We start from the raw sequence: 72089 nt of genomic DNA, 5'->3' as shown, positions 1-72089 counted from the left end.
ACAATACAATGGCGTATAGGTCAGGAGGGGGTTATAAATGGAATCTTCTAAGGTCCCTGCATGGTCCTGGAAGTAGACAAAAATACCAGTTAACATCAGACCTTATTTAATAAAGCAGAGATGCATGTTTAATCTTTGTTACAATGACAGCCCTGCAATTTTACTCCTGGGTATCTGCCCAAGAGAAATTTGAGCCCTGAACACGTGCACTGAAAGGGAAGCGCAAAAATGTTCCCAGCAGCAGAATGTGAGATAGCCCCAGATGTTAACGGAGAAGGGATAAAGAAATTGAAGTATATTCATCCAATGGAACAAAATAGGACCAAGGAGTGGCAGAGAGTCTCTAACCAGAGTAGCTTGACCATCTTCCCCAGCACAGCCATTGGAATGAATGGATTAATTGGTTTCAGTCCGTTTAGGATTAAAAGCTTAAAAGTTCCAGAAGACTGAGTCACCCTTACATACTTCGGGCAACATGCTGATACTTTGGCTCTACTGCAAAGATTAGAGGAGGAATCTGGCAGATGGAGCCTTCAGGGGCCTCTTTAGTTTCTCAAGCAGGAGTTCTGCCAGAGTGTCAATTTATCATTCCACCAAGATTGTACGCACCTAGGGAATTACTCAGAAGTAATGGTGCTTGCTGTTAGGAAGGCCAAATAACTATTGGGTGGTACCCCCCTTGCCTCACAAAACAGTCCATTCCTTTGGTCACTCTTTATTCACATAACCTATCTTCCCATGTACACACTTTCCAAAATTCTGTTATCTAAAATAATGTGATTTTTTTTTCTGCCTTACAACATAAAATGTGCTCACCCTTCCCAAAAAGAGACACACCAAAGTCTCTTAAGTTTCTATGTGCAGCTGCAAGATAGAGATCTTTGGACGAGATCTGTTCCTCTTCAAATTCCATCACTATTCTGTAACCTACAGTCTAAATAACAGGTTTCTCTATCTTCATCTATATTGAGAAGGGAGTCAGTCAAACACATGAGAAAGTCTTTAAAATATATAAATACACGTAGTTAGCAAGGAAGAGATTTTTGAGGGCCATCTCTAATCTTTGTTTTTGCAGCTAGCCGTAAGGCTTGCCTCCTCCAGCGTACAATCCTAATACCTCTTGCCTCGCTGTGGGAGGGGTCCCAAACTTTAATCCCTGAGTATCTATGCCCTTGTCAGTCCTGCTTGCTTAGATGTCCCATAGTCTTCCATTCATTTTACACAGGGGAGCCCCCTGACTTCCATCCATCCTCTGCCCTGCCCCTATCGGGTGGCAGCAACCTAGTTTGCATTGATGAGAGGCAATGAAATAAGCCAATTTCATACCCCCTTGTTTTTGACTTCACACAGTGGTATGGGGAGAGGCCAACAGTTTGTGCACTGGATAACCCCAGTGGCTCTCTACATTACTGTCCTTGCTGAAACCAGTGGCTCTTCCTCATGCCAAAAGGGCAGACTCCATGTGACCTCAGGTTCCCACAGGTTGTCTTAGTACTCACAGTAACAGGCAGCTGGTTTTCTCAGAACTGCTGCGCAACTCCTCCGGGTAGCTGGCATCCAAGCTCAGATCCACACCCTCCCCCACTGCACACACACACACACACCTGCTCTCACAGCGCCCCTATAAAAAAGGAGAAAACCTGCCACTGAAACATAAAAAGATTTCCAACCTCCCTAATAACCAGGGCAATACAAACTTACACAAGAAATCATTTTTCACCCACCAGACTGGAACGTAGGACATTTTGGCAAGACTGAAGGCAAGCAGGCACTTTCTGTGCTTCACGTGGCACAGACATTTTGTCAAGTAATTTGGCAGGGTCGTATCGCTAGGACTAAAAACCCACATATTCTGTGACCCAGCATCTCCCATCTCAGGGGTCTGGCCTAGAAAATACACTCTGGCATAGACTGGTACATGATGTTCACTGTGGCACATTATGTAATAGTGAAAACCTGGGGAAAACCTAAAGGTCATGATGTGTGAGAGAGAAGTAAAACTCGGGACTTCATTTCATAGCCCAGAAGGACTACAGCCACATGTATCAACATGGATCTCAAAACTGGATGAGATGGCTGAGTGAAAAAAAAAAAAAAAAAAAAAACCCAGCAACAAGAAGGAGTGAAAAAAGTGAATGATATTGCAAGAGTGTATTATTATTGTAAAAACAAGCACACGCATGTCTATGTAAAGTTTTTTAAGTTCTGGAAAGATTTACTCTAAAGTCATAATAAAGAGTGGGGAGGTGGGGAGGAGAGGGACTTAGACCGGGTTCCTGTCGAAGAAGACTTTAGCTTTATCTACAGTGTCCTTATTCTCACCAGGGGAATGTGTTCATGTTTTACTCTTAGAATTGAAGCTTAATAGTAAAAATAATGCATGTTATGTTGGAAAGCAGATGTATCTTAAAATACTCACTCAACCTGGTGTATAGTAAAGGCTTGCCTTTTGTGACATCTTCTCTGCAAGACTATGGTCTGAGTGGTCCCAGAAGCTTCCAGAAGCACACCCCTGGTGACGCAAGGTCTAACAGGCTAACTAGGCAGGCACAGTAGAAAGTCTTTTTGAGGTTTATTAAGCCAAATTCAAACAGCAGACTTCTGAAGCTTTTGATAGCCATAAAAATAATAATCCAGCTTTGGCCCTTGAATAAGTTACCTACTGCTGCCTAACAAATTATCCCAGAACTTAATGACTCAGAACAACAACATTTATTCTCTCCCAGTTTCTATGGGTTAGGAATTCTCACAGTGCCATAACCAAGGAGTTGACCAGGGCTGCAGTTGCATCTGAAGACTCCATGGGGCAAGGACCTGCTTTCAAGCTCACTTGGAGGTTGTTGGTAGGCCCAGGTCTCTCACAAGCTGTTGGACTGTGAGTCTCAGGACCAATAAGGGCCTCAGTTTCTCACTGGTGGCTAGCAAGGGGCTGCCCTCAGTTCCTTGCCTTGTGGGCCTCTCTGTGCTGTAACTCACAGAGCAGCAGCTGGCTTCATCACAGCCAGCAAGGCAGAGGCACCCAGAGAGAGACAGTTTGTGACCAGGACAGAGATCACAGTCTTTTGCAACCCACTCTCAAAAGGGATAGCCTATCAATTTTGTGATAGTCTCTTTACTAGAAGCAAGTGACTAGTGCCACACACACTCCAGGAGAGCATCGTCGGGGTCCAGTTCAGAAGCTGCTACCACAGCCCCGTGGGGATTTGAGGTTCTGTTCCTGTTATGTTCAAACAGGGCCTGTGGGAGCAGGGGAGGGAGTGCTCCAGAAGTGGAGGAAATAGTTCCCAAAAGACCACTGAAGGAGAATTCCTGGTGTTGTTAGAGTGAATGTTAGCAAATCCAGTAGATGGCACCCTTCACTGTGAACTGGTAGCCATTCCCCGGAGAACAGCACCTTCTGACACAGCCCACAGTGGGAATAGAGACTTAAGCAGCCAATCAAATATTCTTGTTAATAGGGTTCTCACACATCCCATATTAATGATTCATTTTCAAAGAAAAATAACACAATTCTAAGTGATTTCTGTGACTTTCTTTTTAAAGTTTTGTTGCAGATTTTGACACGTATGGTGGCAAATTATATCATAGCAATGTGTAAAGGTTTTGCATGTAAGCCAGGATCTGGGTATTACTAAGAGAGCAGTAATTTTATTTTATTTTTTATTTATGGGTTGACTTTGAGAAAGAGAGAGACATCAATTTGTTGTCCCACTTATTTATATATTCATTGGTTGAGTCTTGTATGTGCCCTGACCAGGAATCGAACCCACAACCTTGGCATATGGGGGACAACACTGTAACCAGCTGAGCTACATGGCCAGGGCAAGAAAGCAGCCATTTTAAACTAAGAGCACCTCAAGTCAGCATCACAACTGACAAATGCAACATGTGGTCATTTGTGCCTACCAAAAATGGCCATACCATCGATTAACTTTGAAACTTTCCTTCATATGGTTAAAATCTCTGGGTTGTTATAAATGTGATGGATCATCTAGCAGTGTTTTTCAACTTATGGTATGTGACTTATTAGTGTATCGGAAGGGACATTCCCATGGGGCTGAGCAATGCTCTGGGTGGTTAATTTGAAGACGACACGTGGAGTGTTCTCTCTTTCTGTGTCTCTCTCTGTCCTTCTGTCTCTCTCTCCACTCCCGCTTCATCCCTTGTTCTCCAGGGACTTGTGCTAAGTACTGGACAGCAGCAACATGTACTCTCTGCCTAAAACTGACCCAGGAAGCCAGCAATCCCCAGCAGAGAGAGAGGCAGCCAAACATTCTCCACTCCATTCCAGCCCCATAATCCTCCCAAGAAACTCCAGAATCAGAGCCAGCATCCCACCATACAAGCAGGAAGTTTAACACATAAACACAAGCATGCAAAACTCACAGAATATCTGAGGAAATTCACTGCCATGAAAGACAGGCTCCAAACTCAACCAATACAAATAAATACCTAAGTTGCCTCTGGTATTTATGAACAGATAGTTGTATGCCCATGTGCGTGTGTTTCCTTTCCATTCCACCTTTAGGAATTTGAAGCATCACAAGGTTGAGATAACAGGAGGAGGACTGTTTTTTGAAAAATGTACCTAAGCCCTGACCAGTGTGGTTCAGTTGTTCTATAAAGGTCACAGGTTTGATTCCAGTCAGGACACATGTCTAGGTTGAGGGTTTGGTCCCCAGTTGGGACACATACAAGAGGCAGGCAATCAATGTTTCTCTTTCACATCAGTGTTTCTCTTCCTCTCTTTCTTCCTCCCTTCCCCTCTCTCTAAAAATAAATTAATTAAATCTTTTTTTTTAAATGTACTTAAAAACTCAGGAGACATGAATTCCTCCAACATAATTAGGTTAAAAATGTACACCAACATGAAGTTATCCTCCACAGAAACATCTCATTGCTTTGTAAGTATTTCTCCCATGGGTCACAGCACCACGATGAACTGTCCAGCTGCCCACTTCCACCTTCGGGACCCAAAGCTTCTCCTCCCCCACCCAGGAGGGGGACCGGATGGAATGCAGTGAACTTGACAGCCCATGACAGAGGTAATAAAAAGGCCAAGGAATATGGGGAAGGGGCAAAGACGTTGGAAATAGTTCAAGGATGCTGCTCTCCATTAGCAGAAGGGCTGGACACAGGAGCACAAGATGAGTTGAATGGATGAGGACAACCTGCCAAGTTGTTCTTTAGACTACATATGGCTTAGATTATGAAGTAAGGAGCCAATGTTATGTGATTGCTTGGCTGAAGAGTCGGGTATGCTACATCTTTTACCTCTCCAATCACACAAATGTTGCTTTCTGCTCATTAGAACACAGAGAGGAAAAGGTCACACATGGGGTGGTTATTGATCATCCTATCCCATCCCCAGTACAGCAGGGAGCATAGGGCCTGGCCAACATTTTGGGGTGCTATAAGCCATCTCTGGGTTTTAAAGTATGATATTCAGCTGGACTTTAGAGTAAAACTTGTGTGAAACTTGAACAAGAAAACATTTTCACCATGAGTGTCAGACTATTGGAACAATGATGTTAAAGGACAGGACTTGCCCAGACCCAAGCTGTAATAGATCTGCCATTCACCCAGAGAGCCCACAAGAAGAACCTTGGGAGGTCTGAAGTCAGGGTGGCAAATTTGGGGAAGAATATGCTGTTAGAACTGCAAATATTGGAGTGAAAACCAAATACATGTGGCATTATGTAAGTCTACCAAATTGAGAAAGTCTGGAGTTGTAAATCAGATGTCATTTAAAACATAACTTCCACAGATGTCCAGTTTCTTAAGATATTAAAGTTGTTCCTGAATGGGGACAGAGGTCTGATGACCAACATGCCCACATTCACTCAAGACCCTAGGCCCACCCCACCCCCCAGAGCCATCAGCCCCCTGGGGCTTGCCTTGGAAATCACTGACATGGAATACTTGCTACCAGAAACGTGATCAAGTAGTGAGAAAAGCCCCTTAAGGTACCAGCTGAAAAGAGTCTAATCTGTGCTTACAGATGCCAATGAAATGGGACAAAAGAGTGGAAACTGTAAGAAAGGAGTATCAACCTTCAATAGAGACCACTGGCAGTATCACGGTGACCCAGAACCCTCCTCCCCAAGAATGTGAAAGTGATGAAGGCTCTTAGGGAGAGTTGGATTTAACTGAGTATGCAAGAAGGCACCACTGGTGGAATAGTGTTTGGGGCCACAGTTCTGGACCTACGGGACAAAAGTACTCAGTAGCCACCTGGATTGTAATGGGTAGAGGGAGTGGCTGGTGTGCAGGATTTTTATTCCAGAAAGTTGGAAAACTTGCAGCAACTGCAATTGGTGAGAGCTTTCTTTTCCTTCAGATTGTTAGTCACAGTGGCTATGCACAGGTCCACTGGAAGAAAGTCAAAAAAGGTCTAAACAAAGCAAAAAAAAAAAAAAAACCAGATTAAGAAATGAGCAGATAAGGCAGCACCTGAAATCAATGATATAATTGAAGAGGCAGCAGAATTGGTGGATTTGGGGAGGTATTCTGCAGGTCTTGCATCTTAAGGATATGAATGTCCTACAACAGTGGAGCCACCTGTGAGAAAAGAAGTGGCGGTGACAAGGTGGCTTTTCCACATTACATGGCACGAGATTCTCCAGGGCGATGAGAAACAGCTAGCTGCACGATATCAAAGCCACAACTTAGCATTTTGCCATCTGAAGTTTGGCAAACTAGTATCCTCTGTAAAACAATCTATGTGGTATGTGTACAATAGTATTTCTGAGCAAGACATGGCTTTCATTTATTTAAAGCAGATGTTCTTCACTCAGCTTTATAGTATCGTGCCAATAATTAAACATTTGTATTACAGTTTCAATATTAGGGCTGACTTTTTTTTTAAAGATATGTTTGCAATACATTGAAGAACTGCAGGGCTCTTATGTGGGAAGATTTAGAAACAGAATTTTTAAAGATATTAAAGAGATTTAATGCCAATTTTATGGTTTTTTCCCCTGCAATTCTTACTTTGCTTATATAATAACTGTAATAAACAGTTTCAAGGAAGTCTCTTGTAAGGAAATATTACATGTTTAAAGCCTTTTTTCTTTTTTTGATGTAAAAACATCTTCATGTGTGTGTGTGTATTTATATATATATAAGAATGGAGCATCAATTAAATGACTCCCACATTAGGGTTGTTCATGGACCCTGAGTCACCAAATTGTTTGTTTGTTTGTTTGTTTGTTTGTTTGATTTTGAGAGCTGCCTCATAGCCCTAGGAAGAATAGCAGAATGGACAATGGCTGCCATTCCTATGCCCAATTTATTATCACACATTGGTGAGAAGGGGAAAAGGCCACTATCTACTTCCTCAGACTGGAGCAACTATGAGAGGGGGCATCTCCTGGGAAGGAAGACAGCAATGCTGGAGGGCCAGAAGCATCAATCCTCCCTCACTATGTTCAGTGTCTAAGGGAGAAAGATGCTTCTTCATGCTGCACATCTTGGGTTTTCCTTTGTTATGGAGAATCCACCGGTAATGTACAGGAGATTAAAAAAATATGTAAAGAACATAGAGATTCCACACCGGAAAAAGAAGAGCAAATAGGGGGAATAAAGAAGAAGCTGTGTAGACTAGACAGTCGAGGGGATTTGAGAGTGTTGGAAAGTGATAGTGGGCGAGATTTTCAGAGTTCTGTTACCAGCAGTGTACCGTGTACTGGGGAAGCAGCAGTGGGGAGAAGGAATAGTTAAGATCGCTAGATAGGCATTAAAAATGCATTTCCTCTTGGTTTTTCTCAAGAGACCAAGTAGAGCTGTAAATTACTCATCGTGGATGTTGGCTGCTGACCTAGATTTCTTTGGATGAATGCCTTGCAGTAACTGGATCACATAAGGCCCTGACTTAAATTAAAATTACTAAGAGTCTATATAGCACAGAGAAAGTGACTTAAAATTAATTATTAATATCTGGAGAAAGATTAGCAAGGCTCTCACATTTATAAAACAAGAATTGGCCGTTAAGAAACAAACTAATTAAAGACTGGAAAACAAAAATTTGAATATCGAAAACTCTCTAGTTGTAGAACAAGTTTTTCTGAGTGATTTTCTTAGAATCCAGTGTGAAAGGGGAAACAAAAGAGCTAAAAATATGGAAGTTAAGAGAACAAGGACACATCTATAAGTATCAGCATTGATCTAATGAAAGTTCCAGAGTAGCTGAAGAGAATAGAGGGGGAAAATAATAAAAGAAATGAGATGGAAATTCCCCAGAGGTAAAAAAAAGACACCCTTTTCATACTTAAAAAGTCAATCAAATGCCAAGCAGGATATATTTAAATTTTTAATCTGAACCTATTATGGTGAAAATATCAGAACACCAAGAATAAAAGAAAAAAATCCTTAACATTTCCAAGGAGGAAAAACATATTATCTTCAAAAGAGCTAGAATAACATTATTCTCAGAAGTCTCCTCACTGCCTCTAAATGCTCCAAGAAAAAAACATAGCTTTAACTATCAAGACTGAGAACAGAAGAGACATATTCAGACATGCAAAGACTCAAAGTTTCCCTTCCCAAACCCTTTTCAGGAATTTAGAGAATGTGTTCCAGCAGGTGACTGTGTAAGCCTAGAAAGAGAAAAACAGAATATTAAAGGAACAGTAACTATAACCAGGAAAATAATAAGTAGAAATAATTTACGGATAGCAGCTGCACAAACAGACCTGGACAGATACCAAGCCTATTGAAACAGGGGAAGGAGGCTCACCGAGAAAAATTTTTGAGAATAAAATCCAACCAACCAAAATGCTGAATCCAAATAAAGAGCTCAAAACACAGCACGGCAGTTGTGAAATGACTGGTGATCAACACTGTATTTATATATTTGGAGCTAACGCTAAACAACTGAAAATTGTGATTATACAACAGAATGCAAATTTCAAACACTTCGATGAAGTAAAATAACAACAACAAATAAGTGAAAGGTAGATTTTCTCTTTCTGGCAATAGTGGACTAACTTGTTGCGGGCCAACTCTCAGCAAGTACAACCAGAAAAACTACGTGAGGTGTTTTTTTTTTTTTTTTAATCTGTTTGAAGGTATCAGAGACAATTCAATGAGGATTTTGAGAGCCAAGATAAAGGGAGAGAGGGGGGAGAGGGAGAGAGAGAGAGAGAGACATGAGAAACACAAAGATGAGACCAACATTCATTTCTGGCTGCTTTTCCCTTCAAGGCGTTTACTGATTCTAAAAAAGCAGCTGAAAGGCTGAGAAGCTTAGCAGAGCAATGACTCATAGACCGAGGAGCTGAGCAGTGCTTCCAACAGTCTCAAAGGGATAGGGGGGAAATTAAAAGTTTAGGGTCCACTGAGGCGAAGAGGCCCTGATAAACACTCCATATTTTCAACTGGAATCTCAGAAGAGCCATATATTAGGAATAAGGATGAATCAGAAATGAACAAGCCCTCAAAAAAACTTACTCCCAGCTTCAAATCACTTTAATCCCTGATATTACCGAGAACCGCCTCTCAGCTGCCAGGCTGAAGCTAAAGTAAAACTATTCTACAAGAAAATAACACTTCACAGAGAATTAAATTATCTCTGTAATTTTTCATACACAATGTCAAACATTCTATCATAAATTATTAAGAGAATTGTGGCCAAGATGGAGTAAGAGGATCAAATTTACCCTCCCATAGAAACAACCAAAAGATGAAAAACATCTATGAAACACTGGGTTACAAGGCACTGGATATTAGGCGACAAATGACAGTGAGGGGGGAAGCTGGGAAACAAATGCGGTGAACCCTAGGATCACCCCAAATTACTGCCTTGGGCTTCAAGATCACAGTGCAGGGAACCCAGCAACCTCCCTGAATTGAGGAGACAGCTGAAAATCTGGGTAGATCAAAACAGCTAGAATCTGCAGGAATGCGCTCCAGAGAGGGGAGAACCGCAAAGAGGGAGAGAACACCAGCTATCTGCAGAGGGCCCCCCTTGAGTATTCAGCAGAGTATTCATCAGCATAAGCATGTTTCAAAATGACCAAGGCCAGAGAAAAAAACAAATGAAGATTTTAGAGGTTATGGTACTCAGAGTTTATACAGGGCCAAGAATACTGCTAAACAGTCACTAAACGGACTGTACAACCTCAAAATTCACAGGGAATTTGGCAGAGTTCTCAGAAGAATCTTGGGTCAGTTGTGGAGATAATTAACCCTAGACTAAACAGTGTTCTGGTTCCATCTAACAATTCTTAAAAGCAAGACCTGAAAGGATCAGATTGTTTTCCAAGTAATTTTACTGTATCACAGAATAAAACTCAAGAACGTTTATAGATGATGGAGGGAGACTTGACTTGGGGTGGTAAACACACAATACAATATACAGATCATGTGTTATAGAATTGCATACCTGAAACATGTATAATTGTATTAACCAATGTCACCCAATAAATTCAATTAAAAAGAGTGTTTATAGGAATACAAAATTAGCCTTCACTTGACAAGGTGAAATTTGCAACGTCTGGTATCTAATTAAAAATTGCTAGGCATGCAAAGAATCAGAAATGTACAACCCAAAATGAGAGGGGAGTCAATCAATCAAACCAACCCCCAAATGACACAGATGTTAGAATTAGTAGACAAGAACATTAAAAAAAATAATAAGAGTGTTTCATATACTCAAAAAGTTAAGACATGGAAGATATTTTTAATAGATACAAATTGAGCCCTGCATGGTGTAGCTCAGTGGATTGAGCACGGGCCTGAGAACCAAAGGGTCGAGGTTTTATTCCCAGTCAGGGCACATGCCTGGGTTGCAGGCCAGGTCCCCAGTGCAGGGCATGTGAGAGGCAACCACACATTGATGTTTCTCTCTCCCTCTCTCTCCTTCCCTTCCCCTCTCTCTAAAAATAAACTCTTTTACAAAATAAACCTTATAAAAAAAGATTCAAATTGAACTTCAAGGGATGAAAATTGCAATGTCTGAGATGAAATTACACTGAGTAGGATTAATAGCAGATTAATAACAGCCAAAATTTTTCCTAATATGATGAAAACCATAAACTCACAGATCCAAGAAACCTAATGAATCTCAAGCACAAAAACATGAAAATAAAAGATACCAAGGCACAGCAGAGTCATATTGCTCAGAACCAGTGATCAACAGAAAATCTTAAAAGCAATCAGACAATAAAAAAACTATTACACAGCAGAGAAACAGCACATTTCTCTTTGAAACAGCGCAAGCAAGAAGGCAGTAAAGAAACATCTTTAGAGTATTAAAAGAAATCAACCTAGAATTCTATATCAAATGAAAGTGTCTTCCAAAAATGAAGGAATGAAGGGAAATTTAAAAAGTGAAGGGAAATAAAGACTTTTTCAAATTTACAAAAGCTGAAAGAAGTCATCACAGAATGTGCAAAAGATAGTGTCTTCAATAAATGGTGTTGGGAAAACTGAATATCCATATGCATAAGAATGAAATTGGACCTTTTTTTATACCATTCAAAAAATTAACTCAAATGGCTTAAAGACTTAAATGTAAGACCTGAAACCATAAAACTCCTAGAAGGAAACACAGGGAAAATCTCTTTGACATTGTTCTTGGCTATGACTTTTTAGATATGACACCAAAAGCACAGGCAAAAAGGAGCCAAAAAAAAAAGCAAGTGAGACCACATCAACCTGAAAAGCTTTTGTACAGCCAAAGGATACAATCAACCACATACTGCTACCCACGGAACAGGAGAAAACATTTGCAAACTACATATCTGGTAAGGGCTTAATATCCAATGTATGTATGGAACTCACACAACTCAATAGCAAAACAATGTATAACCCAATCTAAAAATGGGTGAAAAGCTGAATAGATGTTTATTCCAAAGGAGACACAAATGGCCAACAGATTCATTAAAAAGGTGCTCAATGTCACAAATCATCAGGGAGATTCTAATCAAAACCACATTGAACCTCACACCTGCTAGAATGGCTATTATCAAAAAGACAAAAGACAAGTGTTGGTCAGGTTGAGAAAAAGTAATCCTTGTACATTCTTGGTGGGAATGTAAATTGGTGCCACCATTATGGAAAAGAGTATGGAGGTTTATCAAAAACATAAAAATAGAATTACCATCCCTGGCTGGCATAGCTCAGGGGATTGAGCGCGGGCTGGGAACCAAAGTGTCCCAGGTTCGATTCCCAGCCAGGGTACATTCCTGGGTTGCAGGCCATAACCCCCAGCAACCGCACATTGATGTTTCTCTCTCTCTCTCTTTCTCTCTCTCTCCCTCCCTTCCCTCCCTAAAAATGAATACATTTAAAAAAAAATAGAATTACCATAGGACCCAGCAATCCCACTTCCAGATATATAGCTAAAGGAAATGAAATCAGTATCTCACAGAGATATCTGCACTCCCATGTTCAATGAAGCATTTTTCATAATAGCCAAGACATAGAAACAATCTAAGTGTCCATAATGGATAAACAGGTAAAGCAAATGTTATTTATATCAAAAGGAAGATTGTAAACTTCAATGAAAATAACTGCCAACCTAGAATTCTGTGTCTAACAAACACATCATTCAAGAAGAAATATGACATAAAGACATTTTTAGAAACTGAGCAAATCTGCCACCAATAGACCTGTACTAAAGAAAACTCTAAAGAATATTCTTCAGCCCTGGCCAGGTAGGTAGTTCAGCTGGTTACAGCGTCCTCCTGTCTCAATATGCTAAGGCTGTGTGTTTAATCCCCAGTCAGGGCACATACAAGTATCAACCAGTGAATGCATAAATAAATTGATGCATAAACAACAAATTGATGTCTCTCTCTCTCTCTCTCTCTCCCCTTCTCTCTCTCCCCGCACCCCATCTCTCTTGAATCAATTTTTTTAAAAAAGAGTATTCTTCAGGCAGAACAAAAATAATAACAGAGAAAAGATCAGAGATACAGAAAAAAAGAGCAACAAAAGCAGTATGTATGTGGGTGAAAATGAACACTGACTTACATACTAAAAATACCAACATCTTAAAATTACAACAAATGACAACAGTAGCATTTAAGTTAGAGTAACTAATGTGGTTAAGGTATTCTGTAGTCTTTACATTTCCTCAGAGAAATTTAAAAATACCAATTAACATTTGACTTGGATAAGTTAAGGAATCAGGGTGTAATATTGTCCAGAGTAACCATTATTAAAATAGTAAAGGAAATTTATTATTTTTAAGATTATATTTATTCTCAGAGAGTGGGGAAGGGAAGGAGAAAGAGAGGGAGAGAAACATCAACGTGTGGCTGCCTCCTGTGCAACCCTCACCAGGGACTCAGGGACTGAGCTCACAACCCAGGCACGGTGCCCAGACCAGGAACCAAACCTGTGACCCCTTGGTTTGCAGGCCCATGCTCAATCCACTGAGCTACACCAGCCAGGGCAGGGAATTTCTTTTAATTTGCAAACTAACAGGGGTAAATGGAGTAATAAAAAACAAGAAATATAAACTAAAGCAAGTAAGTAGGTGAAATATACATCTAAATTTACTCAACAATCTTGGCATCACCCAAAGTGGGAAAACCAGATCTTCTGTAGCTAATAATGTGATGCAATATGAAGCATACAGCACTACCTATGAAGTCTTCTTGCCAAAAAAAACTTAATATGAATCTAATTAAGGCCTGATATCTAACAACCCTTTTACAAGAAATATGAGCAACAGAAGAACAAGTTAAATGACCTCGAAGGAAGAAGCCAGACAAATACAATCTGTGGGACATTCCACACTACAAATAACCTGGTTTCTCTGGAAAATCAATTTCATTAAAAAAAGGGTGGATGAATAAGTGAAAAACTCTTACAGAATAGCGATTTTCAACCGGTGTGCTGTGGCACACTGGTAAGCCACAATAATTGTTAAAACGTGATACCTGACTATTTAGTCAGGGGCACTGACCTCTTTTCCCTTAGATTGTCAAATAAAAAATGGCAACAGCCAACACAACAAGAGCTATCCAGTGTGAATGAATCAAGGTCAGATTGGCAAAAAATATAGTTTTTGGTGTGCCACAGAATTGTAGTAGTTAGTTTATATGTGCCATGAGATAAAAAAAGTTGAAAACTGCTGTTATAGATAAAAGAGTCAATTGTGGAAATTTGGATATGGATTGGATAATATATAAGAACACATATATACGTTCATTTTCACCCACGTACATACTGCTTTTGTTGCTCTTCTTTTCTGCATCTCTGATCTTTTCTCCGTTATTGTTTTTGTTCTGTATGAAGAAAATTCTTTTTTAAAAAAATTAATTTGAGAGTGACAGAGAGGGAGAGAGAGAAAAAAAAGAAAGAGAGAGAGAGAGAGAGAGAGAGAGGAACATTGATTTGTTGCTCCACTTTTTTATGCATTCATTGGTTGCTTCTTGTATGTGCCCTGGTAATTATTGTAAATGTTTCTACATCTGATGCTGGTGTGGTACTTATATTTCATTAAGTGACATCTGTTTGAGAAGCACACTGGATATTTATCAGTAAAACTATATATCTAGGATTTTCTTTCAAAGCACTCCTGCATAAAATGGGAAGGGAGAGATAAATGAAAATGAAAGGGAATTGGCAGAATGTTGATAATTATCGAATCTGAAATAAGGGTAAACAGGGGTCCATTATCCTATTCTGACTGCTTTTGTTTATGCTTAAAATTTTTGATAATAAATGTAAAAAATATACAGCAGGTTAGATAAATATAAAACATCACTGAATAAAACAATTACAGTTAAAAGACTAAGATTGTAGTATTGAATTTTTAAAAGTTGCTTGTATACTGCTTACAAAAGATTAATCTAAGACATGATGATACCATAGGTTAAAGGAAAAAAAATTTATGGAAAATGATATATTTGTAAGCATATGGTAGGTCCTCAAAATATATAGTATATCGACATTGCAAAGGACCAAGAAAACCAAGACACCCTTGAAGAACAAAATGGGTAGACATGCCTTAAGAAATATAAATATTATTTTTAAATTATAGTAGTTCATGGGACTGATATACCGAATACATAAAGAACTCTCTCAACTCAATAATTAAAAGGCCCTGGCCGGGTAGCTCAGTTGGTTAGAGCATCGTCCTGCTACGTCAAGATTGCAGGTTCAATCCCAGGTCAGGGCACATACAAGAAGCAACCAATGAATGTATACATAGGTAGAACAACAAATCTCTCTCTCTCCTCCCACAATTAAAAATGGGCAAAGTATGTAATAGATTTTTCTCTGAAGAAGATATACAAATGGCCAGGAAGCACACAAAAAAATGCTCAACATTCTCAGTCATTAGGGAAATGCAAATCAAAACCACAATGAGATACAACGAGGATGACTATAATAAAAAAGATAGACAATAACAAGTACGTAGAGAAATCACACCCTCGTACACTACTAATAGGAATATAAGATCATGCAGCTGCTTTGGAAGATAGTTTGGAAGTATCTCAAAATGTTAAAGATAGAGTTATCACATGACCCAGCAATTCTACTCCCAGGTATATACCCAACAGAAATAAAAATTCAGAAAACGTAGTTTTTTTTACATGCACGAAACTGGCAATATTTAAAAGTGAAAATACAATTTCGTGAGAATGTGTAACCATGGGCATTCTCATACATTGCTGCACATCCTCACCAAAACTTAGAATTTTCAGATTTTACTTGGGGGGGGGGGGGGTTGGAGTGTAAATTGGTCGGTTTTACAACAAAGCTTGGCACTGCATATTGCATGTTCAATTTGAGTAAGGTGAGAAAAGATATTTGGGGACAATGGTGATGCCTGCTACAATAATGCTCTCATTCTTCCTAGCTGAACAAGATTTATAATAAAAAAAATATGGGGAACTCACATCCAGCACAAACTATGTGCTAAGTTTTGATTTAGGACTTTTTCACGTGCTTCCTTATTTAAAACTGAGGTGAAAGGGGTACCCAGAATGCTGTTATTCTGTGACAGGAAACTTCTGGCTGAAGTTCCCTCTACCAGAGAGGAATAATTCAGGAGTGCTCTTTCTCCATCAGGACGAGCTACACATTTACAAACATTACCACCCTCTTGCTGTTTTCTTCAAGTGACAGTGATTTCAAACATTAAAATTTTTCAGCACAAAATGATTGTACACCGATATATGGGATTAAAGGGATCCTTTCTTCTCCGTACCATTTATGATAACAAGACAAATCAAGATGTGATATGTAAATGATACGCATGCGCAAAGAAGCAAAATGCGAGTCGGAGAAGTAACAATTACACACATAAGAAAATTTCCTTCAGCAGAAGAGAGATTTGGCTCTTTAGGAAAAAAGAGCTCAACAAATAACAAATCTCAGATATGATTAAAATAAACACACACACACACATACCTAAATAGATCCTAGTGAACTAGCTGAATTTCAAAAAAGGAAACAAAGGAAAAGACAACATACACAAAAGAGAACCAGATTAGTGTCAGACTATTCATAACACTGAACTTGGAAAACGACGAAACATCTATAAACTGCGACAGAAAAGGGGTTGTGACCAAGTTTCTATCTCCCAACTAATATATAATTTTTCCAGGCAAGAGTAGATAGTTTGAGTAGTCAAGGCCTCAGAAAGAACATACACCCACATACCAGGCGTGAAAGGCACAAACATGAAGTATATGTTAATCAAATGACAATTTATTCAGCATGGAGGTATCAAGTGGGGAAAGAGTAAATGAATAAGAAACAGCAGTAGCAATACATCCTGCAATGTACACTTAATGTCTAGGTAGATTTTAACATGACTGATATTTGTGATGTCGGAGGTAAGAATGAATCCCTGAAATGGAAAACATATCAGACAAAGCAGAATTCAAGATCAAATGTTAAAGAGAGCATAAACAGATGGTCCGTTAAGGGTACACTGAGGAAGATATGTCGAATATCTATAGAAGTCAAATTACTAAAGCAAGACTTGAAATACAAGAAAACTGCATAAAACACCCTTATGGTGGGAGAGTTGAATAGTTTTTCAAAAATGAAAAAAGTAAGTAGTCAGAAATTAACAAGGACATAGAGGATTTGAAAATAAAATCAACGAGCTTATATAAAACTAGAGATCAAGCCCTGACTGGTGTGGCTCAGCTGGTTGGGCATCCTCCTGCAGAGCCAAAGGTCGCCGGTTGGATCCTTTGTCAGGGCACATGCCTGGGTTGCAGGTTTGCTCTGCATTGATGTTTCTCTCTCATATCCATGTTTCTCTCCCTCTCTTTTTCTCTACCTTCCCCTCTCTCTAAAACTAAATACGTAAAATCTTTAAAACACTAGAGATCAACACTAAAGAGATTAATAAAATGTTTTTAAAATTTTTATTTTTTACTCCTCACCTGACTGAGGATACGTTTATTGATTTAGTGGGAGAGGAGGTGGAAAGAGAGAGAGCGAAACATTGATGTGAGAGAGAGACATTGATATGAGAGAGAAACATTGATCAGTTGCCTCTTGTATGCGCCCTGGCTAAGGGTCAAACCCGAAACCTAGGTATATGCCCTGACTGGGAATTGAACCCACAAACTTTTGGTGTGAGGAATGGTGGTTCAACCAACTGAACCACCCAGCCAGGGCGGATTAATAAAACTTTTACTACTTGGAAGTTAAACACTATTATAAAGAGGAAATCAAAACTGATATGTTGATGCAGTGATCATTTCATAAGGTATATAAATGTTAATCACTATGTTGTACACTGGAAATTAATCTAACATTGTATGTCAACTGCAATTTTAAAAATGTTTTAAATTTTAAACTGATATTTAGAACTATTTAGAAAATTATGAAAAAGGACAATGAATATGCCAGGGACACAGCTAAAGTTAGTTATATAACAAAAGAAATGCACGACTTTCGAGAAGTTCATTTTAAAATAAATTAAATTAAACGATGTATAAAGCAGAAGACATTTTAACTAAATTAACAAAATAAACCAGGAAGTATAGGAAGAGAAAATCATTAACAGTGCATGAGGAAATTAATTAAATAGAAAACCAAAAAATAAATAAACAAAATTGAGAGCTATTTCTTTGATAATATCTATGAAATAGCTAAACCTCTGAAATCCTGTTTAAAGAACAATGAGAAATAAAACAAAAACATTCAGGATAAGAAAGGAGATATAGCCCTAGCTAGTGTGGCTCAGTGGATTGAGCGCTGGCCTGCGAACTAAAAGGTCGCAGGTTTGATTCCCAGTCAGGGCACATGCCTGGGTTGCAGGCCACGACCCCCAGCAACCGCACATTGATGTTTCTCTCTCTCTTTCTCTCTCCCTTCCCTCTCTAAAAATAAATAAATAAAATAAAGGAGATATAAACAGAAATACAAGAGATTAATTATAAGAGAATATTGTATTCATCTTTACGGCAATAAATTGAAAATCTAGAAGAGTGGTTCTCAACCTTGGCTACACATTGCAATCACCCGAGGAGCCTGGAAAATTACTGACAGCTGAGCCTGGCTCCCAGCGATTCTAATTTAACTGCTCTGGGGTGTGGCCTAGTCACCGGGACGTTCCAATCTGCCCCATGTGATCCTAACATTTCAGAACCACTGAATTCTAGAGGGCTTGGTATGTGTGGTCTCTGGACCACTAGTAGCATCAGCATCTCTGGGGCACTTGTAAGCAATGCAGAATCACAGGTCCTCCCTGGACCTGGGGAGGAATCCACTGAATCTAAATGAGCACTTTCACAACATCCCCCAGGTGATCTGTGTACACATTCATATGTGAGGTGTACTGATCTAGAGAAAATGGACAATTTCCAAGGGAAATGTAGAAACCAAAATTTATTTAGGAAGAAAAGCTGATGGACCAGTAATGTAGAAGAGATGAGAAAAGTAAAGAACTACTATTCATAAAGAGGCATCAGACCCAAATGATTTCACAACTGAGTTCTGCCTAATTCTAAAAAATCAGACCTCTGGTCTGATTTTTCTGGTCTGAAAATGCCTCTGGTTTTTAAACCATTCTAGATTATAGAAAAATTCCCAAGTTTAGTTTATGGAGTTAGAATTACATTAGTATTCAAACCTGATCACAATAGTACAAAACAAGAAAACATCAGAATTATGAACATAGATACAAAAATTCTAAATAAAATACCAGCCAATTGAAGCTTCAGTATTTTGAAAGAACAATAAAAATTACCTAAGTAGGGTACTTTTATCCTAGAAATATGAATATGGTTTAATTTTACAAAATCCAGTACTGTAATTCAATATTCTTCATTACATCAACAAATAAAAAGAGAAAATCAAGTAATTATATTCATAGGTGGCTAAAAGACATTTGATAATATTAACTAGTCATTGCTAATAAAATCTCTAAGTAAAATAACTATGAAAGTAAACCATCTAACCTTGGAAAATGCTACTTTCCAAAACCAACATTATACTAAGTGGTTAATTACTGAAGTATTCCCATAAAAAGCAGGCGGAACACAGAATTGCCTTCTATAATATATATTATTCAGCATTGTTTTAGAAGTATAGCTAACATAACACACAAAAAGGAAATAACAGACTTCATTTTGCCATACGCTGCACACATAGAAATTCAAAAGACCACTAAAGCACAATTAGAATTGAGACGATAATGTGGAAATATAGCTGGGTACACGAAAAATATATAAACATCTAATAGCTTTTCTTTATACTCTAGCAGTAACTAGGTAGCTAAAAATTATTATGGGCTTATGAAAAGTATAAGACCTATATATGAAGAAAGCTATGAACATTTTAATGTAAAATAAGACTAGAATAAATGGAAGAACATGGATAGGAAGACAATATGTTAAAAATGTCAGGTTCAATTTAATATTAAAAATTCATGTAATTTGCCCTGGCTGGTGTGGCTCAGTGAATTGAGTGCTGGCCTATGAACCAAAGGGTTGCTGGTTCGATTCCCAGTCAGGGCACATGCCTGGGTTGTGAGCCAGGTCCCCAGATGGGGGCATGCAAGAGGCAACCACACCTTGATATTTCTCTCCCTCTCTTCCTCCCTTTCCCTCTCTGAAAATATATACATTAATTAAATTAAAATTTATGCAATTTCAGTCAAAAATCCCAATGGGTCAGCCCTGGCTGGTGTGGCTCAGTAGACTGAGTGCCGGCCTGCCCAGTCAGGGAATGTGACTGGATTGGGGGCCAGGTCCCCGTTTGGGGGCATGTGAGTGAGGCAGCCAATTGCTCTATCTCTTGCACATCAATGTTTCTCTCCATCTGTTTCTCCTTCCCTTCACCTCTCTCTAAAAATAAATAAATAAAATCTTAAAAAAAAAGAAATTCCAATGGGTCTTTCTAAGGGAAACTGAATAAAATGATCTTAACGTTCCTATGGAAGAATAAATGGAAAGAAAACCTTAAAAAAAAAAGAAAAGAAAAAAACTTGCCTTCTAGATGTGGGAGTTCACTGTAGAGCACTGTGAGTAAAACAATATATCAGCACAAGAATAACAAATAGATCAGTAAAACAGAACAGACTTCAGAAGTAAATGCAAGACTATATGTGAACTGACACATAACAAAGTGCCATTTCAGTTCAGGGGGATTCAGGATGACTTAATAAACAGTACTGCGATAATTGGCTCTCTATCCAAGAGAAAAAAGAAACTCGACCTCCTGCCAAGCAACATTAACAAAGCAATTTAATTGTATAAAAATCCAAATAAATTAAAACAATACAATTATCCAAAGGAAATCTAGGCAAATATCTGTAGAACCTTGGGGTAGAAAAGACCTTTTTAAGTAGGACAAGAAAACCCAGGAATCATGGGGGGGGGGGGGGAAGACACATATTTGATTCTACAAATATTAAAGATTTTTATATATCAAAGACAACATAAACAGTAGCAAGATAAATCATGGACTAGAAAAATGTGCAGCAAATATATTCGAAAGCTAACAGGCCAAATGTATGAAAGACTCTGAAGACAAAATGGGACACAGGAGTTGAACAGGTGATTCTTCAAAGAGAAAAGTCAAAGCGCTATTAGACAAATGAAAGCATTTCTTAACTGCACTAAGAGCCAAGTCAAAGCAGATTGAAACAATGAGGGCCAGAAGAGAGAGAGAGAGACGTTTTCTTACCTGTGACACTGGCTCTAACACGCATTGTTTGTAAGCCTGAGGGAACTGGGCCCTCCCCTATGTTGATGGTTGTGGAAGTGTGAATTACTACAACCCTGGGAATCTCAACTTCCAACCAGCATTTCCTCAGCGCCCGCTACACACCATGTTCTAGGTAAACGGTGATGAACAAAACATACAAAAATCCCTGCACTCATGGAATTTACATTCTAACAAAAAAATAATCTGCTAATGTCTGATAACATTTTAAAAAAGCACATATCCTTTCCCCTGGCAATCACATCTTGAGAGAATCTATTTTGCAGAAATTGAAGTCCAAATATGTAAGGATTATATGCACAAGGATAGTCATTCTAGCATTCGTGCAGTGGCAGAAAAGTGGAAATAACCTAAATGTCCATCAGAAGGGGAACGCCGGATTAAATTATGGATCCAATCTCTGAAAAGTTAGTGAGCTAGTAAAGAGAATGAGATGGAGCTCAGTCTATTGTCCTAGAGGAATGGAGATACACACACACACACAAATATATATATATATATATATTTTAATTTTATTTATTTACTTTTAGAGAGAGGGGAAAGAGGAGAAAGAGAGGAAGAGAAATATCAATGTGTGGTTGCCTCCTGCGCACTCCATACTGGGGGCCTGGCCCGCAACCCAGGCATGTGCCCTGACTGGGAATCGAACTGGTGACTTTGGTTTACAGGCTGCTGCTCAATCCACTGAGCCACACCAGCCAGGGCCATAATCTCATTTTATAAAAGAAAATAAACTGAACCCCCCCCTCCCCTGCTCCCAGGCTGCTGTTGCTCTCTTTCCATATCTGTTCAGGTTTGTGTGAGCGTGGAGGAAAGGCGCAGTCTGTTAACTATGATTACCTCAAGCAAATCAGCTTGGAAGAAGTGTGTGGATGAGATCACTGTTTGTCTTTATACTTATTTCGTGTTGTACAACATTTGTTACAACACATATTTTGCAATTGAAAACCCTATAAAGTTAAAACTCACTAAAGCCATTTTTAAAAGGATGATAATGTTCCAGATAATGGGGATTGGGGAGGCAGGAAGCCTTTTACTTTCTTCTTTGTACCATTGTTAACTTTTCATATCCTCTCAAAAAGAAAGTGTGTTAAAAAAATTTTTAAGGTGGCTGGTGTGGTTCAGTGGATTGAGTGTTGGCCTGAGAACCAAAGGGTCGCTGGTTCGATTCCCAGCCAGCGCACATGCCTGGGTTGCCAGCCAGGTCCCCAGTTGAGGCATGTGAGAATCTGATGTTTCTCTCCCTCTTTCTCCCTCCCTTCCTCTAAAAATAAATAAAAATCTTTCAAAAATTTCTAAGGAAACCAGTACATACTGAAATACTGGATGTTTGAAAAGAAAATTGCTGGACACAATAAAATCAATGCTGTGGTTACAAGACAAATAAAAGATTTATGTGTGTGGACTGAGACTGGAAAAGAACAAAGATGCACAAGCCCTTTAATAAAGCAAATGTCTCCATGGGTGATCATTTTTCCAGATTTTGTTATGAAAACATGCAATAAAAATAACCTGCAAGATTTCCATGTTTGTATAGTTAAGTAAATTTGCCCTTTAGAAGTTATTTTTCTGAAGAAAAATTAAAGCATACTGCCCTGGGAGTAACAGGAACTAAACCTTTGAAATTCTGTCACAACCACTACCCCGAGAGGGGACAGTGCAAGTCAGTAAGGGAAAATGAGTATGTGATATGCAAGGTGAAAGATAACGTCACACTTTGCTAATGGACTAATGCTAGAGGGCCACCCAGAACAGGACTAACCCTTATGATTTCATGAGCATGGCATAAGGGAACAACTCCTCTCTGCTTTGCCTGAGTCCCAGGCTGGGAGCGCTGGGGAGGATGCCACAGCCATCCTCGTCCACTTGCTCCATTTCTCTGGTGGGAAACCAAGCCATCTCCCTACAGCTCACAGAGGGGAGCATGGGCCCCACACCTTCCAATGACCGGCTGCATTGGTCTTCAAGGACTACAAGGGGCGGGGAGGGAAATAGACTCAGCCTCTGGATTTCCCAACCCAGCTTTACTAAATGAAGTCACTCAACTGGTGGTTTCTTGCAACTATTTTCAATGTGGTTAGAACCGAGAGAGGAAGGGTATAATTAGAACCTCCAAAACCCCAACAGATGGCTCTGCAAGACCTCCCCTTATTTCAAAGTCCAGGCAAAAGGAAATGGGTTCTGCTTTCAAAGCCAAACACAAGTACGAAGAAAGGAAAAGCAGAAACTGGCCCCTCTTGGAAAGCAAAATACTGTAATAGAGTTCTAGCTAACTGCTCTATTTTCACCAATGCATTTAGATACTTCTGTGGTAATTCACATCATGACTGAACAAACGCCATCTACAATTCTTAGGCCGGTTTTCTGTAGCAAAGTATCCTAATGACTTTCCAGTATCAGCAGGTCATTATGATGCGAAATCCCTTGTTTGCAAATAAGAGCAATGCCAAGTGGCATGGGACAACGTGAAGAGGGAAAACGAAGGAGACTCATTCTTGAGTTGTACCTCAAACTTAATACACTAAGGATTTCCATCTCAGAGGTCATGTAAGTGATTTTAAAGTCTGAGCAGGTGCAGATGCTACACCTGTGTGCGACAGCGATACCTTCATTGGTGCTAAAAGTACAGGACTACTGAAGGGGTCCCATCACTTCCAGCTTATACTGTGTTGGGAATTGACTGCGTGATTCAAGTTTCCTCGTTTCCATGGGTGTGGGTGTGGTTGTGCCTTTGTCTATAGCCAACACTCCACTAGGGTAACGTAAAACAAAATAGGAATTTATTTACAACAATAGCAGATGTCAAAAATAACAAGAACAATATATAACAAATCCAAGAATTATTTTATGAAAAAGGCAAACAATATATACACAAAAGACAAAACAAAACCCAAAAGGGCAAACTTAATTTTGACCTTATCCAAACAGTTACAGAAAGTGGCAAAATGGGTTTTCAGATATGAATTACTTAAGTAAGGTTGGGCCAACTGATTACACACACACGCACGCACACACGCTTTTCAGCCCTTCTCTTCTACCTACCACATCTTCCTCTGAGTTCTATTTACCTTGGAGGAGTGTAACTTAGGGAGGTTATACAAGATTTACGAAGATCAGGCTATTTGTGATCTAAAGGATTTACTTACTGACTGGCAGGCTCACACTAAAAGGGGTAAACCCGAGGTATAAATTGTGAGTCCCATTTCACCTTCAACTGCTTATTTCTGGCTTTTGTTTGTATGTGTGTGTTTCTCATCTTTGAAGTTTCTTAAGTGCTCTAAAACAGTGTTTCCAGAACTTGAACATGAATCAGAATCACTCTGAAGGATGTATGAAGACATAAGATCACTGGGTCCCCAGGCCCAGTTTTCCAATTCAGTGGGTCTGGGGTGGGACTGAGAATTTGGCAGCATCTGAAAACCACTGTTCTAAAACAGCACCCCTTTTAAGATTTTGACTGGGCATGCTTTTCTTTACATGAATCTTAGAATTTGTGGAAAATAAAGGAAATTAATAGTAAGACTCCCAGAGAACAGAGCAATACCTGATCTGACTGCCTGGGATCACAGACTGGAATGATGGTATCTGTCAGGCATTGTATTACAACTTAAGTTTCTCAGCATGCTAAGATTTTTCTGATTTATGGCTCCACAGTGACATTCACTATGTCCTCTGGATCACTTAAGTCAAGTTTTGATTATTTACTGTCTCAACTATTAGGCAAACACTTAACTCTTATATAGTTCAAGATCAGCAGGATTTCGTCTTTAAAAATCAGTGACTCAAATCTATCTTGTTCTTTTTTGACTCCTGACCACTTGTACCTACTTTCTGATTTTTATTATGACAATGACCATTCTCTAGTATGTTAGTGTCTACCACAGCCCTCCAAGCTGGCACCAAAGGGTAACCTTAGGGCAGGGCTTCTGCTGTGGAGGGTGGTGACAACCCCCACTGACTCAATGTGCTACAAATTGATACTGAAATGAACTTTAAGTGCTCTCAAAAATCACTTTACCCAAGGGAAGTCATCTTGGCAATTGGAGATGCTAATAAAACAAATCCTTCATGAAGATAAAAGAAAAAATGAATTTCCAGGATATGCTCATCAAAGGATTCACCAATCACCTCTTCCCTGAAATATTACTTGCAAATTTGCAGGGCTGAAATATTATCAGTATTTGCATTCGTCACAAAACTCAAAGCAATCAAGCATTTTGAATTCCACTGCTGCATAAAAGGAATTAAGAAATGGGGAAATGAAAATAATCCACTGCTTTTGATGTTTATTAGGTTTACAAAAACTGTACATTTTTTTAAGAAAAAAGCATTAACTTAGTACAGGTATCAAATAGACTAAACATTCAGTAACAGGAAAATATTCTGATTTTTATTTTTGCACGTTATTCTCAAATACACAATTACAATAATGTCACACATCCCTATATGATTTTCTTTTTATGTATTTTACTTTTTTTACAAAGTGTACAGAGGGAGGGACATACAATATTTAATAGGATATTTCTACAGAACAATAACTTATATTATGTCCTTGTAAAAATCTGTACCTCTTTAAAACATTTAACTGAAACAACCATGTTTTTTAGCTTTGCTAATCAAAATTGTTTTAAGAATTAAAACTAGGTTGTAACTAATGTCAGTACATAAGTGACTACAATTTCATTTTCTCTTTATACAGACAAACACATTTTATAATATTCACTTGACCAAACCCTTAAATACCTTTTAAAGGTTTCAATATTGTGCTTTAAAAAGAACTGTGTATGATTCCAGACTATTAAGAGAAATATAAAGTGTGTAAAATGCTGTGTTCTTTATCTTTCAGTTTATTTAAAAAAATATAGATGACCAATTATTTATATTTTCTGTATTACTTTTACAGAATGTTTTAAAATTACTAAATTTCCGGTTTAAGTGTTTTTACATTAATCTGAGAAAAATAAAAAATAAGGGAGATTTTAAAGGTTCTCACAAAAAAACAGACAGAGCTTTCAAGAATAGAACTGCTACAGGGTAATGAATCACACAATTTTAAGTTACTTTTTTTTAAAAAGCACGTTATGGAGGCCAAGAGGACACAGGAGTTCCCACTGGGACAGGCCCAGGCCTTGGTTCTGACTGGCATTCAGGTTGGAGTTCATACCAGCTTAAAGGACTTGACTTAGAACTGGACTAAATGAACCCAGCACTTCAAACGCTTGCCAAACACTCAGTATTTAGATTTCTAACCCTACAAACTCTTGAATACAGATATCAACGACAAAGAGAAAGATGAAAGAGAAAGAGGATGGAGCACCATAATGAAGAGGCAAGGCAGCTATCAAGTGGGAAGAAAAATCCTAAATCTCCCATGATGTGCCAGGTACTCGTATGTGCTGACAGCCAATTTAAGGACTCCCAAAACTGTCTTCTGTTCCCCAAAATGCGTCTTAACACAACCAAATTCTCATTAACTGCATCCACTTTATGAGCCAGAACTATTTGCTTAAACAATATCAACCCTCAAAGAAAAACAAAACAGTGAAAGACTTGGTGACGTTCCAAATAAGGCCTCAGATTTCCCTCATGCACTTAAAACATACCTTTATCTTATGTTCTAATCAAAGCCAACTTGTGCATTAAGTTTTTCAAAGTTGCCTAGCTATAACTAAGAAATAACAGAGTAGGCTGAACTTGAAAAGTGTAAATCATAATTAGCACCCAGTCTCTGGTACATGGAGCCGTAGCTTCCTGAGTCTCCCTCGGTTGGTGATACAGAGTCCTCGCAAGGGCTTCTCAGAGAGAACCAAGGAAGGTCTATCTGGATACTCATTAGCTTTTCAGAAAAATATAAAGGCATGGAGCTGAAGTTGTATGAAAACATTCTATCTAGAAACATCTTAACTTCTATTTTTCAATTACCAAAGATATTTAAAAGAAAATACCTTTAACTCTTTAAAAATACTAGTGTCCTTATTTTCCTTCTAATTCTTCACCTGAGTAGTCTCTCTGAAGAGCATGATTTACAAAATGCTCTCATACATCCCTGCATCTTTCATGTTATTGTAAATTTAATACTTTTCATTATAGATTTTAAACTACTACTTGGGGTTGTGTGTATAAATATGTAAAATAAGCAATACACACAGATACATGTTTTATATATATATATATATATATGTGCATATACATAATTCAGGGTACATTTACATATATAAAGTTGCAAAAGATCCTAAGAGCTACAAATTACCTCTAGGAGATTCCAAAATGCAGTCCCCAATAAGTCTCATTTGTAGCACACAACCATTCCAAGACAAAGCAGCACAGACAGAATAATCAAAATACAACAAGATCAAGCAAAATTTTTCAGTAAAGTTTTCTAAAACTTTGCTATGCTGACAAAAGATGTAAATACTCCAAAGAAAGCCCCCCCCCCAAAAGAATATTTTGTCTGCTAAACAAAATGAAAAGTAAACACAAACCCAGCCACTGTTCTTTACTCAGCAATGCCAGGGATGCAAAAGTTCAAACGGAAACTTTCATTGTCATGTGGTCTGAAAAGATTAAGCAAGACAAGTAAATGACTTCCATGGTAGCCTAATTAGACATGACTGCTAAATCTCCCATTTATGTTAGTAGATGTCTCTGACAATTTTATTGTGAGAAATCCATCAGGGAAAAATAGTTACTCTGAAAGTAATAATGATGACTCAATCTAAAGTTTCCCTAACTTTAAGTTAAATGCTCTTAGAAGAGTACCATCAAGGTAAGCAAGGTAAATATTTAAATAAATATAAAACTAATAAGATAGGAAATTTCAGTACAGAAGCAAGATTTACTTCATTAAAAGCAACTTGTTTCTTGCTGTTCTTCCCCATTGATTAAACAAACTGAATAGAATTCAGAACACACTACTGAACAAAATATAAAAAAAAGTAACTAGAAGCAATATTCTATTTGTACACAGCATAAATCAATATACAGTATTGTATGTGAATGAGACTGATTTGCTTTACAATGAATTTTCTGCGTCAAGGCCAACATCTCCACAAACGTCTGTGAAAGTATTATCAGGGCAGGCCCACTTCTTTATGATGCCGCATAATGTGCTGGTTCTTTTCTGAAGGTCTTCGGAACCCTTTCTTGCAGTATTCACAACGGTGAGGGTAGTCTTTCGTATGAATGGAAATAACATGCCGTTTAAAGCCCGAGGCATCTGTCGTGCTATACTCACAGTATTCACACTGATACACTTTCCTGCCACTGTGTGTCTTCATATGCTTTTTAAGCTCATTCTGTTGCCTGAATCCCTTTCTACACCTCTTACACCTAAAGGGAAGATCTTTCGTGTGAACCGAGAGAATATGGCGACTCAGAACAAATGGATCTGCAATCTTAAAGTCACAATGTCTACACTGGTGCATTTTTTTACCCTTGTGGGCAGCCACGTGTTTCTTGAGTTCTGAAGGCCTGTGAAAGCCTTTATCACACATGTCACACTTATGGGGGTAGTCCTTCGTGTGAACTGAAATTATGTGTCGTTTCAAATCACTTGAGTTTGAACTCTTGTGGTCGCAATGCACACACTGGTGTGTTTTGCTTTCTTGGTGGATAAGAGCATGTTGCTGCACCTCTTTGGTATCTGAGAAAGTCAGAAGACAAATGTCACACTTAAATGGCATCTCTTTACTATGCTTAGTTTTTACGTGTGTTTTCAAGTTGGAAGAGTCTGCGGATCTATATTCGCAGTACTGGCATTGGTAGGGCTTCTCACCAGTATGGATTCGCATGTGCTTTTTGAGCTCTGACGGGTGGCGAAAGCCTTTCCCGCATTCCACACAAATATGAGGGAAGTTCTTGCTGTGGACGGCCAAAAGGTGGCGATTCAATAACCCTTGTTCAGCTGTTTCATATTCACAAAATTTACACTTGTACATTTTATTGGCTCCTTTTTCCTTATGCACCATTTTGTGAGTAAACAAAGCCCCAGCATGAGAGAAATGCTTCCCACACTCATCGCATTCGATGGCCTTCTCCGTCTTGCTCGTGAGCTTGTGGCTCTCCAGGTGGTTGTGTAAACTTATCTTCTTGTTGGTAGTGTAATCACAGTCAGTACAGCGGTACTTCTTCTTGGCAAGGTGTTCAGGATGGTTTTTCATGTGCCTTTTCAAAAAACCTCTTGACTTAAACTTTTTCCCACAGATCATGCAAGGATAGACAGTCAAGGGATGTCCATCAGGGCCAATTATTATTGCTAAAAAAGGAAAAGAAAGGTGCATGAGTGATCAGACCAAGTTCTGGTTTGGTTTCTCCAAGAGTTTAAAGGGTGTGTTCTGAACATTATTGGGCAAGTACTCCTAAGTTGAGCTTTTGCTACCTAACGTTGCTTTTTACCATTTTTCAACCTAAGAGATATAGCAACCTTGTCAGAAAGAGCAACCTGGTCCGGACACTTCATTATGACTATACCAACCTCACTCCCTCCAGCTAAAAAAATAAATAAATAAAATAAAATAAATATGCAACTTCCATCAACTAGTGATTAAAGCTATTATCAATTTAGAAATTGGTGGGAAATTACTCATAAAGTTTCATGATCACAATTTCTACTTTGATTATTCAAAAAAACATAATTTATGTCAATTTAGAGTAAAGCTTAAATGTACTATAAAATGTTTGAGTTGCACATGGGCAAACAAGAATAGACAGGAATGTGTCACATGAATGGAAGTACCTGTTCTGCTGCTCTATAAACTGTGCCTCCTTTCCACAGACATAATCAGATTCTCTCAATATATTAGTTATTTAAAAAATTTAATGCTTATAACATATCTGAGGGATTTCTTTTCACTTCCACATAAAATCACCCGAGTTTTGAAATTTTTCATTCATGTTTGATACATTCCCTGTTTCTTTTTATCCAAGAAAATCATTCATGAATATCACTGAATTCTTAAAATTATATTTTCCACTTCAATACACAAAAGCTATACGTGGTCTAGCAGCTAAAATGTCATCACAACACCTCTGTGGATACATACTAGCTTCATCTGAGAGCTCGCAAAGCAAGCTGCGCTGTGGTACTCGCGTGCCCTCACCTGTTTGGTACTGCCTGGAATCAGGTCTTCTCCTTTTCTTTGGTTTTTGTTTAGCCAGTCTGCCGAGCCCAGCAGACTCATCTATGTGCAAGAGGGCACTTGCAGTGCCATTCCGGTTTTCAATTCCATCAGAATTATTACCTAACGATGCGTATTGAAAAACAAAATTATACTGTATTATAAATTATAAAGAATTAGGGATTCTTTATTAACTACAACAATGAAAAGGAAGCCATGATACTCATGAATGACAGAAATTCCACACTCTAGGTAATGGGTTTCATAACCACATTTATTATAGTGAGACCAGGAGAAATGGCCTAGCTTCCAAATCTAAAAAACACATAAAAGCATTTTGCCCCATGGACTCCCTTATTGTCTCCCAAAATTAAAAAGGTACAGGCCAGATATAATCAAGATGAAAAGTTTCAGTTTGAAAGCCTATGTACTTCTTGCAATACTTCCTTCTGTGTGCTATGCTATACACATGAAAGAAAGTCCTGCTAAAAATAAAGACAAAAAAGTAGACTTTATAATCTTCCTCTACTCCTGTTCAAATCAAATAATCCTTATAAGTTAGTGGCATTTCAGATTTCTGAAATCTAAGACCACAGAAACTGTTTTTCAATCATGAATTCACGTTCAAAAACCAAGTCAATCCTGTAAGTGCTGCTATGCGACTTACCGTAAGCTGCTGCCCACGCTATTGGCATGAAGGTTTTCATTTCACTGTCATCGATTTGCTGTTCATGCGCGGCAGCTGCTGCCGCTGCCGCTGCTGCATCTTCTTCTCCTACAATCACTTCCATATAAACTTCGTCAGCAATTTCAGCAACATCTAAGTAGAAAATTACATAGACTTTTGTGACCAGGTTCATAGAGATCACAGAATAAATACTGTCATTTCATTCATTTAATAGATAAGTAGAAAGAAGGTTCAAATATTACATACCTAGAACATGACTTTCACATAGCAAGCACTCAAATATTTGAATGAATCATTCATTTTTTTGGTTTTCACCATAATTTGTTTTTAAAGCAACATTCTAAACATACATTAATAGGTCACTTATGGTTCCCTTGGAATATGGTAGCATAATAATCTCTACAATAACGCTACTTGTTTCCTTTAAACATTGTCCATATATATCATTTATGTTTTTTACAGATCTACAGAGATAAACCTTTCTCCCACAAAAAGGCCACCTACTTACTTAAATCTTCATCTTCTTGTTGAGAGTCATTGACAGTCATATAAACCATCTTTTCCCTTGGCACACGAATACCGCTATTCTGATCAAGTAGTTCCACTCCATGATCATTCTCGGGCTCACTTTCCACAATGTCTACAGTGCCACCTATCAGGGAAGATGACAGCTCCAAGAATTTATGTAAAAAATTTCAATTCCGCCTATTTCACTTATCACATTTTACATACTTTCCTACTGCTACATTGGAATCCTTGCTTAAAAGTTACCTTCAGAAAAGGTTTCCAATGTTCTCAGTCTGACCCACCCAAAAGTAATCAGGGTGAAGTGTTTGGATCAGGATGTGTAATATGCTGAAGGTGTCCCCTTACCTAAGTCATCCTCTCCAGGGTCAGCTTTAAAAATATACACCTTGATGACTTCAGGGCAAGTGCCATCCACTTTACAAGGATCAATTTCCGACTCTGCATCCAAGGTCATTCCAGAGGAACCATCGTGTTCTATTTTGCCAGCATCATCCACTAAAAAGACAGGGAACACATTATAAATATTAGTAGGTGTTTAAATGTTACCATTTCCAAAACTTTTTTTTTACCAATACAATCTTTAACTTGATTCACATAAGATTGAATGATTTTACCTCGACCGGTAGACACGTGGGGCATGGTGGGGAATGTGGCCAATGACTAAGCCAAAGCCTGGTCATGGAGGGCCTTATGTAACCAGGCACAAAAGCTCAAGACATGATCCTGGCACACTGGATGTTCCTAAATCTGGTCAGGTGTCAAAATCTCTTAGGGAACTTAAAAGTATAGGCCAGCATCCAGCAGTTCTACAAAGTCAGAATCTGCAAGTGTGGGGCCTGATATATACACAGATTTAGAGGTAGCCTGCCCTAGGGATTCTGATCAGATTTTGACAACCTCTGCTGTAGGTGATGGGACACTTTTAAGCCAAGCAGTGACAAGCTGAAATAGTCATTTTTGCTATACCACGCTAGCCTTGAGAAAGGTGGATCCAAGGGAGTGACATGAAGCAGGGAATACCACTTATCAATCTACTGCAATAATGCAGGTGACAGATGCTGAGGCCTCGAATCAGGACAGAGACAGTACAGATGGGGAAGAGGGATGGACTGACAAAGGAGACCAGAAAAACTATGGGACCTGTGATTTAGGTGACTGAATGACTAGGGAAGAAATGTTAAGAGAAATGAGGAAAGGGATCTCTCCTCCTGCATGTTTCATTAATTGAGATCCAAGGGGTAACATCTTTAAAAGCTCTCAGAGCTGCTGCCTGTCTCTATTCCTCTGTGCTCACAGCACCCTTTGATGGTATGGAGTTAGATGTGGGTTGAGGATTCAATAGAACGTTATGACTTTCTTTAAGAAGTCTTATTTTAAAGTGAACAAAATAGTATGGTGATTGCAGGGGGAGGGAGGTTAAGGTGGAAGAGGGTATGGGGGTGATAAATGGTGATGAAAGAAATATCATTTTAAAATTTTAAAAATAAAAATAAAGTGAACAAAGGGGCGGTAACTAGAATGGGTTGCAGGGTCAAGGGCTTTTATGTCTCCCTGATAAAAATACTCATGCATGCTCAATCTGTGGGAAAAAATATAATAGAAAGTGAAGGCTGAAGCGGGATATAGTGAAATTTCTGGATCAAGATCTCAGAGGGAAAGAGAGATGAAACTAGGTGCAAAGATAAAGGAATTGTGCTGAAATAGGAGGAGAAATATGTTATCCTTCCAAGACATGAGAAGGCAACCTGGATGAGAACAGGGCTACATTGTGTGTAGGGAAAGGGGGAAGGTTGTAATGCAGAAAGTTGGAGGAGTTCATGGCTGTTGGCTTCAACCATGGGTAGAAAATAGGAAAAAAGGACTTGGTTACCAGTGAAAGAATGGTAGACTGGGTTAAGAGCTTAAGAAGCTAGAGAAATTGAACTGATCCAGGACAAGCTTAATGATGTGAATGGTCAGAGAGACCAGTTGATTAAACTCTTTGTAATTAAAAAAATGAGAAACAAAAAACAAAGAGAAGTTCTCTGAACTCTGAAGACAACTACCTAAGTTCAGGTCTCTTGACTATGCTTTATAAAAATGGCTTGTAAAAAAGAGTAAATAAATATGGTTTGCAGGGGGAAAAAATCAGCATTATGTCCTTATTTCTGGCCTGATGTGTACCTGCCCTTTTCCAAAGCTAAATATTTTTATGTCATATGCCAGCTGATTGAGCCAATGATATTTTCTTTTTTTAAATCTTCAACCAAGGATATGCTTAGAGAAAGGAAGGGGGAGGGGAGGAGCAGAGAGACAGAGAGAAAGAAACATGCCTTGGTTGCCACCTATATGCGCCAACTGGGGATAGAACCCGCAACCTAGGTATGTATGCCCTGACTGGGAATCAAAACCACCTTTTTGTGAATGACACTTCAATTAACTGAGCCACCCAGCCCGGGTGCCAATGTTATTTTCTTAAAGGTGGCTTTGGAGTTTTAGGCCGAGATTGCATTAGAAGGATGAAGATCTCACCAAACTAGCAGGAAAGTCCTGAGTAAATTTGTTATGTCTTCAGATAATTCATCTCTGACAGCTGGTACTGTTGATGAAGCTTGGCCTCTTTTGGCAAGGCCTATCCAAACTGATTCTAACAAGTACTAGAAGATCAAGTGCCCTTGTGTTTACAAAGAACAAGGTCAGGCCAGCTGTTTGTGTTTACATTAGTTTGTAGGTACTCATAAGATAAACCTTTGATGACTAGAAAATCTGATCATTTTTGAGCTCGCAAAATGTCATGTATTTTACCTGTAACAGTAAAAGACATTTCTGTTTTCATAAATGTGTGGGAAACACATTTCAAATATATAGGCTTACCTGAGCTGAACAAAGCTATTCTATCATTTGACAAAAGTAGAATTAACCTTCAGATTTTCACTTTGAGAATTTGCCCCATAACTCAACCTATAAAAGTAATCCAAATATGAAATATTATAGAAGTGATTTGTTTAGAAAATACTTTGATGGTCCTGTTACTCAAAATTTCACTGTGGTTTTTAAAGCTACCAATAAAAGTGAACTTCTAAAAACAGACAAAGAAGGCTTCGATAACAATGAGTCACTGTACATATGATTTCTGCAATAAGTGCCTTCTTCTAATGCAGCAATGAAGAACTACAGCTTTAGAACAAGGTCGCTCCAAAACAGAAGTGCATAATTTCTGAAAACTAAGACTACTTCTAATAATAACTACCATTTGCATGGCATTTCACAATTTCCTTAGCATTTCTATGTACTTTTATTTATTCGATTCTCATCTGTTCCAGATAAATAAAGGCTCTGAGATGGTATGTGACTTGCCCAAAGTCAGTGAACTAGTAAGTGAGATGTGGGCGACAGAGTGAGGAGGTTCTTGTCTTTATAACCCAGACCTTTATTTTCATCTTGATTTTTTAAAGAAATGTATGTTCACTGTATATAATTTAGTATTTTTTAAAAATCACGAATAGTCCCACCAACCAGAGATACCATCATTATGTTAGCAAATTTCCTTCCCAGTTTTTCTACTTTAAAAAAAAATAAAATTGGCATTAGTTTCCTCAAGCCTTATGGAATAATAATCTATATCTCATCCAGCATTTTAAACTTCAAAACTGAAGAAAAATTTGACTTAGCACCGATTTCATTAGTAACAGCAAAACTATAGCAAAATATAGGCATACTTTATACCGCTTCAAAGGAGCTTCAGTAACATCCCCTGAAGATGAAAAATTAAGGGATGGTTATTTGCAATGCTAAGAGATGCTACAGAATCTAAAATGTAGTTCATTAAGACTTCAGAAAACTCAGTAATCCTTGGAAAAGAAAAATTACTGGAGGGCGGGGGAGGGGGGAATATACTACTTCAAACAAATTGCTTGTTAAAGAAACACTGATCTAACTTAAAAATCAGCAAAAGTAAGCTGATATGGAGAACATTTCATGGAGAATCTATACAATAAGAAATATCAGTGGTTGTGATAATGATAACACCAAACATTTACCCACCACATACCACATGTGAAGAATGATACTAAGCCCTTAAAATAGCTCATTTACTCCTCACACAACCTTATAAAACAGGTGATATTGTTTTGTTATTCTCACCTAAGTTTCAAGACCGATTTCATTATAATTTTTGCCAAGATAGAAAAATGTGTGGTATTGGACTGCAATGGAATTGCATTTTGTATATATTAACATCATAAAAAAGACATCACACCAAAATCCCTTAGACACTGCCCTCAGTCAGAGTTCTTAAAACAAAGATCACCTTACTCTAGGAGGGAATGGTGTCCTATTTCCTACCAAGTAAAATACAAATTGCAGTCTAGCAACCAAACTGAGCAAACTGCCTTCTGCCTTCACAGTCCTGTCTCCTCCAGCAGCCTCCCCAGACTACACTATGTACCCTGAACTTAATGTTTTTATTTCCATTCCTTTGTTTCTGCAACTTTACTTTTAAAAATATATAGTTTACTGTAGAGATTATATGGCTTATATTAAGAGAAGTATTTAAAAAGTATAAAAATTAAATAAACCATGCTCAAAATCTCACCAAATGGGATTATCAACAGAATTTACAGATTATTCAGACATTTCTATGCATATTTAGAAATAAAAGGGTGGAAGACAAAATAAACATTTTTTTTTTTAGTGAAAACTGGGTAACGTAACGTGCTATTTTTAAACAAAAATTATTACGTTAGAATTTACTCAGACTTTAATTCCATGATCAATCCCATTCCCTGGCTTTCCAGTCCCTTGCCCCACCTCTCTTCACTTCATCATACTGCCTGGCTGAATCAAAACCTTGGCTAAATCCAATTTTCCTCTTTGCCTCTGCGGCTAAATCGCATTGGGAACACACACATACACGCGCTGATGGCTTCACTTCAAATTCAGAACCCTGAATGTGCAGTAGACCTTTTTTGCTACTTTCCCCCTCTCCTGTTTTCCACATTCTCTCTTCTACCATCACCTCTCCACCCTCACTCTCTGATCTTTTTTTATTTTTATTTGACAAGAGAAAAACATCGATTTGTTGTTCCACATATTTGTGCTTTCATTGGTTGCTTCTCGTATGTGCTCTGACCACCACAACCTTGGTGTATGGGGACAATGCCCTGACCAAGCTACCCAGTCAGGGCTTGTTGATGATCTTCATAGGAAACAACTGAAACAATCACAAGAGATAACGGCCTACCCACCTATCAACAACTAAAGTGGCCTGAAAAATAAAAAATAAAAAAATAAAAAATAAAGTGGTCTGTAACCATAGCAAAACCATCTGCACTCCTAGCTAAAGCCTCCTCCTAACTCTCAGAACCCCCTCCACTGGAACCTTTTCCTTAGCATAACAAACAAGCTATTCTCTCATCACCTTTAAAATAAACAAAACCCCTTGATCCCATTTGTCTGACACCTCGCCTCCAATTCTTGTCAGTCCATTTCCTCTAAACTCACTTCAGTCAGGCCACTTTACCAAAATTGTTTGACAAGGTCATCCGTTCTCAGTCCTCATCTTAATTGTCTTAGCAGCACTTTCCCCACTTGGCTTCCTAGACTCAAGCTCTTGGTTTCCTCCTCCCCTCACTGGCCATGTCTCAGTCTTTGCAGGATCCTATTTCTTCACGTTGCAAACCCCAGAGCTTAGTCCTTGGTCTTGGTTTATCCACAATCACTCCTTTGGTGATCGATCTTGTTCTGTCTTAAGAGCTTAAATTTCATCTATATGCTAGCTACTCCCAATTTTGCATCTCTACTGTAGTCTTATTTCCCAAATTCAGACTTGTACATCTTTGATGTCTACCAGACATCTCACAATTAAGTCTCTGCTCCAATATCATCTTCTTAGCAAACCCTGACCATATTTGTAACCCAAAACCGTTTATACTTTTCTTCTTCCCAAGCATGTATCACCTATACAATATCACTTATTTATGTCTGTGTACCTCTGCCTAGAATATTACCTCCACGAAAGGCAGTATCATGTTTTGTTCACTAATGTATCCCAAGTGCCTACAATACTGCCCAACGTGCAGTAAAAGCACACGTTCATTTGTTAAATATATGAATAATGATATTGAGGTAAATGTTTAGGTATTACTAGTTCTTAACCCTCTAAAGATAATATAAAAAACATTGAGTCATACTTTGCTCATAATACATGAATTAATTTTAAAGCCACTATCTATTCTCACCTTACTTACTATGAAAGACGTGGAAATTAACACATCCACACACCTCTTCTTCCCAAATATTTTATAGTTAGTTTTAAGTTCATTCTATCCTCACTACAAATCCTTTTATAACTTCTCCATTCTACGGTTCTTTTTATTGATTAATCCTTTGGTTTGCTAAATGTATTATTATCACATAGAGCAGTCAAAAAGGGCTAATGGATGCTACAGTCTGAGTTCCTAAATACTTAAAAAATGTCAATCCATGAGGTTTTGACTGGGTATAAAATTTCTAAGTTACATTTTCTCAGAGTTTTAAAGACATTGTTCCCCTGTCTTCTAGCACTGAGTATTTATGTGAATATGCCTATAATGTTTTAAAGTCCACTAAACATCACTATGATTGTAACTGGGTGGTTTTATCATTGTCAATTTCTTGAAACAAAAGTTGATATCTTTATTTCAGAATAATTTCTTCCATTGTATTTTTCTAGTTCATTGGTTGTTCCCTTCCATAATTTTTTACATGTGTTTGTCTTCTTTATCTACCATCTTCTCCATAATCATTTTTCATCTTAGTTTTTTAACCATGTCATTTTTTGTAATTTCATAAAGCCCATTCCTTCTGCCCCTGGCTATAAACTGAGGCATATTTATTTATTGTTATAGTTGCTTCCATGGTGGATTTTATCTTGATATTTTTATTTTTCTCTTCCACTTCTGAATTTTGTCAGTTTACTTTCTATCAGCCTCTCTTGTCTTACAATCTTTGAACCTTTGTATTTCTTCTTTGGGTTGTAAAAATGAGATTATACTGTTTGCAATTTCACTGAGCCTATGGACCAGTACTAGTCAATAACACTTTCTGTAACGATGGGAATGTTAGGTTTTTTTTTAAAGATTTTATTTATTTTTTAGAGAGAGAGGAAGGGAAGGAGAAAGAGAGGGAGAGAAACATCAATGTGTGGTTGCCTCTGGAGCATCCCCCACACCGGGGACCTGGCCCACAACCCAGGCATGTGCCCCAACCGACCATGAATCAAATCGGCGATGCCCTGGTTCACAGGCCAGCATTCAATCCACTGAGCCACACCAGCCAGGGATAAAAGAAAGATGACTATACATAAGATTTTTAATGAAAACTTTACAAGTCTGGATTTGAACACAAGAACCTAGTACAACTAGATGTCAACTGTTACTAAGGCAATGTCTGGGGTTTTTTGATGACTTTCTTAGAGGGTTGAACTTCCTTAAAGAATAAAGGCACAAGATGATGTACAGCTAAAGGCTAAACCAAAGTCATGCATTTTACTCCTTAGCAACCAAGTTTAAGAAGGAACAAAGGGTAGAAAATGGAAAGAGAAGTACTTCACCAGATCCTCATGCCTTCATAAAGCAGGGTGAACCCAATTCCCTACTTTCTCCAGCCTTGCCCCTGGGTTGCCTGGTCTTGTAATAAAAAAATCTGACAGTGGTATTTAAAAACAGCATTTTCATATTAAGTAGTGCATCTTACATAAAAACCTAAAAGACTCCCTCCCATCTCAGGTGTGGCCCCTCAATACAATTCAGAAACCTATCTTGTAAATTCTTAGCTTCCTGCCCTGACCCATCCCCCTGACAAAGGCTTTTCAACCCTTTGTCACTATCTTTCAGCTTTCCCCCCAACCTCTGCATATCCTTCTATATTAGCAGGTGAATTTACTGCAGAGAAAATAGCTCCCTACATTCAAACAGTCCTTTTACTTTTTGTCCCTAATTTCCTCCTCCCAGGTAATGGCATGACCAGGTTCCCCATCTCCCAAGGTAGAAACCTCAGGATCTTCTTGATTTCTTCCTCCCTCAAATCCTCACCCCTACTGTTACCAAATCTCATCCACTTTACCTCCTGATTAATCTCTCTTGAATCCAGCTCCCTTTCTCTGTCTCTGTTACTGTGAAGGTACCTAGGATCTTCTTTATTTCATATGTGAACCATCTGAACTATTCTCTGCTACTAATCTTTCCCTCACCCATTCTTATTCCGTATTATGACCAGAATTATCTTTCTACAATAAATTCAAACTTGAAACAGGGTACCATATTTTCCCCTGTCAAACTGGCAAAAACTAAAAAGGAAAATAATACCTTGTGTTGGTCAAAGTGTAAGGAAATGGACATTCTCATCAACTTCATGGGGTAAGTTATAGTAGGCAAAATACTGAGGCACTATAACGAGATTTGTAAATGTGTATACCCTTTGATCCAGCAATTCTATTTCTAGAAATTTATTCTAAGGAATTAAACAGAAAGTGCACAAAGATATACAAGTACATTGTAAAGTTCCCGTCATTCCCAGCAAAGGCCAGGACCTTTTTTACATACTACATCACTTGTCTAGAATGTCTCCCTCTCTCCCATGCCTTTCTTCATTTTGTAAAACAAGAATTTGTCCTTGAGTTTAAAGGTCAGCAACTCCATCCAGTCTCCATGGCAATTTAGACACATCTCTGCATCATAGGGTAACCTATCGTTCTCGCCCACAGTAGACTGTAACCTCTCCAAGGAAAATGGTTTTATGTATTTTTTATGTGGCACATATCCATACCTGCACTACCTACAACAATATCTGACACACAGCAGGGGCCCAATAAACAACATGGTGAATGATGGTGTTTTCTTCTTTACACTAAGAATTCTGTGATTTCTAAAATCCTTAGAAGTTTTAAAAGGTATTTTCCCTAAAATGCTGCACTCCAATATATATTATACTAAGTTCCTGTATTACATTAGGTATTCTAGCAAAGAAATAGTCTCGTGAATTTATATAAGCAAATAGTCAGCGGGTCTTTATTTGTTTGATGTTTAGTTCCTAAAGACCTAAGAATTTCCACACTGGGTCAGAACTGTGGTGTATCCAACTGAGGGCTTTATGTCTAAAAATGGTACCAAGAAATTCGTGTAAGAAGACACGGCTATCCCCCCCACGAGACATTAAGTTAAACATTTAGAGGTGTGTTCCAAAACACCTTACTTTTCTCCAATAACCTAACATGAGTCCATCATACTTGAAATCACGTTTTAGAATCACTTATGTTCCAGTGCTATGCCAGAGCTCTTCTCCATGCTATCTGTTATATAGTTTTTTACATAAGCACATAAGTATTACATAAGTAGTACATGCACATACAAGAATATAAGTAGTTTGGTCATACATCTTTTTCCAATATGAACTCCTTTTACGTTTCAATAGGGTTCCTAATTCTAGTAAAGGCTGGTAACAGCCTGATCACATACTTCATCATTTCACAAAGTTCAGTTCTATTCCTTTCCGTCTTTGTCTTTCTAGACTGAAGAAATCTCATCTTTCTATTGCGTCCTTATAGAGAAATGACTCTTTATTCTGTACAACTTTGCTTTTCTTAATTTTGAGTTATCTGACAGGCTCCAAGCTGAAACAACGCAGGCATGTCTATGAAATTTACTTTTATAGAAGTCAAGAAAATTTCACCCCTGATGTAAGTTAGGAAAGACAGCCTTCAAAAATACCTTTGGCAATCACTGTACCCCAAGACTTACAGGAAATCATAAGGTAGTCCTCACAGTTGTTCTTGTCATCATCTTGCTGGTCCACAGGAATCCCGTTGGCATCTATGACTGCTTCAGAGGCACAATCTGCTACCAATACTTCTTCTGAAACTACGTCAGTTGTCAGAGGATCAGTGACGATTTCTGCCTCAACTACACTATCATGAACCACATGCTCAACATGTCCAACATCTGACACGTGTATAGAGTCACTTGTCAAGACGTGTTCTGGTATAGACATTGAGGCTGAAGTAATATCGGAAGCTAAAACATCATCTGGGACTGTGCAATGTTCTAAAGAAACCTCTTCAGTTACATCTGAGTCCAGCACTTGCTCAGGAATGATGACCGTTTCAGAGACATCTGCTTCTTCCATGATATCTGGGCACTGAACATCTTCTATAACAACATCCTCGATGACATCTTGGATTACAACTGAGTCTGGGTCATCAGGAACAAAGTTATGCACAGTTATGTCTGAATCCACAACATCTGAAACAAAAACGGTTTCTTGTACTTCCACAACAATTTGATCACCATCCATGTGTGCAGTATCAGCTCCTTAAAAAAGAAAAAAATTAAAATCACAATTCCAGGTAGGCATGCATGACTACCTCAATCAATGTAAATGTTTAAATTTCTATCAGGAAAACAGACTAGCTTCTCGGTTTCTTCAAACATTCAGTTAAATTAACAAAATAAAGAGGGAATCTACTTTTTGAATCATATCAGAAATAAAAATTCTAATACAAGAATTTTTATACTCATCCCAAATCAATTAATAGATTAAAAAACAGGAAACCAAGCAATTGAAATAATCACAGAAGAAAAATATTCATGAAAGTAAATTTCTTGGTTCACTCAAATTAAACCCATATGCATAGTTACTTAAGGGATGATAATAAAAATTAGTAAGTAAAGCAACTCCAGGTGGCAAATATACCACTTTCCTTCATTATATGTTCTTCATTTCTCTTCCATCTTGCCCCATCTTTCCCTCCTTGACTTACACTTTTTCTTCTTTCCCTCTTTCTCATGTATTTCTTATATTTCCCTTACATTTTTCTCTTCTCTCCCCCTTTGTTCTGGTACAATATCCCATGAATATCCTCCATTTATGACTATGGAAATTTAGATATTATCCTCTGAATCTAGGATATGAAAGGATTGGGGCATAAATAAAAGAGGGCTAGAAGGCCACAGTTAAAGAGGAAAGACAACTAACTGGTTAAGAAGTCTCTGTGGGTAGATAAGATGAATAAAAGTGCAGCTGCTCTCAAGCAATGGAAGGTATAGTTAGTTGGAGCAGGGCCTGCCCCAACTTCACCAGGGTACTCTGCCTCCATCCAGCCTCCTTACAGCGCCCCATAACCCAATGCCCCAGGCAGTTCCTCAGAGTATAAGCAACCTACTCTAGTCCACTCTGCAGATAAGAATGAAGGTAGAGGGTTGAATCAATTAAAGCCTGGTGAGATTAAATGACTTTACCAAGATCACACAGTTTGTATACATTATGGTATTCAGTAAATATTACGCTGAATAAATGCCACAAATGGGACTCCAAATCAGATATCCTTGCCAAAAAACATAATGTAAGATAAAACAAATCTGGTATCTTGGTTCCTGGTCCAGAGAAGAGCAAAGTTTTATATAAATCTTACTAAAAAGCAATTCACTCAATTAGTGTTTCTGGATGTGACTCAGACCAGGGTGAGCCCAAGCAGCTGCCTAACTCAATGACTGTTTATCACTGACCAGACCCTCAGAGAGACACGTGGCTTTATTTAACAAATATAAATGATCAACAAGGGCCAAAAAACCATTAAAAATGTAGGAAATCTTAAAGCCAATCACTATCTATTTTAATTATATCTATAAATATTATGTTTTATATCAGCCCTGGCTGGCGTAGCTCAGTGGATTGAGCGCGGTCTGGGAACCAAAGTGTCCCAGGTTCGATTCCCAGCCAGGGTACATTCCTGGGTTGCAGGCCATAACCCCCAGCAACCGCACATTGATGTTTCTCTCTCTCTCTCTCTCTCTCTCCACCCCCTCCCTTCCCTCCCTAAAAATAAATAAATAAAATCTTTAAAACAAAACAAAATTTTAAAAAAATTATGTTTTATATCTATAAAAAAGTATGTTTGCTTTAATTTCTATAGAACTTCTACTAAATGCTTTATACTTTTGTTTTGAATATTTTCAATACTAACACCAAGCAATAGAACACTGTAATCTCCATTTTGCAGACATAAAGATGAAAGCATTTAGTGGCAAGAGAAATAATCTAAACCAGAGAACAAGGTTTGGACACTTATCAGTTTTGTGACATTGGGCAAGTCATTTAACCTCTGGGTTTCAGTTTCCTCATCAGTAAAATGAGGACAGTAGTTTCTGCCATGCATACCTCACAAGACTGTTGTGGTGATCAAATGGGAAATGTATGGGAAGTGTTCTGAAAAACTGTAATGAGAGGTTTCATTATTATTAGGACAAATAAAAGTGGAGGCCCTGGCAGATTAAGTGACTTGCTCAAAGATAAACAAATACTGTAAGTGTTAACAATCAGGACTAAAATGAAATAGCCCTTCAATCTACCACTTAGCCCATAACCTGGGCTTGCTTGTGGCAAGATTAAGCTAGCAAATACTGTACGTTTTTCCTCAAAGAGCTTCATTTCTCTTTCAAGCGCATTAATTATAATTTGTATTCTAATGATGAATTATTATAATTTTTCACTTTCATTAAGAAAAATACATATACCCCCTGCCACACACACTGGATTTTGAGATTAAAGAAAGTTAAAATTAAAAACCACTAACATTTAATTTCTTGATATAGTTATTTGCTACTTCTTTAATATACTGTAATATGATCATTTTAAGTTCAATGGAAAACTCATTATTAATATTTATAAGGGTAGCTAGCTAGTGTGATATAAAACCATCTTACATCATAAAACCTAGCATAATCACTTCCAATGTTACATAGTTGGAACCATGGATAATTGAAAATTGTGAATAATTTTTTTCTATTTTTAGAACTTCATGAATTTCATTTTCCTATACAGTTTGGGGAGTGAAATAAGACTGTCTTCCTGAGTCAAAAGGCTCCTCTTGTCAACCTATGAAAGAGACAGAGTCGTAAAAGCAGGATGGGGTCAGAATGCAGATGGCCTTAGATTTATACTTTACCTACTGGGTAACAGAAAACAGAGAAATGACATAACCCACATGTTACTTTGTAATGAGTACTCTGGTTGGAGGGCTATATATAAGAGACTACGGGTGAGGAAAATAATTTAAAAATTACTGTAGACTAGAAATGAGCTGATAGAGCCTGTCATATGGTAGGAAGTAGATGTAAGCAAGAACATTTCAAAGAGAGAACAAGACTTATAACTAGGCAAGATGAGAATAACTGAAGATATAACACTGAGGTTTTGCTACTGCTGCTGTTACTGACAAGAATCCCAGAGTTGGTTGTGAGGGAGCCAAATTTTTAAGGAGGGAAATAATGTGCTCACTTTAACATTTGTAGGCTTGACAAGATAACAACATACCTAAGAGTGAATATCAATGTGAGAGTCTAGCAATTTGTCCACTTGATAACCAACTACAAATCTGGTAGTTGGAAAGTGGAACAACCCAAGTAGTTATACCTGTTGCACCAAAAAATGAGTTTGATTCTTGTGGTTGTAATTCAAGTCCATCTTCATCCATGGCCTTTAATTTTCATCAGTCACAGCTCCTAAGTTAGGGGAAAAAGTATACAAAGTCTTACTTTTTTTATATCATGTATTTAAAATGTCACATAATTTCAAAAGCATATCTACTTAAAATGGAACTTAATTGATTCTCAATGATATATGGGCATCTATGTGACAAAGCTGAAGGCAGATAAATCAACAAGTTAGCTTTGCCTACCAGAGGTGTCTAACCTTTTGGTGTCTCTAGGCCACACTGGAAGAAGAGTTGTCTTGGGCCACACATTCAATACACAAACACTAATGAATACTGATGACCAAAAAAAAAAGATACCCCTGGTACACTTTTTGTTTAACTGATATAGTGCTTGCATATATCAAGTACACACATATTAATGAATTTTGACACCTGCATAAACCTGTGTAACCACACTACCTAGATCAAGATACAGAACATTTCCAGCACCCCAGCACTTGTCTCCTCTCAGTACATACACCCCATACTCCCACAAAGGTAACTGGTTTTATTAAATTTCAACTTAAACACACTCAGTACTGGGGACAAATTTCTGCACAACTTCCATATTACCTCTCTAAATTTAATGTAGTCTGCTTTCAACCAATACATTAAACATCAGTAAAAACTCAAAGTGCACAATTATAGTAAACACCCTTTGGGATTTCTCTCTAACTTGTAATGACATCTCTTAACTCTCCAATCTAGAGAAGTAAATTCCCACAGTGTATTTATACTCTTCTGGCCATGCACTTGATTGGCACTAGTTATAAAATAGTAAAAATAAGTTCATCTTTGAGCACAATAAAATCAAAGTCCTATCCCTGAGAACTGAAACCATGAGCAAGGGTTACTAAGTCTCTCTCTCCCCTGGTGGCTGGAATATAGAAGCTGAGGAAGGCTATTTTCCAACTTTGGCTTAGACTAGTGAGATAAAGTTTACAAATAAAAAATAAAGAGAGTCCAGTGAGTGCCCTGATAGAGTAGAGGGAGCAGGGGAGGGAGGCTTACCAATAGGCTTTTAGCTCCTGGTTCTAGACCTTTCTGAGGCCGTTATAGAACTTTATCTGCCTTCAGTCTCTTTAAGACATCCCAATGACTTTAATGTTCCCTTTTCTACTTAAGCCAAAAACTTACAACAAAAAGAACTTAGCCCATAAAATAATACACTACTCAATACTAATGACTGTTTCAAAAGAGCAGACATCAAGGATTGTGGTTTACTCATGTTGTAAGTATTGCATAAACCTCCTCCTTCATTGGTTTCCTTATCTCTACTTTTTCACTTTTTAATCCAACCTAAATGGTACTATTAGACACATCTTTCTTTTACCCTTTATCATTTTTGTTGATGACATAAGCATCGCATGCTTCTTAATCTTCCAAATAACGAGAGCTGTTTTTCTAACATATCAGGTAGGTGATGTCATTTCTCTGTTTAAAGATGTTTAATGGCTCCCTGCTGCTGCCAAATGAAGTTCAAATTCCTGCCATCTTCTAAGTTCAGGCTCCAAACTATCTTTCCATCATCTCCACCACCACATGCACACATTTCAACGGAACAAAAATGCCCGATGTCCCCATAAGACCCCAAATCTGTATTTGGCTCAGGGTTGCTTCTACCTGGAACACCTTTCCCCTATCATCTTGCTTGAATCTTTCCCAAAATCCTCTTCCCCACCAAAAGGAATAAGCTGAAAACCTCTCTCTCTCTCACCCCTCTCAATTTCCACAGCAATTTATCTTTTTTCCTTTTTTTATGATTGTACTTGTTCATTATAAATCATGGTTATTTATATATGCTTATTTTCAGATGCTAAACATATGTGTTTGTGTGTATATATCTATTCCTTAAAGAAATATCCACAAGAAACGCAATTAACATTAATAAATGGATTTTCAACATGTCAAGTGAGACATATTTTATTCATTTTCAAGAGCATGTTTCATGTTATTTATTCAAACTGCTCCAAATTAAAAGGACCGATGAAGAAAAAAAAGTTTAACTATGAAAAATGGAAAGGGTACCACGTGATGAGTAACTTGTCACTGCTCTCTCCCCACCAAAATCACCTCTGACCATAATTATTTTTTCAGCTTTAAAAAATGTAATTACAAAATGATAGACATGAATTAACCTTCTAAATACAATGACATACTACTAACAAGAAAGTGAGCCAATTATGAAGGCAATAAATGTGACTCATTAAGGTATTAAGGTCCCTCTCCCCAATTTCCCTACATAAACCCAAGCCCATCAGGTCTAAGAATTCTCAACCTGCACAACAACTCCTTTTGTTGGCATTCACCCCCCCTTAGCTTTTCTATTGGGGTTTGACAGATGATCAATACCATCAATTTTGAAATTCTCTCATTCCTCAGTTTCTGTAAACTAAACTCTAGTTCTCTTCCCACCTTCCCAACTGCTGTTTACCCTGACTCCCCACACCCATTACTGCAGCTTTGTCCAGGGTGGTGCACTCAGCCCTTTTCTTTTCTGCTTTCTCTTTATTCCATGGTTTCAACTACCATTTACACAAAGATGATTCCCCAAATCCACATACTCAGGCCAGCACCTAACACTCCCACCAGACTGCTGAATATTTTCACCGAGATAAAATCCTACTTTGTCTGACATGACCACTATGGCCTCTTCCTTCTTCTCTGCTTACATTCAGTCAGGCTGTCAAACCTCTATTCCCTGTCCACAACTCCTCAGGAATGTATCCCTTTCTTTTTATTCCCACCACTTACTCTCAGCTTTATATTTCCTGATGGGGGGAGGGGGCGGAAATAACCTCTCAACTGGCTTTTCACTCCTTTCTGCCACTCCCACAACAAATGACTAGGAAGCTTACTATAAGGGCTGGTGCCACTCACTGAGATAGACCAAACCTCCAAAGCACTGCTTTGATCACAGCACTCCCCTTAATTAGAAAGCTTCAGCAGTTCCCCAATATTTGGTGCGCCCTAAAAAATTCACCTGAGCTCCATAACAGACTTATTTGCTATTATTCCCATCATTGCACATCATATCTATTTCCTAACAGATACTATGACCCAAATGGAGGGGGTTTCCTCGCCTTATTTTGACTTAGGTGATCAGTAATTAATTGTTCAACAGTTTTGACTGGTTAATTTTCCTTCTATTCTGTCACTATAAAAACTCAGTCAGGAAAAACCAAGTTTTGTACTTCCAAACAGAGATGACTATACTTCCACTTTGTAACCCCTGTGGGGCTAGAAGTAATTCCGCTGACGATCAGAATGAAACCAATGTTCTCATGATTTATCAATCCATGTTCGTTACATAACATTCTACTGTATGTCATAATAATAATTTATCTCTTTGGATTACACTTTTTAAATTTTGTAGTTAAATTTTTAAAAAACACTTTAGCAGCTTTTGTAGAGATTGTGAACAAATCTTTTTCACATGTTTCCTCTCAAGAAGTATTCTGACTTTAGTTGCAGGTGTAATGGAGTGGAGTGTTTGAAGCACTTGATGTGATCAAAGGATGAAGACAGTGTTTTGACATAATGTGAAGTAGAGATTAATTTAGACTACATTGTACCTGAAATAAACTAAATAAAACTGTCAGGGGAAAACTTTTTAAAAGACTAATTTCTGGCAAATGCAGTATATGATGAAGAAAGGTCGGTATTATCTTATTGAACTCCTTAATGAGCAATCTGTCTCCTATTAGAAAATCTTTCTGATAATGCATTAGAATTATGGGATTTTTTTTTAGTTTAAAGCATTCTCACTTTCATGTTACTTTATTTAAGCTAATAAGTACTTTCCCTAGTTTTCTAGTAACTAGTTGTAAAAATCATGTATTGCAGCATTTGTGGTTTTTAAATTTGGAAATATTCTTAAACTATGAAACTTCTTTAAATTACTGCCTTGCCAGATCACAAACACAGTAACGTGACTGATACTGACCCTACTCTTCTTTCCTTCACCTACATAAACAACACATGCTTCCTATTATTGTTTTTCCTAAATACATTACTTTGGGTCTGTATGGTTTGGTAAACTCTGTGCTGACATTAACAATGTTCTCTCTTGGGGGGGCTGGATTGGGAGTAAAAAGGAGAAAACTGTATTTGAACAATGATTAAAAAATAAATAAAAAAAGAAATTTTTGGAAAAAAAAAAACAATGTTCTCTGTACATCTTGAACACTGGCAAGAATATAATCTCAAGCGTTTCAACAATTATAAAATTTTAAAATTGAAAACTGCAGAGCCCTGGCCAAGTAGCTCAGTTGGTTAGGGTGCTGTCCCCATACATCAAGGACACCTACAAGCAAATAAGTAAAACAACAAATCAATTGTTCTCTCTCTCAAATCAATTAAGTAAAATTTTTAAAAATATTGCAAAATTATGGATTATTTATACATAGATCTTTTGCTAATATAGTTAGCAGCATGTTTTATACCTATAACAATCACTCTTTTAATCATCTAAAAGAAATAACAGGCTAGACAATGCAGGGGGCTGGTCTATAGTACACCTGCTTCTTACATGACCAACAATGGGCATGCTCCAATGAATATCAGCTCCACTGAGTAATGGCAGCATCAATTCCATGATCATTTTCTGGAGCAAAGTCAGGGAGACAGCTAATCTATACCTACATAAATAAAATCAGAACCTGGCTTATTTCAGGCATCTGGTGAAATAGTTATATACTACTAGATAGTAACCTAAAAAGGAGGTGGGGAGGGACACAAATATACACAATTTGAAATGAAAGAAAAAAATGGACACAGAAAAAATTAAAATCTTGTAAGAAAATAGTCTATAATTCTATGCTAGCACATTGAGAGGAAATGTAAATTACCAGCGTTAACTCAATGAGAGACTGAAAACCCAATCACAATATTGGGGGTGGAGAGAGGAGAAAGTTACCTGTTACCCTATTCAAAAAGTTCCAGATTTTTCCTAAAGCTATCTGAACTATGCCATACACAGAGCAGGGAAGTTTTCTCAATTCCTTTTACAAAACTAATTTACCATTTTTTAAAAACCTAACAAAAGTCATGTAACCAAACTACAAACCAGATTATGAAACTGAAATTAAGAATTCACTGATGTGATCCATCATGTAACACACACACACACACACACACACACACACCCCTTGACAAAGTATGGTTATTCTAGAATTCAAAGATGGAGCCAAATAATGGCCAAATTAACAGGTCAAAAAAGTAAAATCCTGATTTTCTCAACAGCTGATGAAAAGTTCAAATTCAACATCTACTTTATTTAAACTAGTCAAACTGAAACAGGTATTTTCTTAACAGTTAAAAACATACAACAGGAATGAAATACTAACATATTCTACAAAAATGATGATCCTTGAAAACATTATGCTAAGTGAAAGAAGCCAGACAAAAAAGACCACAAATTATAAGATTTCACTTATATGAAATGTCAAGAATAGACATATACATAAAGACAGAGTACATTAATGATTGCTGGTGGGGATTAAGGGAAATATGATGATGGGGGTAACTGCTAATGAGTACGGGGTTTCTTTTGGGGGTGATAAAATGTTGTAATTAGTGGTGATGGTTACACAATGCTGAATCTACTAAAAACAGTGCACTGAACTGTACATTTTTAAAAGGTAAATTTTGTAAGACTTTCATCTCAATAAAGCTGTTAAAAATACACAGGTATATACAAATCTTAAACTGGTTCATGTTACAAATGTTTTTATATAGGAATATGATGTCAGTATCTATAAAACAATCTGCATTAAAACTAAGGTAAATCACTAAAAGTATTCCTTCTAAAGTAAAAATTAAAACAAGCATGCCTATTAACACTATTATTTAAGACTATATAGAAACTGATAGTCAATGCAATTAGGTGAGATAGTGAAATGCAAGATATAATTATTATTTGAAAAACTTATACTTATATATAATCTACAAAATCCAAGAGACTCAACTGAAAAATACAGTATGAATTCATAGTGTTAGTACAAAATCAACACAGTTGAAGACAAAAGCTTTCTTAGATAACACTTAAGAATGGAAAATCCCATTGATAAGAATAATTTTAAAAACTACTGAGATTTTTTTAAAAGGCAAATACATAGATAAATCAATCTTACTTTTGAATATGTTGTATCAGTAGTATTAATTCTCTCTTAATTAACCTCTAAAGTGAATCGAAATGCCAATACATTTTTGTTGTAAATCAACTGACCTTATACATGTAAGGTCTTTCAGACTCTATTCCATTCCATAGATCAATCTGGCTTTGCATTCACTGTTTTAATCACTATAACTTTATAATAAGCTTTGATATATGGTGGTATAAGTCTCCCAATTTATTTTTCCTAGATTGTGTTTGCTATTCCTGGCCATCTGCATTTCCATATAAATTTGAGAACTCGTCTCTCCAAAAAAAAGTCCTTTTTAAAAAATTTGTATTGAATTTATTGGAGTGACATTGGTTAATAAAGTCCTGTTGGGGCTTTGACTGGGACTGGACTGAATTTCTACATATCAAAACTGCCATCTTTGTAATATTATAATACTTCCAATCAATGAACATATCTCTCCCCATAAATCTAGTTCAGTTCTCTTAGCTACGTTTTTACTAAAGGTCTTAATATATTTTGTTGAATTTAGTTCAAGATACTGAATGATCTCTGACCTTATTATAAATTGTAATGGCTTTTAAACTTGATTTTTAGTCCTCTAGCACTCTCATGTTAATGGCAGGCAGCGGTTACTGAGTGGGATGCAAATAACTGCTGCCGCACCACACGGGGCATAAGCCTTCCTGCGTCTCCCCCTTTCCGCTGGCCGCCAGTGCTCGCCAGCATGTCCGTGGTGCTTGCTACCCAATCGCTCACAGACTGGCTGGCTCTGGAGGGAGGAGGGGTCAACCAGTTCGGCAAATACTGCAGCAGACTAAGCCTCTCACCTTGGAGGGCACCATCAATACGTACCCTCATACCAATCATACATTTGGTACAAAAGAGCCCCTTTATGAGAATAGCAGCTCTGTTGCAGCCAGATTTCAGCACATGGGGGAATTTGATAAAATTGCAATGAGAGACCAGTAGAAGGGGTTCTGATTGTATTAGAGCCCTGGCTACCCCATGTGTTAACTGCTATAGCTTGGGAAAACTTTCTTCAAACTACCTGGTGGTGAACTAACCCAGGAGATGAAGGACTAAAACGCCTAATGACAGAGATACCAGGTCATCAAGATGGAGTCCTGTAAAACTGCATCATTGATGACTGTGCTGGTAACTGGTGGAGGACAAATTTTGAACCTCCTGGGTATCCATATACTCCTGCACATATTACAAAACTGAAGGAACTAAGAAGTTGTTTTTGGTTCAACTTCAAGAGAAAGCCTTGTTTCCAATCCCTAAAAATTACAAGCTGGCAGCTGCACCATTATTTGAATTGTATGACATGAACCAGGTTACAGACCCATCATTCCTAGTCTCCCTCAGCTTTTGAGCAGGCTCAATTTTATATACAACTGAATTCCTGCACAGTGGAGAAATAAAAGAAGCTGTCTCTACAGCTTCTATGTAGAACACAGTTCTACATAGTATAGAATAAATGTGGTAGAAAAGGGTTTTTGTGTTTTATCTCTTTCCCAACCCCTAAACTGCCACCTGCTTTCTATTGTTTGACTAGTAAAGTTGATAGGAAAAACTAAACAGTGGTATAAACAAATGCATAATGTTTAATTTGCTTTTGCTTCATTGTTATACATTAAAGGAAGCAGACCTCTAAAAAATAAAAATAAATGTGATTTTTAAATCGTTGTTAGTATAGAGAAAAACAATTCATTTCTGCACATCAATGTTCCCCAACTATAATGCAATAAAATGAGAAATAAATGTTACAGAAGTAACAGAAAAATACCCCATAAATTTTAAAACAAAGTTCTAAATAATTCAATGGGCAATAGAAAAATTATGAAAAAAACCCACAATATATTTAGCGCTAAATAAAAATCAATTCATAGCAAAATCACCACATCCAGCCCAGCCCTGGCTGATGTGGCTCAGTGGATTGACTGCCAGCCTGAGAACCAAAGGGTCACTGGTTCAATTCCCAGTCAGGGCACATGCCTGAGTTGTAGGCCAGGTCCCCAGTTGGGGGTGTGTGACAGGCGACTACACATCGGTATTTTTCTCCTTCTCTTTCTCCCTCCCTTCCCTTCTCTCTAAAAATTAGGTAAAATCTTTACAAAAAAATCACCACATCGTTTATAGTTCAGGGGAAATGTATAGTTTTAAAGGCACATACTATATAAGAGTAAAGATTAAATAGTAATGAGGTAAACCTCCAACTTAAAATTTTTAAATGTCAGAATAAATGCAAATAAAGTAGAAGGAAAGAAATATTACCAAATGAAAAGAAACAGAAAGGAGAAATAAGAACTACTTGAAAAGTCTTAATAATATAGCCCAAATTACTGGCAGTCCTGATCATAAATAAAGGAACAAATTAACCAAATTAGATACTTCAAAGTCATTACAGAAACCTGTATCTTATGCCAATATATTTGAACATTTATATTTTTCTAAAATATTTATTTTATATAAATAAAAAAAATCAAGAAAAGCCAAAAAAAACTTACCACCATGAAAGAAAATTAATAAATAAAAAACCAACTCACAAAAAAGACACCAGGCAGTTTCACAGATGAATTCTAACTTTCTTTTCTTTTTTTTTAAAGATTTTATTTATTTATTTTTTAGAGAGGGAAGGGAGGGAGAAAGAGAGAGAGAGAGAGAGAAAAACCAATGTGTGGTTGCTGGTGGCCGTGGCCTGCAATCCAGGCATGTGCCCTGACTGGGAATCGAACCTGCGATGCTTTGGTTCGCAGCCCACGCTCAATCCACTGAGCTACGCCAGCCAGGGCGAATTCTAACTTTCAATACGTAGATTATTAAATACAACTTCTTTCAAAAAGAAGAAATACTCCCCAGCTCATCTTACGAGGTTAGCATAACCTTGTTTATTATCAAAATAATACAAGGCCTACACAAAGAAAAGGAAAAGTACATCACAATAACAAAGGAATGCCAATATTCAGGGAATCTAAAGATAATTTAAAATACAAAATATAAGGCATCCAGTCAAGATGGTGGACTAAAACTACTACAATATTGGGTATCAACTGTAATTTTAACTTTTTAAAAAAATTTTTAAGAGAATTTATTAATGCAATCCATCAGACCAATAGACTAGCAAATGCACTGAAAACTCAACTCCTGTTCACAATGAGAACTCTAATAAGCAGAGACTGTAAACTAATAAATGACATCTACCCCCTCCAAAAAACCCCACTACAATATCATACTTAGTGATAAAATATTAGAAGCACTCCATTAAAGTACCTAGACCAGGACGCCTGTTATCAATGCTTTTATTCAACACTGTGCTAGAGATGTTAGTGAATGCAATGTTAAGAAAAGAAACAAACAAGAGGCAAAAGGAATGGAAAATAAAGGTTCATTATTCACACACCACTACTTAAAAAATACAGAAGAATTATAAAGTATTATTACTCCCACATTTCCTTGATTCTAAAGATACCAATTGTAAGTTGCATTCTTAATTTTAGATACAACTAAGAAAAAACATTGCAAATTAAAGTGATACCATACTTCATCTAAAATTTTCATTTTACACAGAGATAATTCTTTTAGACTTAATTAGACATATTTTTATCTTATCTTGTGCATATATAGAAAGAAAAAAGAAGGAAAAGAAATTGGTGGGTACTCCTAAAACTTCACATTCAGGGTCCTACCATGGATTACTTTTTACTCAAAGCTGTTCAATCTTTCCTAACAATACTGCCCTCTGCCAGGAGTGCCGGTGATGCAGCATTTCTTAAAATGTTCCATCATCATCTTTGGGATTTTCTTTTCAGTCAGACACTCACTTCGCCATTTCTTCTCCCTTCAGTTGTATCGTTTGGTATGAAATAACAGAACAATGAGCCCTGACTAGTGTGGCTCAGTGGACTGAGTGTCGGCCTGTGAACCAAAGGGTCACCAGTTCAATTCCCAGTCAGGGTATATGCCTGGGTTGCCGGCCATGTCCCAAGTGGGGGGACAAGTGAGAGGCAACCATACATTGATGTTTCTCTGTCTCCCCCTCTCTAAAAATAATTAAATCTTTAAAATTAAAAAAATAATAGAAATAACAGAACGATGCACATACTCACTTAAGTGATGACAAAAATGAAGAGTCTTGACCAAGTTTGTGGCAATAACTATATCGTGACTGCTGCCTGAACAATACTGATTATAAGACACCATCAATTCAAGATCTACTTTTATTTCAGAGATGTTTAAATGTAAGGGGGAAAGTGCATCTCAGAATCTATGAAATACGATTAATATAAGAGTTCATTAAGGTTAATGTCAATACATTTAAGTTCACATTGTTTCCCTATACATCAGCGATAACTAAATAGAAATAACTAAAGGAACATCCTATTCACGACAACAAAAATTACACAGTACCTCACAAAAATATAATAAAAGTTGTGCAAGAGCTTTTCTAAAAAGCAGTAGAGTATGCTCAGATTCAAATCCTAACTCTGCTACTTAGCATATATCTATCTGTATCTACATATTTACTCTATAAATCTGATGCAAATACAAGAAAAATCCAACAGTTTTGCATAATTGACAGACAAACCCAAAAATAAACAAAGGAAGTTTTTAAAACCTGACAAAATAACACATATGAAGATTTAATTATAAAATTATCAATATTAAGTCAGAGTGGTATAGTACGTATACTCAACCAATGAAACTAGAAAAGAGAAACTAGAAACAGATATGTGTATGTGAGAATATGATAAACCTCAGGAGTTGCATTATAAATCAGAGGGGAGAAAGGCTGGACTACTTGACAAATCCACATTAAAAGGATAAAATTAGATCCCTACATCACACAACAGAGAAAAAAGTTCCAGATAAATTAATGACCTAAATATGAAAAAAGCACAGTATTGTTATAACCTTGGGGTAAGGAAAAAAACATAAGCCATAAATGAAAAAAAAAAAAAAACCCCAAAACTGAGAAAACTACCTACCTTCACACTGACAAGCCCTACACACACACACACACACACACACACACAATACCATAAACAACGCTAAAAAAAATAAGCCACAGACTAGGAAATGGTATTTTCAGTGTGTATAATTATAAATCATTAGTATTCCGAATATAAAAATATCCATAAGCCAGTGAGAGAAAGGCAACAATCCAACAGAAAAATGGACCAAGGGGAAAAGCTCACCCTCACAAGTAATCTAAGAAACACAAAATGAAATCAGCCACGAGATACCATTTATACCCAACAGATTGGAAAACATGAAGTCCAAATGTAAAATATAAAACAATGCTACTCTTTTCACTGATTTTTTTGAAAAGTCGTTTTTTTTTTAAAGTAAGTTATTTACGTATATATACAGTGGGCTTATTATTTTTTATGAATTTGCAAATATTTTTAAATTACTCGGATTTAATTTCTAATGTAAATATCTATAGGTAGAACCCACATTTAAAAAAAAAACTCTTTGGGGATCTCAGTATTAAGACTGTGAAGGGGTCCTGAGACCAATAAGTTTGAAAACTTGGTATACACATATTGAGACAGTGGTTACTTCTGGCAAAGACAAGACAAAAAATGCAATGAGGGGCATTCTTTACATGGATTTATGTGATTTTCTTTCTTTAAACAAACAAAAATGGTATGAAGCAAATATATAATGAAATACTAAGCTGTTAAATCTGGGTAATACTCGCTTCTCTGAAATATTTGTAATTTGATACTTGTAATTCTGAAATATTTCATAACTTAAAGTAGAGTAAATATAGTTTTGAATAAATATAGTTATATAAGATACCTGGATTTTATAAAACATTGTTTGGAAAAATAATTTCACAGGAGTAAGAATACACTGGCTATATTAACCCCAAACAGATAAGCAAGCAGTAAAAGTAGGGTAGGGGTTACTCAACTTATATACTATACCCTTGGTCAACTGACTAGATGCTTGAATAGTTGAAAACTATTCAAATACATAAAACTCTGCACCCAATAACTGAAATAATTGTTTTCAGAGATAATGACCACATGCCAGGCACTGCTTAGAGACAAGAATAAAACTGTTTCTACATTCAGTGTTTAGAAAAGATGGCAAAAATATAAACACAGTTAAAATATAATAGACTAAATGCTAAGTTAAAGCTGTCCACATTGCTATATAAGACAGAGAAGAATGAGCCTGGGAAACATAATGATGCCATTAAGAGAAAGAAAGCTCGAAGCAGCTGTCGTTTTAGGGACTCTTGGGTTAAAGAACAATTTTTTCCAATAAATAATGGCATCTACTTACTATGTGTGAGACAAATTTGCTTTCAGCCACGTTGAGACAATCGGACACCTGGGTGAAGTTGGTCAGTAGGCAGCTGAAAATGCTAGAGGAGAAACTAAAAGAGAAGATGGGCATGGTATGAAACACAGAAACCAGGGGAGAAGATTTGAGAAAAGAGGATGGAGGACTGGCCCTGAGGGAAATCTCATGATAGGAGACACAGAAGGCACAGAGTTTCTGAAACACAGAATATTTTTATATGACACACCCAGTGACATGCTGTGGAACAGTTACTCAATTTAGGAATAAGTAGTATGAAAAGAAATAAAAGTATTGGAGAAAGAAAAAAGACAGGTGAGGTTTTCCACACGATGTGCAAACCTAAGAATGTTGATAAGGGGAGGGACAGGCACCAGCGGAGACAGAGGGCAATGATGCAATCGGCAGATTCACTGACTGAGCTCCGTCCTTTGGGACGGGTGGGGTACGCAAGCAGAGCAGCTGGGCCTGAAGAAGGCCAATTCTTCCTGCAGCGAAAAACAGGAGGGAGGAAAGCCGAGGTAGAGGCAGAGGAAGAGCATGACGTGGAAGGAAGAAAATGCAAATGCTCAGATCAGATGATCATCTATGCTTCTGACTTAAGTAAAAGATTAGGTAGGTAATCTCTGCTAAAGCTGAGGGTTTCGGGGGTGGGTTGAGGAGTTTAAGAGTAAAAAAGTCTGAAATCTCCAGTGCACACAAACACAGATAATAAAATGAAGGCCATCAGTGACAATACAAATACAGACAGGGTTAGAAAGAAAGCATTTACAAAATGCATTGTGGAAAAAAATTGTTTTGCTGTATTGTGAACATGTTTTTTAAAAAGGACACTTGCATCTATCTGAAACATCCACATAACTTAAAAACTAACACCTCATTTACCCAAGATGATAGGGAAATAAGGTTTCCTTTCCTCCAGTCAGATTTCCAGATTAAGGCCCACCCTTTCACGAAAAGAACATTTTATACGTAACTGTTTGGGGTAGAAATCCTTCGTAACTATGAACCTCCCTGTCTTCTTTGTTATACAGCTTGAGTTTAACAATCTTTATCTTGAACATACATTCTTGCTGTACTAAAACATCTACTAATGCTACACTGTGTGTGCATCCATACAATTCTTTTCTTTGAGCTTTCCTGTCTTTCCCAGCTGTCAAGATAGAAAGCAACTGGTTCTTCTAAGTGTACGTTTATTCATACCACCTCGACAACCCAGTCTGCCATAGCAATGTGGTTGCAGTGGGCCTCCTAACAATGCACTGTTTCTTAAACCTCTCTAAACCATGGCCCTTTATGACAGCCATGAGAATCTCCAGTTCCCTCCTGTCCTCTTCTGAAGCATAAATGCTCTGACCTGTCCCAGTCTAGAAATGGACTGTGAATACTTATGTTTTATATCATAAAATGGTAAGACACACATTCCCCACATGCAGGTCTATAACAATGAGAGATTAATCTGAACATGAGGAGGCTTTGCTTAGCAAACTCCCTTAGTTATTCTCTCAAAAAGTTGGTTACTCTCAACAAGGGGAAGAAGAGGTTGCAAAGGACCATGTGAAGGCTGCTGCCTTTTTAGTAACCGGCTCTTCTAACCTACTTCTCAAACATGACTCCCTAAAAAATTACCACGAAGAAAACTTAACAGGTTCATTCCTCATTTTAGTAAAGTAATCCATGGCACTAGTCCTCTATTTTTCACCTGATGAATGAAAAGTTAGAATCCCCTCCCTATTTGTTTACTAGAGAAATTATAATTACTGAGCAAAAGGTTATTTGGAATAAGTTAGGATAGAAAAAAGGAGCAGCTATCTACCTGATATATCTAGATCATGGAAAGAGTAGCAAAATTGACTTAACTTCTGAACATTCATCATCATTATTCCAGTAGTGAAGACACTAATCAGCTTACTACTCTCATTATGTCTCAACTTTGAAACTTTTCCCAGTCTAATGGAACTCTAATAGAACTTCAGTCTAAGCAAATATAAAGTCCAGCTCAGGTGGGTCCTGATCTTGCTAATTGAAGGCTCCCCCATCGAGTATAAGCCTTTCAACCTGGCAAACAAGCTCTTCCACCATCTACCTTTTCTGGCCAGAATTCCCACCTCTCCTCTACCTAAACCCCCTACTCCAGCCAAACTGTAAATGCTTACTGTTTTCCAAAGAACGTTCAACCTTGAAATGCCCTTTCCCCACCTCCACCACTGCCCAACAAAGTCCTACCCACCCTTCAGACCTCAAAATGTCAGGAACACTCCCCTGATGCTCCAAAAGGAAAACTTGCCTTCCTCTGGAACCTCAGTAATTTGTTGTACCTTTCTCTCAGCACTTCACCTCGTCTCATCTACCACTAAACAACGGAACTTCTTGCAGCCACTCTGCATTACAAGAACCGTTTTAATCGCTTAGCACCCAAAACAATGCACTGCTAACACTGGGCTGCGAGTTTACAGTTGTACAGTATGCAATCAAAAGTACTTTAAGGCATGGAATTAAACCTTCGAATTTTTCAAATCAAATAAAGAATCCTAAATACCGTGACAAAAATACTGCACATTATGTTACCCTTCAATAAAAAAATTAAAAACTTTCTGCCCGTTCCTTACTCCAAAAAAAAGTAAATACTACCAACAAATCACTAATAGCTTAAATGCACCTTTTCAAGAAAGCTGTTTCCAAATAAATGGGCTCAAACGACTCCTTCAAAATGTTATTCCTCCGTTTCCGTGCTCTGCAATTTGCATTTTTTCCCTATTGGATAAAAGGGTGCTGAGAACTTCTTTCCCATCAAATTGTATTTCTATTGCTTTATTTAGACACGGGAGAAGGCAATGATTGGTGGAAAACAACCGCATCGAGGGCACCCTAACAGCCACGTATGACTTTGCTTGACTAATAACATGTCTTGGGGTGCCCCTTGCAGCGATAAGCCCAGATGTTTGGGCTGCGAACCGCCCCGACCGCCCTCGGGTGGCTAAAAGAGCGAGGCAAAGGCGCGAGGCTGGGGGCGCTAAGGGACGAGATGGCCCAGAGCCCGGCAGGCGATGATGGCTGCCTGCCGCGGCTCAGTTAAAATGCAGCGGAAGCAACAGCCCATCACGGGGCTGAGCGAAGCAGGGCAGGAAGGTGGCGCTGCCGCCAAGAGCCTGGAGCCCATCATGGCGGCAAGGGCAATGGCCGCCGTGGGGAGCGAGCACGCCCCCTCCGCGCGCACACGCTGCCGTGGCGAGCCTCCGGGGCCCGTCACCGGGGCCGCCGCCGCCACCGCCCGTCGCCCGCGCAGCCCGCTCTCCGACCCCCCCTCACGGGCTATAGCGGAATTTTCTCATCCGACACCGCCTTCAAGATGGCGGCTCCCCCTCCCGGCAACCCCTTCAGTCGTCCCCTGCAGCAGGCGCCGAGCCGTCGCCATCTTGTCCCCCGTCCCTCCCCCTCTCGCCGATATTTACATAGCGAAAATCGGCCCGGTCGGCCTGCGGCCTTCACCTCACGCCTGCAGCCTTAGCCACCTGGCCAGGCCTCGCCCTCGCGCAGTGCCCCAGGCGGGCCGCGGCGTCGACCCGAGGCCCTTCGACCGCCTCCCGGGCCATCGGGCGACCCTCCCCCAATCCCCGCCCGTTCACTGAGCGCGCCTCCGCCGCCGCTCGGGGCAGCTGGGCTCCTCCCCGGGCCTAACTGCGGCCTCCTCGGGGCCTGCTCGGCGCCACACGCCACGCCGCCTGGCCTAGCGCGGAAGGGCGCCTCGCGGGCCGCCGACCAGGCCGGGACCAGGCCGCTGCACGCGCGCTAGGCCCCGCGGCCGCGGCGACACCCGGAACTCACCGGACGGGCGTGCGGGCGGGCGGGCGGCGACGGTGGCGGGTGCTGCAGGCCGGCCTTTCTCTGGAGCACTGGGCCGGGCTCCGGCTGGTGGGGCGGGCGGAGGGAGGGAGGAGGGGCCGAGCTCGGAGCTGACAAAAAGCGGCCCAGCTCCCCGGCACGGGCCCGCCGTCAGCACGTCACGTCACCGCCCGGGAGAGAGACCCAGGAAAATGCGGAAGGGTAGATAGGCCCCCTCCTCCGCCCGGTGGGTCCCCCTGGATCCCTGGGTCGGCGCCGCTCCCGGGGAACCCAGTGGCCTCGCTGCGGCGGGGTCTCCGGCGGCCGGAGTCACCGTGACAGCGCCCCCCTTCTTTCCACCTCCGCGCTCCCGCCCGTCGCCGCCGCTACACGCGCGCGGCTGCCACCGCCTCGGCCGTAAAGCCCGCGCGGGGCCCGACCCGGCCGGGCCGCCCCCCACCATCTCCCGTTGGGCCGCGGCCGCCCCCCGGGCCCTCCCCGGAGACCTACCGCCTGTCCTCGCCCGTTCTGGCCCAGGCGCCTGCTGGAGTTGTTTGCAGGCCCTCAGACCCCCGCCTGCAGTAAATGTGTTTTCTTCATCCCCGTGGCTGGAGAAGATAAATTTAGCAACCCCCGCCGTCCCCTGCTTTCGCTCAAAAAAAAAAAAAAAAAAAATCTTTGAAATAAAATGAAAATAGGCTTGCCAGTATAAGTGGGTACGTGGGCAAGAGGAGGGGGAGAAGGGTGATCCTAGAGCAACTACCAAACCGTTTATTATTTTTTTTTAAATAAGCATTCGGCCAGAAAGCCTAACTGATTTTATTAGTTTGCGGGGGCGGGAAAAAAATGAGGAAAAGGGTTACATATTGAAACTGGTTTCGCACGTCGCAATGAACAGGAATTTTGAACGTATATTTTCTATATACCTATATTTCAGAATTTGGGAGCCTAAGAAATGGAAGTCTTGAGTAATTATTTCATCAAGTATCAATTTTTCACATTCTCATAGAGGGGTTGAATTGGGTATGGCTGTTTTTCACAAACTACTTGAGCCTCTTCAAGTTTAAAGACTGAGAGAAAGGGAAATACGTATTTGATTACACAAAGCATTTATCTACCCCAAAATGCGCATTTTGCGTTTCATTAGTTTACATTTTTAGGCTCTTTCCATACTGAACTTGGGACTCAAGCTACGTTTCAAAGTTACTTGTTAAATGCTAAATAGTGTGGTCTTTAATCAGGAAGGCGTGCTTTATTCTTCAGTTCCCTAAATGTTAGACAAAAACATTTTAAACAATACAGAACATGAAAGTTTTGAAGCAAATAGCATACTGGTGTGAAATGTTTTTAAATACAGAAGCCATATATTTTAGTTTCCTGTCATAACTTTTTAAAGCTCTCAAATGCAAGTTGTCCTTTCCCTCAGACATCTTACATACCAAAGGCACAATAAGAAGAAATCTCTGATAATGTACTGGATGGTAATTTTCCTCTCAAGGCTTCAGCTCTGATTTTTTTCTTCAAGCAATTAAATTTCCTTTCCAAAATGATAAATGACAACGTCTTCATCATTTATAGAAAACCCCTAAAGGGTATGATATAGACTTTACTCACAGAAGGGTAAACACAAGTGAGAAAAAATGAGAACTACCTTGTATACTCACACTAATATGATTTTTAAAAATTGATTACCGGCATTTAAGTACTTAGCAAGAGCCTCTGTTTAATGGTATGGTATGTCAAGAAGGGGATCTCATTATCCAAGAACACAATAACCTAATGTCAGCATTCTTGTTAGTTCTCCCATAATTACCATCAAATACTAGTCAGTCCACCAGTATAAAGCACTTAAGAAAAGTGTCAAGGAACACGAATAATAAAAAAAAAAAAAGATTTCCTCAACTTAAAGACTTAAAGACCAGAAATAGTTTTGATACTTTTAAAGAGCGGTTTGCCATTACTGTTCATGCATAAAGACTGTTAACTTGGATGGGAAACAAGGAAAGGAAAGCCTATTTCTATTCATTACATTAGATAAACTTTTTTTTTGAAGTCCAACAAAAATTATTCTATAGATCATTATACAAATGAGGTCAACTCTACCTTTTTTTTTGAGTTTTCAAAAATGGAAAGTAACTTCTTCAAATCCATTTATGACAGGCTATAAAGAGCAGTGTAGGATAAAAATCATCTTACTAGAAATACCCTTAATATAAAGTACTCATGAGTGAAGGCGCAAAGGAAGTGTGAACAGCAGAGATCAGAAATCATTGAATGTCATGATAAAATATAAAATATAGTGTATGAAAATATTCACTATAGGACCTTGAAAACACCTAAAATCACTGAAAGCATTTGGCGATGGAAGCACTGGGTGGTTAACCCGACACCTAGCACTTAAAGGACCTGCTACAACCTATTATCTTGCATTGATACTTGGTTCATTGTTTTGGTATTAAGGACCTATAGAATTCTGGGCACAGCCAATGGAAAGATGTGGTGCTTGCCCTTGGGGAACTCGGAATAAGGAGGTTGCCTGTGGCAGAATAAAAACATTCTTAAGTGCTTTCATTTTCTCAAATAACCACAATAAAGGGAAATTTGATTTAGGGAGATTGAGAGCAGAACATTTCAAAGCATATGCTGTGAATACAAAATAGATGTTTCAAAGCAATCAAAGAGATTTTGGTTATGTGCTAAAATTTATTTGTTCCTTCAGAGCTGTTAATGTATATCGGATAGTTAAAAGCACCTACTCAAGGTTTTGACAGTATTTTAATAACTTAACTAAAAATCCCTGACATGTTTATAGGTCCTTGAGCCAGAAATAATACAAGACCTTTCAATCATTTTCCAGAGAAAGATTAGTCAGAAAAGAAGCTGTTAAAAAAAAAAAGGAGAAAATGTTGTTTGATTTTCACTCCACATCACTGACTACTGGAAGTCCAAATAGGAGGCAATAAATTATCGGTTTATGAGAAAACACAGACCTTGAAAAATGTTGTGATAATTGATTGTTTTATATCCCAAAGGTTAAAAAATACTTTCCCCTAGAAATGCCCTAGTTTTATTGAACTAAGCACATCCCATAAAAATTAACCGTTTATCTGATACTTGATACTTAAGTCATCTTCTATGTGCTTATCTTACCATGAACAAGTTGCATCCTGTTGGAATTCAGCTGGCTATAATTAACGCCAAGTAAGAATTTTTAATATGAGTCCCAAGGGAAATGATTTTTAAATAAACAATGACTGACAATTAGGTGATTTTCAAACAGTATTTTCGCATGAGTCATTAGTTGAATAAGACATTGTTTAATTCCTGAAAATTATCAACAGCCAAATTCCACCTCATAGATTATAAATCACAGGATGCAGCAAACAAACTAGCTCCACTAAAGATGTAGAAAGCAATATGTGACACCTAGAAACAATGACCAGTAATAATGAGCACACTGGGTGTCCAAATTGTTGCCTCTATGTACAATTTTCCACTAGAGGAACCACGGTTCTAGAAGAAATGATTGATTCCTGGGCTGCAGCCAAAAGGTACAAGGTGAACCAGGAATATCTCCTCATAGCAGAAAGCTTACTGGGAGTGTGTCAAAATGTCTCAGGAGCCAATTTAAAGAGGTTCCAGTTGGCTAAAGATTTAAAAATTTGAATGTCAAAAGAATAATTGCTATGGATTGAAATGCATCAAGTAGGTTGGTGAGTTTATAATGGGATTTTTAAAAATGATGAACTAGTGGTGATGGTTGCACAGCTTTGTGAATATACTAGAAACTGCTCAAGTGTATACTTCAGAAGGGTGAATTTTATGGCATGTGAGTTATATCTTGATATTTTTAAAATTATCACCTTTGCAGAATGCTAGAGAACCAACTCATTATTTTGAAAACTAGTAAATGGAATGATCAGGCACGTATCCTGTACGAACTGTTCCTCAGGCTAAACAAATAGTTGACGAAGGGATTTTTCATTTAGTAGGAGTATTTCCACTAATGCATGAAGGCTTGATAGAGTTAGAGTATCACCATTTTGCAATCCCTAATGAATCAGTGGATCTAAGCAATGATCATCCATGGCTGCTAAACAGAGTGACAACCAGACATGTGCCTCAGGATGGAAATACACAATATCACTAGCCAAAGACATCCAATCTGAACTTGATCAAACCTCTAGCTCTAACTGCCAATTTGCAGGAAATACAGGGGACCGAGAAGCATATCAATGAAACCACAGGGATACAGTCAACTAAATCAAAATAGTGGGAAACTTTGGGCCCCTCTTTTTTCAACAAATAAGAAAAAAAACTGGAGGGAAAACCAATAGACGAAAAAGGACTTAAAAGGCATAATCAATTGCTGTATATGAACTTAGTCTCAATCTTGATTCAAACAAGTGTAAAAAAACAATCAGACAATTAAAGAAATGTGAACACTGACTACATTGTTGTCACTGACAAGATATACGCAGGTATGAACAAATTATTGTTCATTGGTTGAGGTGTAATAATAGTGTGATTATATATTTAAAAGAGTCCTTATCTTTTAGAGATACATTATTAAATTATTTACAGATAAAATGATACAGGTAAATGATAAAATTCTGTAGCACAAACACCTGCCTGCACTGCTGCAAGAAAGACAGTGCGGCAGAGACAAGGCTCAGAGATGGCCTTCAAAATAATAAGGGAGAGTGAAGACGGAAGGTTTGAGGATGCGGTGTGTGGGGAATATAAATGAAACGAGACTAGCCACGAGCAGACAATTGCTAAAGCTCGATGATGGGCATATAAGGGATTGATGTATTATTCTCTTTGTGCATAGATTTGAAATTTTCTTTTTCAAAAATTTGTATTGAATTTATTCAAGTGACATTGGTTAATAAAATTATATAGATTTCATGTGTGCAATTCCATAATGCATCATCTGTATTTTATATTGTGTGTTTACCACCCCAAGTCAGGTCTCCTTCCATCACCATTTATCTCCGCACCCCTCTGTCCCTCTGGTTGTATATTTGAAATTTTCCATAGCAAGTTAAAAAAACAAACAACAGGCCCTGGCCAGATAGCTCAGTTGGTTAGAGGGTCATTCAGTATGCCAAGGTTTCCCCTGTCAGGGCACATACAAGAATCAACCAATGAATGCATAAATAAGTGGAAAAACAAATCAATGTCTCTCTCTCTCTCTCCCTCCCTCCCTTCCTCTCCCTCTCTCTCTCCCCCTCCTGTCTCTCTCTCAAATCAATAAAGAAAAAAAATTAATACAAAACAGCCCTGGCTGGTGTGGCTCAGTGGACTGAGTGCTAGCCTGTGAACCAAAAAGTTGCTGCTTCAATTCCCAGTCTAGGGCACATGCCTGGGTTGCAGGCCAGGTCTCCAGTTGGGGGTGTGCAAGAGGCAACCAATCACTTACACATAGACGTTTCTCTCCCTCCCTTCCCCTCTCTCTAAAAGTAAATAAATACAATCTTTAAAATAAAAAAATAAAAAACAAACAACAATAAGCATCACAGACAAAAACACCTTCAAATTTCAAAGACTCTTTAGAGTGAGGCCAGCACTTAATAGATATTAGTTGCTTCCTTTCTCACTTTTCTGTGCACCATAACTTATAACACCACTTCTTTTCAAAACAATTAGTATAATTAAGCAACGAAATCAATAAAACTAGACCGCTTATGATTAAGAAAACTGCAATGGTTTTCAAATTTGCAAGGGAATACCTTGCTAAAGATGCAGATTCTTGGGCCTCGAGTCCTAAAAATTCCGATTTTTAGTAGGTCTAGGATAAAGCTCAGGAATCTGCAATTCAACCAGAAGCCCAGGTGATATATACATAGACAAGTAAGCACACATCAATGATACTATCAGAAACATTAGTACATCCTGGTAAATGCCTCTTTGCCTATATTTATAAGAGTTTCTCTTGAAGTATAAAGAAGTAAAATTGCTGGATAGGTCACATTTTCAATATTACTCTCCAAAATGATTATATATACATTTTAATACATGACTAATATACATTCCCTCCAGCAGAAGAGAATTCCCAACTCCCCATTCCTTAGCCAATTCTTAATGTGTTCATACTTCTTATTTTTTGCCAAGAACATAACTATCTTACAGGATGACCTTTCAGTTAGCAACATTTGTTAAAGCAGCGCTCGAAAATTCCACCTTTTGAGCAAAGACTATTCTGTAATGACTTATTATTGTAATTATTTTCATCAATACAACTTTCCACCCCAAAGTAGTTATATGAATATGTTCAAAGGAGTGATAATTAAACATTATAGTTTAAAGCAAAAATGTTCTTACCAATTACAGAACACAAGAATTCCTTGTCAGAGAATCTCATATGGAATACATTTTAATTGTGCTCTGTGTTTACAGGAACCACAAATGTTTTTTACTTGTTTTTGCATACAGACATCAAGCAAACAGAAACAACCCAAACTGAGAGCAAAACAGGAGGAAGCAGCTGGCAGAAATGTGGAAAGTTGCATAATTCTCAAAAAGGTGAGGCAAGCCAAAGACACAGCAGGAATCTGAGTAAAATTAAGGTTTCTATAAAGGTCAAGGTATGCGCATGACTCCTAGGTGCCCTGGCCACAAACCCCCACTTTATGGTTATAACATTATATTGAGGGAAAATTCACACGAAAACGAAGTAAGTAGTAAGGTGTCAGAGCATTACAAGATCTGGTCTGGTGAGGAGTTTGGGAAGGTTTTTGCTGAAAAGAATGATTTCATGAGTAGCCTTCTCCCCACCCCAAAATGGATTATAAAGAAAAGGTTGAAACCGAACCTGAGCTTCTCAAACTGTAATGGAGATGCTGTGAAAAGGCTCCTTCTGGTGCAGGATGGGGCCCAAGGGCCCGCCTTTCTAACGAGCTCCAGGGCGATGCTGAGGACCTGGGCTCTCTGGGACCCTGCAGGGCTCCGACCTGGCTCCTCACTCTGACTCTGCTTCAAGTCTGTCACTGAGAAATTCTGTAGCGCAAACACCTGCCCGCACGGCTGCTAGAAAGACAGCGGGATGGGCACACGGCAAAAACCCATTTCCTCTGAAACCTTCCATCCAGGGGAGGGGCTGGGTTCTGTGTCAGCCAGGGGCTTAGAGTCCTCCCGTGGGCATGAGATGGCCCAGGAGGGTTGGGGGAGGTTCAAGGCATCGGCAGATCTGGACATCGATTCTGAGTCACCCACGTCCGTGCCCCCAGGAACTCGATGTTCAGAGGCGGAGACAGAAAATGACACAGAACAGACACTGAACAACAAATTACAGGTGCGTAATGTTCCTGGCCGAGAGACACAGATGAAAGATCTTTCAGAATAAGGTTCTCCTAAGCCTGAGGGAGATCTCTATGTGGAGACTCAAAGAACTTACCCCATTTCAGGGAGAATTACCTATCTACCCACAAACACATTTGGCAACGAGTTTTAGCTACAACAGAAAAACACCTGCAAGCATCAAGACAGTGGAAAACAAATCATCATTTGTTCTGCACACTACTTGGTGCTTTACAGAAATTCTCTCATGTAGACCTCACAGCATTCCAATAAAGGGTGGTGCTGGCCTTCGAGTTGACCAGATTCAGGAATTTGAACCATGTTGACAGGCTTCCTCCTGACACGACACCGGCAGCCCCGGGCTCACATTCTCCTAGCTCAGTAGCCCCAGGAGAAAGAGACGGGGTCTCTTTCCTGGTCTCACCATACCAGGGCTCCAGCCACGTGTATGCCATGTGCTCACCCTTGGATCCATCCCAGTGACCAAGAGAATGGACTGAAGATAATTGGCCAGGGGCTGAGGTACTATGATTAGAAATCCCGTCAGAATTAAAAGGGTGGAGTGAGAAAAAATAAACGAATAAAGAGAGGTTTGGCCAACAAATGCAAAAGGTCCTCGAGGGGACGGTCTATGAGTTGCCCCGCTGTACAGATGAGGACAGTGAGGATGAGAGAGGCCAAGTAATTTGCCCGAGGTCACCCCTGCAGTACACATCAGTCAGCCAGGGTGCAAACCAAGGCGGTTGGACCAGAGCTCTTAACCACTGTGCTACAAGGCAATGAAGTCAGTTTGGTTTCAGACTTCTCTGCGGCAACAGCTTTTGGAAGAAAATGCAGCAACAGCTAGACTTTTTAGAGTAAAAAGACCGTACCCAAAGAGTCTTCTACTCTGCCAAACTGTCCTTCACAATATAGCTAACAAATATTAAACACACACCGTGTGACAGGCACTGTTGTAAGTTCTAAGCAGACCTCTGCACTGCTACACCTGAGCTGGGGGACCAGAGGATGGTGTCCCGATTCTCTCAGAGTGACACATCTGTTTTACAAGAGGGGAACTGGGCAGGTATAATCTCCCAGGGTCTTCTCTTGCTGTTCCTCTTATGGAACCCCTGCCCTGTGAGCAAGCTGGAGCAGGGGTGATTGGAACCCAGTTCCACAGCCTGCCAGGTGCTAGAATTTGTGTCCTATTCTGGAGACTGGGCCAGGAGGGAGCTCCAGTCCTCTGCCATGCATCTGCCTGGATGCAGCTTCTGCAGCACAGGGCTGATGAGAGATGAGAGATGCTGCCGGCTTGCCCTTCCTGGAGTGAAAGCATAGTCTGAGACTGGGACCTGAGAGGAAAGGGAGCCCCATTTTCTTGGCTGCATCGCCCAAGAATAGAGCTTCGATCACACTGAGCTGGGGAGTGGGAAGCAGTTCGCGGCTCAAATGCCAGAGATTCCCGTTGCTCTTACTACAATTTAGCAGGGGACTTTCTTGAATAAATGTTTCTATTTGCAGCATGTCCTTGGGACAAATTCCAGAGACGTTAAACGGCTGGGTTTTTTAAATAGTTTTCACCAGTTAAATGGTTCTTTCACTGGAGAGAGTGCCTACTAACCTCCTCACCCCACTGTTTTGGAAGTCGGCTGCCTCAATCAGGTTATTTTTTTTTTAAGGTGAAAAAGGAGTTTGTTTGGTGGTATTTTAAAGTCATGATTCAAACATATTCCATGAGATTTAATCCACTGTAATTAATTTTATTGGTGCCCAAATGATCCTAACTATGGCTAACTGGAACTTCTTTAAGTTGGTTCCTGAGTCCTTTGGACATGACCCTGGCAGTGGCTCACAGCTTTCTTGCTAATAAAATACTATGTACATTACTTCCCCCAAACTGAAGAAAAACTTAAAGGTCACACTTAGCAAGATTAAAACAAGTACATATTCCTTCCAAAGAAATAAATATGATCAAAGCAAACAGTCAAAAGGGAAAAAAATTAAAACTCATAAAACAAATAAAAATTATAAGGAAACATTAAAAATAGCATAGAAAAGTATGACATAAATAATGAAACAAATTATTAGTGATCATGATAAATATAAATGAAATCTACTCCCTTATTAAAAATTAAGATTCACGAATTAAATTAAGAACCCAACTTGGCCCTGGCCAGTGTGTCTCAGTTGGCTGGAGCATTGTCCTGTACACCAAGTCGATGTTTCTCACATCTCTCTCTCTGTGTCTATCTGTCTGTCTGTCTGTCTGTCTCTCCTTTCCTCTCTCTTTAAAATCAATAAACATATTTTAAAAATTTAAAAAGAATTCAGTCTTGCTATTTTGGACAACATGGACGGCTTAGAGAGTATTATGTTAAGTAAAATAAGTTGGATAGAAAAAAAACCAAAAATATAAAATAAAATAAAATAAGTAAGTCAGATAGAGAAAGACAAATACCATATTTCACTCACATGTGCAATCTGAAAAACAAATGAACAAACAAAACAGAAACAAACTCATAGATATAGAGAACAGACGGATGGTTGCCAGAGGGGAGGGAAGATGGGGGGTTGTGCAGAGAACGGGAAGAGGATTAGGAAGTACAAACTTCCAATTATAAAATAGGTCATGGGGATGTAAGGCACAGCATCGGGAATAGAGTCAATAATATTGTGATAACCATGTACAGGAACAGATGAGTACCATACTTATTGTGGTGATCACTTTGTAAGGTATATAATCACTATGCTGTACACCTGAAACTAATATAATATTGTATGTATGTCAACTGCACTTAAAAAATTTAAAAAGTGAAATTTAAAATCTCCATTTCATATTATTTAAATGAAGCACAAAACAGAACAAAATTAAGGTAAAGGAAGGGAAAGTATATAAAACAAATGCAAGTTAAGAGAAATCAAAAATGAAAATACTGAACATTAGAATTTGACATTAAAAAGTGACATCAAAATTTATAAAGCCAAAATATGAAGGGTGGAGAATCATTTAATAATATGAGTAATAAAGCTTGCTTACCAAACAATACACCTTTTTTCCCTACTGCCCATGCAACATTTATGAGAATGGAATATATATAGCTGCACTCACAGTGGCCCCTCAACAAGGTTCAGTTGCTGAAGAGGACTCACAGGACCCAAAAGGACAAAGCTTTCAAACACACAGTTTATTACAGGGGCGGACACACTATAGCAAGAGCCTGAAAATTAGAATAAACGTCACAGCAGATGACTCACAGCGGGGCTCTGGAGAGGCCATGTGCAGGCTCTGTGTCTATTCCCTGCCCCCGCCCTAGGATCGGCCATTTCTTTAAGGAGCCCGGGCTCCATTTCCTAGAGAATGGTATTTAGAAACAAAGATCTGGATGTGTGCTCATTGCTGCTGAGGCGTCACTGCTTCTAGGCCATCTCAGCAGTCAGAGCCAGGCAATATAACTAAGTATACTACCCCAATATATGTGCATACCTTTATTTCTGTATCTACCAACTAGAGTATAGTATTTGTGTACAGTTCGTTTTGTCACTAGCCTTACATTATCTAGTCA

The 72089-nt window shown here is 38.5% G+C and overlaps 1 protein-coding gene and 1 pseudogene across 7 annotated transcripts; one reads left to right on the top strand and one right to left on the bottom strand.

Moving 5' to 3' along the window:
• Nucleotides 1-23914: 23914 nt before the first annotated feature.
• On the bottom strand, nt 23915-61889 carry ZFX (zinc finger protein X-linked). 7 transcript variants are annotated; one of them, XM_028522376.2, is made up of 8 exons: nt 61753-61889; nt 44914-45002; nt 41244-41813; nt 31834-31983; nt 31469-31612; nt 30940-31092; nt 30255-30395; nt 23915-29410 (listed from the first exon to the last, which is right to left on the bottom strand). In XM_028522376.2, exons 2-8 carry the CDS (start codon nt 44972-44974, stop codon nt 28227-28229), a joined length of 2403 nt encoding a protein of 800 aa, XP_028378177.1. In that variant the 5' UTR covers nt 44975-45002; nt 61753-61889; the 3' UTR covers nt 23915-28226. The 7 variants fall into 7 exon arrangements, with proteins under 7 accessions (XP_028378177.1, XP_028378175.1, XP_035872536.1 ...); XM_028522374.2 differs by lacking the exon at nt 61753-61889 and adding an exon at nt 61246-61628; XM_036016643.1 differs by lacking the exon at nt 61753-61889 and adding an exon at nt 60080-60650.
• On the top strand, nt 51827-52503 carry LOC114505593 (annotated as a pseudogene).
• Nucleotides 61890-72089: the final 10200 nt, after the last annotated feature.

This window comes from Phyllostomus discolor, chromosome X, assembly GCF_004126475.2.
Source record: "Phyllostomus discolor isolate MPI-MPIP mPhyDis1 chromosome X, mPhyDis1.pri.v3, whole genome shotgun sequence".
NCBI lineage: Eukaryota > Metazoa > Chordata > Mammalia > Chiroptera > Phyllostomidae > Phyllostomus > Phyllostomus discolor.
This window is presented reverse-complemented; position numbering and strand designations above follow the sequence as displayed.

What these genes read in the sequence shown, in the direction of transcription:
- ZFX (XM_028522376.2), bottom strand. Translation starts at nt 44,974, where the DNA reads ATGGATGAAGATGGACTTGAATTACAACCACAAGAATCAAACTCATTT. An exon ending in ACAAGAAGATGAAGATTTAA is followed by an intron (nt 31,093 to 31,468) that starts GTAAGTAGGTGG and finishes TTTTCTACTTAG; the next exon opens with ATGTTGCTGAAATTGCTGAC. An exon ending in AGCGTGGGCAGCAGCTTACG is followed by an intron (nt 30,396 to 30,939) that starts GTAAGTCGCATA and finishes ACGCATCGTTAG; the next exon opens with GTAATAATTCTGATGGAATT.